Source organism: Mauremys reevesii, linkage group 3 (assembly GCF_016161935.1).
Source record: "Mauremys reevesii isolate NIE-2019 linkage group 3, ASM1616193v1, whole genome shotgun sequence".
Taxonomy (NCBI): Eukaryota; Metazoa; Chordata; order Testudines; family Geoemydidae; genus Mauremys; species Mauremys reevesii.
The window spans coordinates 11,282,298-11,349,375 of NC_052625.1; the positions used below are offsets into that span (position 1 = coordinate 11,282,298).

Genomic DNA, 67,078 nt, shown 5'->3' on the forward strand with positions numbered 1-67,078 from the left:
TATAGATTTGCTTCACAAAACGGGGTGGGTTGGACAGATGTACTTCTGATGACGCTAAACCTGAACTTCTCTGGATTCCTCTACCATCAGAGCCAATTGTTTTATGAAGAAAATGATGGGTGCAGAGCCAGTGGAGATTGTGATGTCTCTTGTGGTCAGTTGTTGTGAATTAAGCACACATTATGGCTATGGTACAAAATTATTTTGCATTATGTGTGAGTACCAAAAGCAACTGAAGACTGGCCAGTTGCATCGGGCTGCACTCAGAGGTGCTCTGGAAAGCACTTAAGCATGTACTTACCTTTAAACACATTTAAAGTGGTGTCCTGTGTAGAGATTAGGGCTCTCTCAATCTTTTTTGTCAACATATTTTTTTAGAGTGAAAAATTGCTTTTCAAATTATGTGACAATTGTGTGAGAAAATTTTACTACTAGAAAAGGGAGAAAAGGATAAAAAGGGGCCGATGGGGGAAAAATTGTATAAGATGAAAAAAAAATCATGTATCAAGAACATAAACCTTGGTTTTTGACAACTCAGAAAGAATATCAGTTCTCAATTTCAGTTTTTCATGTAAAAACGGATTTTTTTCCCAAAATTTATGACAGAAAAAATTATCTTTCTTGACTCTCTCTCTAATAGGAATGCTCTCCTGTATTGGAGCCCATGATACAGTGAATATCACTGGTGCAAAACCCTAAGATAGATAGAACCTAATTTAACTAATTGGACTTGACATTACAGTCCAAGGGCTATCTATACATCAAATATAAGTCATCTGTTAGGCCCCGTTTCAGTAAAGCGCTCAAGCAAATGGTTAATCTAAAATATGTCCAATTGCAGTCAGTGCCACTGTATGTTGGCAGTTAAGCATGTGGTTAAATGCTTTGCTGAACCAGGACCTGTAGGAGGTATTAATTTAATTATTCTCTATTAGAGCTGATTATTGTGTCTGAAAGCGGCTATTATTAATGCAACCCTTACAGAGAAGAGTCTAAGCAAGTTAGTAGCTTGTTCTCTCATTCCCTGGAGCATCTGGATCAGTTTCAGTTAGGATCAGGCTAAAGAAGCATGAGAATTCTGAAGACTAAATGGGGGAGGGGGAGTTTTAAAGCAGCTTCCTGGCCCCAGCTGTATTGCCAGAAGGAGGTTTACCTTGGTGAGGAACAGCAACAGTAATAATTGTGGATACTTCCTGGGCCAGGAATTCAATCTATGCACCAGAGTTTAGGTTCTCACATGAACCTCTCTACAGTGTCTGGAGCAGGAAATACTCTGTTCAAGAGGAGCACCAGCATTTATTCCAGACTCCCTCTCCCATCAGGAATGCTAAAGGAACAAGGAACTCATTCATTGCATTACAACATAATATGACGGGCAGTAGAAAAATCACATCCATAAAACTGTGGGAGGAATGTGTTCATTGTTTGTTTTCACTGGGATTTTGTAAACCAGGAATTCAGTAAGTATATGAAATGATCCCCTAGGAGAACTACGTTACCCACTTTTTGCAGCATGGTGAATACAAATTGCAATTATTTTCAATGTATTGTATTGAGGCAGATTACTCACATTAGACCTTACACAGCTGTGTTCTGATCCAAAGCGTAGTAAAGTCTCCCGTTGATTTCAGCGAGCTTTGGATCAGGCTCGTGGCATGCAGGCATGTCAAAATAGGATATTTGGAAACTGATTGCCCCGCCCCTCCACCTCCCCCCCCCGCCTTTTAAAAAACTGCTCTTATCCAAACGACACATTTAACAGTTCAGAATGACTGTCTGAGGTACATCTGAACTCTAGTATAAACTGGATCCGGCGGTCTTTACTTCTTATACTACACTGTTGTATAGTGTTGCTCTACCTTGTTAATCTGTTGCCACATTTCACCTCACATACAAAGGTGGCTGCATTTCAAGAGGAAGTGATGTGATCGTTATGTGTCATTTGCATATCAGTTTGTTAATATTGGGAAGTGGTTAGGTACCTTTGGGGCTACCTAAATGAAAGTTGGAATGAATGCAATCATCATTATTCTTTTCCATGTTCACTTATGAAAGAGTGAAATTTATATTCCATTAAAATTTCATCTCATTCTTTGGCAGAAACCAGTACTCTGGGTAATCAGTTCTTGCAAGCATAGGGGTAAAAGGCAGATTTGGGCCTGTAACCTTGGTATTTTGTCTCTTAATATCTTAGTCTGCCATCCCTGTAGCAATTATCATTTATTTTATCTCCAGGGAGGAGGATGGGTACATTCCTTCTTCATCTAACTACTACTATAACTTGGCCAAGCATGGTAATTAGGACTGCACTTTACCTTAAAGGCTCAGGAGTTAATTTCGCAGTGCCCATCTCCTAAAACTTGTTATGTAATGCTAATGATCTTTTCCATTTGCCAGCAGTTTTTGCAGATGGCTGTTGGCTATGTATGCAGTGATTCACTATGAGCCAAATCCTGGTCCACCTGAAAGCAGTGGGAGTTTTGCCACTGAGTTCAATGGAATCAAGATTTGGGTCTGTGTGAGGATGAAAAACTATATAATACAATAGTTGGAAAATCAATTCATTAATATATGAGGTACCTTCACGTTATTCCACATAAGAAGCTGTAAAATGACTCCATATTTTCATTGGCTCAGGTCTTGGAATGTGGTGTGACAATACACAAGAGTAGACAGAACATGAACTGCACCAACAGGAGAACATACTCTAGGTAACAATCCTGCAGAGGTTCTTTGCTCTGATTCCTGTAATTCTGTGATCTCTCAGGTCGTTCAGTGGACGACTCTGTTAGGCCTCTTGAAAAAGCTAACGAAGAGAAGATGTTCTACAGACTATTCAGACAGAAATAATTGAAGTTAAGATTTGTGCAGGTGAAACAATGGTGAGATGATGAGGATTAGCAAGCTTTGCTTTCAGTATTTGTCTCTGGAAAAGAAAATGCTGTGATTTATAGAGGTTTTGTAAAGATAGAAGTGACAATTTGCACTGAAGAAGTTATGTTCCAAAACTTATTGTGGTTTGCTGACAAAATTGTTAGCTAGCCTCTCTTAAACTGCTTTTCAACAAGACATCACATAGCTGTTTGCAAATGGGCCATCACAAAACAAGAAGACTTTGTCAAGCATAAAGACAATCTGTAGCAGCTCTGATGAGCAATACAGGGCTATGAACTAAGATTTACATGTTCTGGATTCTTTGTGGCAAACCTTTGCAATTCATGTGATTTTGGTGGCTCAGAGCAACACATATTTGATGTTAGAGGGTGTCACTTTCTCTCAACCTCTACATGCCAGCAAGTTGGATATGCTTCAAATTCCAACCCCTAAGAGCAAAAATGTTAATCTTTAAAACTTACTGCTTCTTATAAACTTCACCTAAAACTCTGGCTAAATTACAAGCAGTATATCATGATGCATTCTGAAAGTATGTCTTGAATTCCTTGTCATGTGTCATGTATGTTTTTATGTCATTTCCTTAGATGAAAGGGCTTGGATATGACCTATGGCCTTGATATCATACAGATTTGAAGACAGCATGGCCTAGTGATTGGGCACTGGAATGATCCAGGAATCCATGAATTCTGATCCTAGATATGCCACTGACTTGTATACATTAGCTTTAAGTGAATTATCCACTTCTTACTCACATGAGTATTCCCACTGAAGTCAATGGGAATACAGGAATAATTGCAAGAGTAAAAGTGAGCAGAATTTCTCTGAGACAGTGATGTTAAATCTCCCCACGTGCAACATGAAGATAACAATATAAGTCAGTGGATGCTTCCGATACTCAGCATCTCTGAAATTAGGCCATTTATTTTGGTGCATAACTTAGATACTCAGTTATGAAAATCCCATCTTAATTTTATATATGAAATTATATACCTCAATGAGCCCTGAAGGAGGCCTGTGGCTACTACTGCTGTACAAATAGAAATAGAATTTTAGGACTCTGGTGACAAATCGAGCTCTGTCTTGGGTCCTCAGTGATGCCTTAATCACCTCAATTTCAAGTAACACTGAGCTTTTTACTTAGTTTTTCTTTATAAAGTCCATCTCATAATAGCAATAAAGCACAACATGTAGGCATTGTTTTATACTGTAAAATCAAATCATTCACCACTATATTTTCCTATTTGAATGACAATGTCATGGCACTGCACTGTTATTGTTGGAATGTTGCATGACAACACGATGGTGTTTCCTGATACAGCATTCAACCCAGTGGGGACTTTTCAAATGTGCAGGAAGTTGTTATTGGACTGTTCTGTGGCTTTTGAGAAAGTCTACAGTACTAGACAGTGCATTTTTAGTCTGATCTAGAACTAGATGGGAAACTTTTTTCTTGTTCTGGGAAAATTTTGAGATTTTTTGCACCTTAAATCATGACAAAAAGTTGAAATACTGAAAATGCAAAGTAAATAAAGAAAACTCAACAAATCTTGGTTTGGGTCAATTGAAATATTTCATTTTTATAATTTCAGGATGTTTTGTTTCAATGTTGACCATTCTTTATTTTTAAAATAATGATTTTATGCTAAATAGATTAAATTTAGACATGAGAAGTCATTTCAAACTAGAAAACTGGAATTTTTACTTAAAAAAGTCAAAACAAAACATTTTGGCTGTTTCAAAACTTATATTTTCCAGAAATTTTTTATTAAAAATGTGTCAAAATCAACCCTTTATTGTAAAGCATTTTGGTCCTGATGAATCAACATTTTTTGATAAACATTCTGTCAAAAAATTCCCAACTGGCCACAGTCGGTACTTTGATGGGAGAATCCCAAAGACAATTCAAGTGCTGCAGATGTTTTGGTGATTCAGATAGTGGTGCTTTCCTTCTGAGTCACAACTTTGCCTCAGCGTGGGTTTTGAGTGCAGCCAGTTGGGAAATGGAACTTTTGGACATTTCAAAATTATCTTCTGTTCGAAATTGGAAAAGAAAGTTGAAATATCAACAACTTTCACCAACTGAAACACTCAGAAAAATTGTTACTTAAATATTGTCATGAAAGTGATCAATATTCAATTGAATCAAAACAATGTGACATTTCAAAATGGAAAAAAGTGTTTCAAATTAACATTGAGAACAAAACAACATTTTTCATTTCAAAATGTCCGTTCAAAATGACATTTTTTTTCATGTTGAGTCTCCTGATTGGAAAACTGAAGAATTTCATTGAAATTGTAATTTTCTGCCATAAAATGTCAATTTCAGCAAAACCACATTTTTAAATCAAAAAGTTTCTCATTCAGAAGTGTTGATTCTCTCTTGTTCTGAGAAGCACTGTGCTGCTCAAAGCACAGTTTTTGGATAGATTGTTAAGCTAAAATTGTGATCTCTTCTTAGCTAGGGGCCCTTTTTGGAACAGTAGAGGTGGCAGATGTTCCAGCCTTGCCTCATCTACTTAAATTCCCATGTAGCTTTGATGGAATGAGGTATCTTTCTTAAATTCCTATCCCTCAAACTTTGCATGCAGTTGCTGCTGTCACCAGAATAAGGACAGATGTTTTTCCACCCCGGATGTGACTCCACTTTGGCATGGATGGAAGGGAGTTAAGTGACCATGCATTGCATATTTGTAGTTTGCGGTTTATTAGAGCAAACTGAGGTTTGCAAAGGGGGCTGCTTAAGCTCATAATTAATATTTCTGTGAGGTTTGTTGCACTTGTTTCATGTTTAAGTGACTTGCTCTTCAGCTTGGTGCCTATAGCATTCCCAAAGGTGTTCACCAGTCACTAGAAATACACTAACTAGCATGGCTTATGGATCAGTAATTTACCCCTCCTCTGTGACAGGCAGACAATTTATGAAAATCCTCCAGGCCACCGTAAATATTTTGTGTAGACTAAATGAAAGGAAGATTCTCGACAAGTGAAAGGGAGGCAACACACAGGTAGCACCAGACTGAGTCCAGGTCTACTCTGGCTTGAGCCAGCAGAAAGCCTGCCAGAGAGCCCTTGTGGCAGAACATCCATGGAGAGAGGGTTGCAGCAGAGGAAATTAACCACAACTTCTCAGGCATCTGAAGGGTAGTAGGGGCCAGCACTGCCAGGGCAGGGAGCATGGCTGGATGGCTGCAGAATGTACCAATTCAGCACATTACCAACCGCTTCTGAAAATAGTGACCCAGCCTCAAACTAAAGGCAGTGTCAATATTACCCACCCTCCCTTGGGGAGAATGCATCCCAGGTGCCAAAGGCCAGGCTTCTGTAATTTACACCGGCCTTTAATGATTCTGTCTTTCACTTTGCAATAAGGTGCATCATTAAACTATAAGATACAGTACTTGCTTATTGGCAAAGCTGATTAAATTATCTCAGGGTAGTTAGGAACTTCATAAAATAAATTTTGTTGAAAGAGGAAAAACTGTACGGTGAAGTTTCTCTGCTCTTGTTTCAGCTTTCAGATAGCACTCAGGCTAGAAAATATTTTGTCCCATTCACAATTCAAATCCTGCAGTCTACTCTCATTAACTCATTCAACTCTCAGGTTGAATTCCGTATTTATATCAGTTGTGCATTATAAGAGGACAATAGTGCTACAAGATTTTTATAACCTCTTTAATATGGTTCTAAATCAATACATCTGTGATCTGAGTAGAGCAAGACAAATAACACAGAAATGAATATTTGTTTGAATACAATCTGTCAATGCATTGCAATGGTATTGATCACACTTCTTATTTGCTCTGTTGTTATTGTTGTTGTTCTTAGCATGAGGAAGTGAAATGAATATTCATGAAAATAGGTATTTGCATGGATTTCCTTGCTGAAAATGATCATGTGGACAACTTGAAATCTCTTTTTTGGGACTCATCCAACCGAGAGGTAGAAAGTACACCATGTGACTTAGCAGACCAATCACACAGCACAAACTCCAAATTATATATATCAGATACTGAAAGCAAAAGCCGGGGAATAGCTCACTTGAATTCCATAAGCTGAAACATGTTCACATAACCTATATGACTAAGAAACCAATAAAAAAAATCAAAATCTGTTCATGGGTAATTCACAAACAACAAAACAGGGCTAATTTTTTAAAATAAATTTTTGACTGCAAAACCTGAGTGTGACTAACAAACAGAAGTATTTGCATATATATTAACTTGCTGCAATGATTCCAGTAAGGCCCTTAATTTTAGGTTAGATTGGGACTAGAATATGAGTTTGGATGTGATGGTCCCAAAACCTCACAAGCTGTTCTCAAGAGATATAGGCGATATTCAAATCTGAAGTGGGAAATAAACACCTCTGATTTTGGATCAGCCAGATGTAAAAATTAGAGCAGGAATAGGTTCATATCCTGGGGTTTAAATCTGAACTATCTTTAAATGCAAAGGGGTTTGGACCCATCTCTCCTTTTAATGTTTAATTTCTATTTAGTTAGGGAGCCTTCAAAATCCCTTTTTGAGGTTTTAGAACAAAACAGTACAGCTAGAAGTAGCTGAGACTATATAGGTAAATACTATTGAAACTCAGAGCCAGCAAGGATGTCTGAAAAGACCAGGGCTCATTGCTCATGGAAATGAGATCAGACTTTAAAACCTAGGAAGGGGTGAACCTCAAATGGTTCAGCTATTGGGCCTTGTACAATTAGTATCTAAAAGCCAGGATACTCAACTGCAATGTATTGACATTTTCAAACCTCTTGGATCTAAGCGCATTAAGGGCCTGAAAAAAATAATTGGAAGATGGTATTTAGACATTAACAAACCAGGACTATAAACAGTGGAGTCAGAGAAGGGAAGACACTGTCAATTAGTAATAAGTGGAAATATAAAAGCTACTGAGTGGTCGTTTTCTAGTAGATAATTTAGGAGTCTATCCACGCAGTAAAGAGAAGAACCTATAGCCGTGGTGGGCTATCTTCACACGGCCCATCAGGGTAATCCACTGGTAGGCCACTAGACAGTTTGTTTACATTTGCATGTCCACCCGTAGCTCCCAGTGGCCACGGTTTGCTGTTCCTGGTCAATGGGAGCTGTGGGAAGCGGCAGCCAGCATGTCCCTGCAGCCTGTGCCACTGGGAGCTGCGGGCAGCTGTGCAAATGTAAACAAACTGCCTAGCGGCCTACCAGAGGATTACCCTGATGCCAGGTTGCCTACCACTGACATATAGGAAATAACCAAACATTAAACTCTCTAATGCTGAACATTTGTAAACAGGATTGTCTGTTACCCAGAGGGAATCTCGATCTGCTGAGGAGTGGGATACTCTGAGGCAATGTCTAGAAATACAGAAAACAAATTAGCAAGGAAAAGTTCACATGCCTGCCTTCACAGAGAGCAGATATGCGTGAGTAATCAAGACAGGCTCAGGAACTACAGAGGGGACGGATAATTGGGTGAGGAGCTGTTTAAGACCAACCATTTTCTGCAGAAGCTAAAAAGGGAAAAGAAAAGAATTTGAGTAAGGAAGTGGGGAAGGAAAGGATAAAGCAATGCAAGGAGATAGATTAAACCCCGAGAAAGGAAAACACAAGGAACAAAGTGACAAAGAAAGAGAGGGAATAAGAAAAGACCGATGATCCAGAAACAATGATCCAAAAACTCATTTCATTTCAGCACCATGAATGATGTAAGCAACTAAAGTTGAGGACTGGGAAGTTCAAAGGAGTTCGAAGGAGCTACACACCTGTTAAAAACAAAATCAATGGAAGATGTATGCCTAAATCCTGTAGTTCTTCGAAAATCCCAGCCATGGAGTGGGCTACCTAATTTTGCCTTCTGTTAATTACAATAGGTGTTGGGATGTCATTCAGATTCCAAAGCAGGACAAGATTGGAGTCTATTTGAGTTGAATAATTCATACTTGCTCCATCTCATCCTTCCTCGTACAGACACATGTGCTCCAAATGCTGGAGCATGACACAGTAACAGGATGTCATTTTCTATTCCCCTCACACCGGGTTAGGTCACATGTGGAAAAGCCCAGTTGCTGTGTGTTCTTATGGAGTAACCCTCTGGGTGAGGAGCAATTTGATAACTGTGGTAGATTGGCAAGCTGGGAGGTGCCAAGGAATTCAGATGTCTTTACCTCAGCATTGGGGTACAAGTCATTTACAAAACCATAATCTGATTCGTCTTCATGTTGTGATTACAGGCGACAAGCCTGAGCAATAGATATGAGATGGGAAAAGAGAGCTTATGTAAATACAAAACTAAATTCAGCAAAAAGGACTCCCAGTTAATTTTAATGTGTCTGCCCAGCAATATTGCCAAGAGACTCATATGGTCAGGGCCGGCTTTAGGCCTATTCCCACCAATCCCCGATCAGCCCCCCCCTAGAGAGGCCCCGCCCCAGTGAGAATCCTTTCCTGGCTAGAGCTTTTTTTTTTTTTTTTTTACTTCCGGGGCGGCGCCGGTCTTCAGGCAGCGCAGCGCAGGCAGCCTCTGGGTCTTTCTTTGGGCTTCTTTTGGCAGCGGGTCCTTCAGTGCTGCAGTGACCTGCTGAAGAGTGAAGGACCACCCACCCACCACACCACTCAGAGACAGACCACCACACCACCCGGTGAGTGTTTTGTTTTTTTTTGTTTTTTTTTTTTTCAGTTTTCCCTGCCAGGGCCCCGTGTGTACTGTCGCCCCCTGCCCCTAAAGCCCAGCCAGCCCTGCATATGGTTTGGGGGAGGGTGGGCGTCACTCAATCATTTTCTGTGGGAGGGATTTTGATAGGCTATGCAATTACATCTTTCACAAACAACTTACCAAACTCCTGTCCATAGTCCTTTCCTTGTGTTCTAAGGTGAAGTCACACATTGTGGGCCTGGAATAGCACAGTGTTACATTAGGAACAGACCCTTTAACCAACATTATATCTTGCTCACAGACTGCTCCTCTATCTGACTTGGCATCTAAACCATAAGGGAGTAAGGCAGTGTGGTCTCATGGAAAGGGCACTACTCCAGGAGAGCTGGGTTCTAACTCCACCACTGACCTGCTTTAGGACTTAGGGCAAATCATGTCACCTCTCAGTGCCTCTGATTCCCCTTCCTGTGTCTGTTCTATTCATGCTGTAAACTCTTTGGGACGAGGCTTGCCTAGCCCAACAGGACCCTGATTCCAGCTGGGATCTCTGGGGGCTACCTTAATACAAATAATGAACAAGTAGAGCTGTAAAAAAGGAGAGCAGGAAATGCCACTTTAAAACACAGCTCAAAACAAACCTCCACTTGCACCAGTGACAGAACATTTTGGGGTGATCTTGCTCAGGATTCCTCCCAAGTGAGAACCAGGTGTGGCAAACACACATGCTGAGAGGTAAATCTACAATCATCCTTTTGACATTGTCGTGGTGGTGATTTATGCTGACCTGTTGGATTTGGTTCCCCTTTCAAGGTCGCGTTCAGAACACTGAGGCAAGGAGGCTGTCTATGACTTTCCTGTTATCTATGTGTGCATCCTTTAGTACAGCCAGATGGTTACTCTAGAAACAGCTATTCTTGTGCTGGTTATGGAGCATGGTTAGGATGCTGGAATAGAATCAGAGGCTCTAGATTCGGTTTACAGCTTTACCATAGTCTCCCTCTGTGTGCGTGGGCAAATTGTCTAATCTCTCTATGCCCGTTTCCCATCTGTAACATGGGGATAGTTTTGCCTTGTCTATTCACACTGTGGGGGCAGGGACCATCTCTCACTATGTGTTTGAACAATGCCTGGCACAATGGAGTCTCAATCCTAACTGAGAATTTGGGGCACAATAGAAAACTTCAAAAGACTCTCCCCAGGGGTTTATATTATTGTTATTATTTGTTATCATTATGATTCTGCTCCAGATGCTTTCCCTTCGTCCTACAATTGATAAAGGCATTGCCATCTGTGTTGTGTACACACCGAGGGACGGAGCCTTTCAATAGTTGTGCCCACTGAAAATATACGTCGGGTCTGACCCTGCAGTATTTAAATAGGCAAAACGCTCACTGATGGCAATGAGAATTTTCAACAGGACTCACCCTCTAGTTCTGAATGAAGCTAGCATAGCCCAGTGCTAATGATCTGCTTTCAGACCTATGTAAAATAGCATGGGGAGGAGGGGTTACCTGTAAATTAGGCCTGGCATTCCAATCTGAGTTCTATCCCAAAAGACTGCAATATTCACAATCAATCAAAATGCCTGGCTTTCTGAAGTTAGAGAATCACAGTAATTTAGGTGGAAAACTGAGCTTGCAAAAGGTAAAGCTAATTTGCCACCCTGGTTGTCATTCATTGAGGGTATGGTACATACAAATCTCTGACAACAAAGGATTCCTTGCACTAACCTACTCTTTTCACAGTAGAAAAGATGTCCCTTTGTTCTGGAGATAAATTAAGAAGGAGAAGGATTTAGAGAACAGTGATTAACTATACTGAAGACATCCCAACACTAATTAAATCCTTCATTCACTTGTTCCCAAGTGTGGATTCTTGGGTCTGCTAACAGCACAGCCATATGAATCACCAAGTGGTTTATACTGCTAAGGACTATGAAGAACGTATGTTTAAACTGTGCTAATGTTTTAATGCAAACCCACAAAACCCAGGGATTTGGATCATTCGCACTCCTGTGTAATAAAAGAGAAAAGACAATTGCTTGGACTGAAGCAAGGCTGGTCTTAGGGCTTGTCTACACTACAGGTTATGTTGGTACAACTTATGTCGCTCAGGAGTGTGAATAAACCACCCTTCTCGAGTGATATAAATTATACCGACATCAGTGCTGGTGTGCACATCACTATGTAAGTGGGAGAGCTGTATATGTAGACAAGCCCTTAGAGGTTAGAGGTTATACCAAGGGCAGGATTTTCTGCTCTTCCTGCACACGTATCCTTGACTAAAAAGTCAAACTTCCTGTGAATTTAATCATGACCATATCCCTGTGCACAGAACCACCATTGGGATTCTGGGGATTCCTATGAAAGACTTCTCCTCCCATCCCAAGTGTAATCACTTGATTATATATATGTTTGTTGTCTTTGGGCTGACAGCCACCTCTGAAGCAGAAGTGGAGATCAGCTTCTTCATGCTGGGGTCCATGTAACTAACAATTGGAACAGATTGCCGAGGGGTATGGTTAATTCACCCTCATTTGGAAGTGTGAAATCAAGACTGGGTGACTTTCTGAAAGACATATTCTAATTCAGTCCTAAATTTTGGGTCTGATGCTGGTATCACCGGGTTAACTTCTCTGGCCAGTGTTATGCAGATTAGACTAGATGATCACAATGGTCCCTTCTGGCTTTCAAAGCTATGAACCTAGGTATAGTTAGTTACCAATATTATTACAAAGTATTGTCGGGGGGGCAGTTTTCCAGCTAATCTGGACACCCCTCTGTTGGAGGGGCTCTGGGGATTTGGTGACTACTAAGTTATTTTCTTTACCCTTTTCTCCATTTTATTTAACTATAACATGCAGAGTAGCCAGCAGCAGTAATAAACAACGTTCCAGATAGCCACTGCATTCCTTCTTCCCAAACTCACTGATATTTAGGGTGTTTGCCAGGGAAATACAATAATAAAGGAGTTTAAATAAATTAAATGAAAATTCACTGCCATAAAAGCTCTGAAAGTTCTCTTATCTAGTTCCATTTCTTTGTCTATTTTGTCCCATTCCATCTCTAACTCATTCTTGCCATCTGTATGCTGTTTTCTTTTCTTCTCTCGGTTTTTCTCTACTCTTTGTTCTCTTACTGAAAATGATTCCCTCTTCTTTCTTTCAGAGATCATTTCCAGATTCATCCCTCCCGTCTTGTCCATTCCTTTGTTCTCTTCCATGTTGGATTGTCTCTTTTCTTTCCTTACTTCTGTCCTGTTTGCTTCCGCTACTCTCTAATATCTATCCTGCCCTTCACTAGTTTCTCCTTTCAATTGGTCTTTCAGGAGTCTTCCCAGATTAGGTCCTGAGCCTGCACCATTAAAGTCAATGGGAGCTGTGCTGTTGACTTTAATGAGCAAGGAATCAAGCCCTTAGTGTTCTCCCTGTATTATTTCATACCAGGGATCGTCAAAACCTGGTAAGAGTTATCTATGAAAAAAATTCAACAACATATTTTTATCCCATTTGAACATTTTCATTTTTTTCCCTAATAAAACAAAAACTTTTGTTTCATTTTAAAATTTTTCATTTTCTTTCAGTTTTCAAAAACTGAAAATATTTTCGTTTGGGGTATTTTGTTTCCCTTTTTTCCTCCCTCTTTTTTCCTCCTCAAAGAGAGGAGAATGAGGAAAAAAATGGAGATAAAGGGGAAAACAACATAAAAAGCTAAAAACCAAAACAGCTCTAATTTTTTTCAGTTTACGGAAAAGGAAATATTTTTTTATCCAAAACTAAAGAAAATGTTCAGTCTGAAGTGCACTTTCAGTGACTGCCCTTGATTTAGAGTTTGCTGTTTGGGGAAGCTTTCCTGCCTATAAGCTCGTTAGCCTGAATATTTGAAGAAAACAGCTACAGAAGGGCATGGGAACATTGTCCAAGCAAACTTATGTACATGCTACAATTAATAGCCTTTAAAAATATATTTCCATACCTGCCTCCCTTTACATTAGACTTAAGCTATTGAGTTGCATCCCTGGGATCAGAGGTCCCAGAGGCTGCTGAGCTTGGCCCGGTTATTACAATCTGTCGCAATACTAGTGCATCCATGTGTAAATGACATATGGATTTGATTCCCCTCCTCCTTCCTCCGACACCCCAATTACGCCTCTCCAAACTTTTAAGACGCTCATGTTTGGGTCTGGACTCAAACGCTGTAGCTCATCCCCATCTCAAATATTTGTATATTGATATGTTAGATGTACAAATGATGAGTCAAGTCCTCACCTGGGAAAAATCAATGTAGCTTCATTGACTTCGGTGGGGGCAATGCCAGTTTACAGCAGGTGAAGATTGGGCCTAACAGTGTTGAAAGTGTATTAGTTAGCACAGTGGATATATTTTTTTGGCACAAACATACACGTGCTTATTTGAAAACCCAAAAGGCTGTTCAATCAAGGAAGTTGCGGCTACAGTCTATCTTGTGGATCTTTTGAAAACACAGACTTTTGATGGTAAAGTCTCCTTGTAAATCCTCCTTACTGTGCAAACAGACTCAAGGATTAGCAATTCCTAAGCGTGTTGATATGGCTGCTAGACAAACCTGCGCACAAAGTCTGTGTGCCAGAACAAAAACCTTCCTGTGTGAAAGACACATTTTGGGGGGGACCAATTTTCAAAAAGTGGACACCTGAACTGCATGTGCAAAACCTGTATTTGTCCATATAATTGGGCACCTCGGCTCACAAAATAGTTTGCACATGGATGTCTATTCGTGTGGGTAAATAGATTTGTGCAAACTGCTTAGGCAGACTGTTCTGCAAACTTGCTTGTGTGTCGGGATGGGGTGAGGGGATCTGCCCAGAGGAGAAACCAAATTGGGCAGTTTGCTCGGGGCTCCGTTTGAGAAGGCCCCCAAACCTGTGGTAATGGTGTGACCTGGCATGGGGTCGCGGTGCCACTTAGGGTGGCCCAGCCGCTCCGGTCACTGAGTGGTCCTGTATGCCAGATAGCAATGACACCCCACAGGTTTGGCCTGGCTGTCCCCCTTCATAATGGAGGGGCAGCTGTGCCAAACCTGAGCAGCCCTGTGGCCCCCTATGATAGGTTGCACCACCCAGAGGGAGGAGTTGGTCCCAGCCCCACAGGATAGGAGCCGCTGCTGCGGGGTGACCTCACTTTCCAACCCACCCCATCCCAGGGCTTCAGTTTCAGATTTTGCCCTGGGCCCCAAAAAACCCTCTGTGCAGTTGTGTGTATGTGTGTGTGTTTGTTCATTCAATCCTGTCACTGATTTTTGGGCCTCACATCCCTGGCTATTTTTAATACCATCCATGATTTGCTTATGCAATTTACTGTGGTTACACATGCAGTCATAGTAATTGTGCATACCTATGACCAATTAGTTTCATAATTAGTCATCTGTAATTAGCCATTTGCATACACAATTCCTGCAGCTGGGGTAACAGCACCTGCAGAGTTAACATGCACAGTTTGCAGTCTGAAAGTCAGGCCTGGATTTTATTTATTTCTTTTTTTAGAATCTGGACAGCTAGAAAAGAGAAGTCAAACCAATTATTTTCAGAACTGGTAAATGAACCATTGTCACTCAGGTCCACCACTGAAGCTCGTCCGGAAATAATTGTTATGGCTGAGTTACAAATAGTGCTTCATATGAAAATCTGGAGAGAGTGTTAACTATGGCCCCAGTTCAGCAAGTTACTCGAGCACATGTTTAACTTAAAGCACATGAATAGTCTCATTCAAATCAATGGACTAATCCTGTGCTTAAAGATAAACACCTGCATAAGTACCTTACTGAAAAGTGGCCTATAGCAGAGGTCTAATAGAGGGACTTTCTTTCCTGCAACAGAAGACTCTCCCATGCTCAGCTGTTGCTGGGTATGAAGTCAGACATTTTCTATGAAGCCTACGTGGTGAGGTGTTAAAAGAAGCACATGTTTACCTTCCGGACTGTTATTTTAGACCAATTGTTCGGACAAGTCAGAAAGGAGCTCAACACAAAGGATCCCCCCCCCCCACTTATTTAGCATGATTTTTGAGCTTGTCATCCAAACTGCCCAAGTGGCCCACCTGTGTGCATCTCCCAGCTCCCGCGTGAAGGCTGGAGGAGAAAGGTTAGTCAGGTTACAATAGCTTTGAAGTGAAGTATAGGTCACCATGAAGACGCTTCCTGATTAAAAGGTTGTAGTGATAAGACAGGGCACAATTAAGTCTCTAGAGTTGACACAGACACCGGTAGCCAGATGGGAATCGACCGAAGTATTTCAGGGAACGTGAGCATTTAATTCTTCTTTGGATAACGCTTTGCAAATGGAAATCAGTAATTTTCAGGCACAGTTGAGCTAAATCATTATCCAGGAGTTTGAACTAACCTTCTTTCTCAGAGAGTGCTTGGAGATTGCATAGTCCTTTTAGACAGATAACCTGGAATGAGAAGATTTTAAACAGTGATTGGGCAAACCACAGTAACGCCTTAGCAAGCCCCATAATATACACGTACATGGACTGGAAGATAAACAGAGCAGTAGCAAAGAAAAGAGGAGGAGAATCGTTGTTAACACTAAAGTTCCCCCTCCTGAAAATTTTAACTCTTCTGTCAAAAAAAAAATGCAAAAAACATGTTTTTCCCAACAACAACGCTCAAATGCCCCAAACAAACAAAAACATCCCCTGGGAAACATTATTTTAATTTCAATACAGTCATTATTGTATGATTAATGCACGTGCCTTGGATAGGCATCTCTTCATTATTTTCAATCTAAATAAATAAGTAAAAATAAAACACAAAGTCCTCCATGGGACCCCATCATTCTCTTTGTGTTGGTCTTTCAGGACGACACTATCATCCTCCTTTATGATCTCATTGCCTCACGAATGCCACTCATTCCCTCTCCTCTGCCCTTTCTGACCAAATCTCAGTCATTTCCTCACTCATCTCCTTTGAGACACATAAATCCTTTACTACTTCCACACCAACGGTGTGCAACAAGCTGACTACATCTCACTGCCCCCTTTTTAATATGGGCTGCTGAGAGCTCAGCATCTCTGGTGCCTTAACAGCTAGCCAGGAGCTTCCCACAACTTGTTGCCAACTCTTCCACTTCCTTAAGTTTTTTTGCCCCAACCCCTTTCACACATCCCAACTCTTTTGTTGGGACCACAGTGTATTGCGAGATGCTTTATAATAACAACACGTACCCAGCACCTTTTCTCAGCAGAGAGCAATAAATTTGTTAGTCTTTAAGGTGCCACAAGTACTCCTGTTTTTTTTGTGGATACAGACTAACACGGCTGCTACTCTGAAACACTTTACAAAGGAGGTCAATATTGTTATCCCATTTTGGGGATGGGAAAACTGAGGCTCAAAGATGGAAAATGACTTGCCCAAGATTACGCAACAGGGGGAAGCCAGGAGGAGAACCTGTAGCTCTTAAGGGCCAGGCTAATGCACAATCCACTAGACCAAACTGCCTCCCTGTAAAAGTATAAAATTAAATGTTAATGGTGTTTGCTTGTCTGTGAATTACAAGGTGCTTAGTGGTTTTCATGGTAGACTTATCTTCCCCTACGCTTATCCCCCTAATTGTTCGGCTCTTGAATCCTTGACTTTTCAGCTCCCCTGGTATCAATTGACAAAAGGCACACATTAGCATTAGCCCAGATTGTGTCTGTCACCCAAGGTCATATAAGATAAGCTGTCAGCTGTCCACTTTACCAAGGCACGGTACATTGGACATTGATTAAACTGTATTAAACGCTGTACAGATTGATTCTGAATGCCTAGACCGAGCAGTGCCTAATTAATTAGCACAAATTGCTCTACCAATGCAAAATGCATTACAGCAACTCCCAAATATTTTCAGATTCTCAGACATCAGGTTTAATATATTAGGGAATAACTAGCCCAGACTTCATTGATCTCTGAAAGGTGAAAGAAGGGATCCAAATATCTCCTGGGATGGTATTTAACCATGGGACCTTTCACTTTTAGGTGATTGGTTCAAATCTAGCCCTGGTTGGTAACAAACAAAACTGAAGCATCCCTTGATCATGTGAAATTGTTTGGTCGTTTTGGCAAAAAAAGAATTTGCAATTTTGGCCAAACCAGTAAAACACCAACAAAACACACCTCTCATCCTTCCCCGAAGGAACTAAGCCCTTTTTCTTCTGCCCTCAATCTTTTGTTTCATGAACAGAAGGTGTGTCAAGGAGACAAGTGCTATTTTGCCAGAAAAAGCTGCCTTTTGCTGTGGCAATGACAAAACTATTTTGTGAAAAATGGAATTTCTACCTACAGCAATTTTAGGAAAAATCTATTTCGTCCAGGGGCTGGAATGACCCCGTCTTCATTATAAAAAGCTTGACCACAAAAGGTGAACTGGGACCTGAATAAGTTACTCCCGACACAAGATCAGAACAGCAGGAATTGGTAACATCATACAAACCCCTCCTCCGGCCAGGGTTAAGTGTACACTGCTATCAGTCCATGTCATAATTATTATTATTTTTTTGTCTACTTTTCACCATAGTCTCTCCAAACAGGCAAAATATGAACGTGGTGATAGAAACATCCTTATCATCAGCCAGGGAACAAGCACTTTGGTGGGAGGGTGCAATACAAGCAAGATGCACCTTCTCTCTGACTGTTAGTCTTAATATTGTGGTTGGGCCACAAGGCTCCAACTGAGATAGAAGCCATTTGGTGCTAAGGTGCTGTATGAAAGCATAGCAGGGAACAGTCCCTGCCCAAAGAGCTAGCAAGCTAAGGAGAAAACAAACTGTGGAAGAGAGGCAGTATTATTATTCCCATTTTATAGACTGGAGAACCAAGGCACAGACAGATTCAGGCACAGATCCTCAAAGGCATCCTGGCCCCAAACTCCAATTGATTTCAACAGCTTTGATGATCTGGGTGCCAGTAACTTTTCCAGTTAATCTGTGGCATAGCTAGAACCAAAGCCAGCTCTCTCAAGTCACCGTGTTGCACCTTCAGCACAAGGCCAGCCTTCCCATGCTTGCCTCTCGAGGTCTATGTCTACACTGCAATAAAAGCACGGCTGCTGCTGGCCCAGCTCAGTTGACTTGGGCCCACAGGGCTATAAAATTGCAGTATAGACATTCAGGCTCGGGCTGGAGCCTGGGCTCTAAGATCCTTCCACCGTCCCAGGGTCTCTGCAATGTTATAGTCCCGCAGCCAGCTGGCCTGGGCTCTGAGACTCGGTGCTGTGGGGTTTTCATGGCAGCATGGAAAATACCCTTAGAGTCGTCAGTTTCTAGTGCTGTCAGATCAGCACCTTCCAGGAGGAATAAAGAGGTAAAATATTTTCCTTTTGTAATTTCTTTGCACACCCCACACAAACACAACCACCTCTGCCACCGCTCCCACCACATAAGTCCCCTGTACTCTTGGCTTCTCTGCGTTCTTCTGTGGAAACAGACACCACCAAAGAAAGGAACTTTAGGTGTTCTTGCATTCACACCCCTGCTGAAACCAAACACCCTTTGGATAACAGCTTACTTTACACATGCTGATGGGTTTACTCCCCTCTTCTTTCCCTGGCCCTTCCAGATGTCCCAACTGGCTGCTATAAACACAGGTTATTACTCACACGCTGGCAATGGCAATTGATTGAAGTGTGGTTTCTCAAGTGGGAGGGAGGAGGAAATGGCACAGAGCAATAAAGCAATAGTTCGTTGTGTTAAAGCAGCGCAGCGTCTCACTCAGAGCCAGGTGACGGCTGAATGGGCTGAATTGGGAGCTCCAGTTAGCACGTTGGGCGCACTCTCTGTAATAAAGCGATGGCATGCGATCTGGCAATCACTGCTTCACATCCATCCGTTACAGCCTGAGCAGGAATGACAGTACAGAGGCATTGGTAATGTCTCCATGGCTAGCTTTCCAAACATGGCTCCGGCGTGTCGTCTTATTTTCCCTCTCCAATTTTCCTCTGAAAATAATTTGTCATTACAGGAGAGAAACTAGATTCCTCCCTCACCCTCTGTATAATTCTAGCCATTAAACACAAGAGCTTTTTAAATTGGGAAAAAGCATCTCATGAGGCTTTGGCCGCCTGTCACTCCGAAACTTCCAAATGGACACAATTCTTGATGGGCACAAGCAGCTCGTGCCTATGGGGGCTCTGAAGATAACTCATTTTGAAACCACAGAGTTATTGTTTTCTTAATCACCAGTGGCCAAAAACCCATTGCTGAAGCTGCTGTGGAAAGATTTAATCCCTGACTACCATAGTGAAATTTGTACTCGTGGAACTGCATCTGAGTAAATTACTGGACATATTTACCTGAGGGGCTTGCACTGAAGTAGCTGTATCAATGGAGTTACTCTAGTGTGAATCAGACAGACCCTGAGATAATGAGCTTCTGGCAAGGGCCATTCCACTCATTATGTCAATAAGGCCAGTATGATGTGGGGAGGCAGAGAACCCTGCTGAGTCTGGCAGCTGCACAGGACAGCAATAGCTGTGTGGTCCAGCCAGGTACCCCAGGAACCCTATGGCGTTTAGCAGCTCTGCAAGGCAATGGAAGTTAGGGGGCCCTGACTCTTCTGGGCCTTTAAAGCGTTATGCTTGTAAACCAGGCTCGAGCTCCTTCAGGTTAGCACTTTGGTCCTTAAAATTTTATGAATGGAAAGTTTTAAGGGCGGAAGTGTTAGGCTGGCTGAGGTCTGAGTCATTTTACCCTTGCAAGCATAAAACTCGAAGCAGCTCAGTACAGCCGATGTTGCCCCCACTGCCCAGCAGAGCTCTTAAACTACAGAGGATCCCCGGGAGCCTGGTTTACCTCTATTTGCCTTTTCTCTCCTACAGAGTTGCAGCACTTATTACGTACAGTAAATTCACCTTACGTGTTCAGAAAATAACCTTAACTCTGACCCACAAAACACACTTGCACACACTATCAATACGCTAGAACTTCCACTGTCTGGAATTTACACCTCACCTTGGTTCAAAAGAGTCCAAATTTGATGGCCTTCCAGCACAATGCAAAAGACATCTGTTTGATCAGGTTTTAGGAGATTCTGAGAGCATGCCTCCTAGATGACAGGCAGAAAGCCGTTTCTGTAGGTAGCTGGCTGAGTTCCTGTTGAAATTATTATTGTAATGCTATTGAGTTTTGATAGTATCATTAATGATTTGTTAAAGCACCTAAAGCCTTGGATAGGCATTTGTTTTGTAATTATTTAAATCCAAATAAATCAAATGCCTCCCTAATTGTATAGTTTTCATAGGCAGAGATCTATCAAATTCCAGCTCTGCCCTGCATTTCTTGTGTGACTTTTGGCCAGACACTTACCCTGTCTGCCTTTGTTTTACCCATCTGGGAAGGTGCTATTTACCCACCGCGATAGCAATCAAGCTCCCATCCCCAGCTATAAACCTGCCCCTATGAATCCTGTTTTACATTGATATGAACACAATGTTATCCAATGGATAACTTCACCTATTAGGTCAAGAACTACCTTGCAGGACAGGAAGAATTTTAAAGGGCCAGGACTCGGAATGGTGCTTATAAAGTGCTATATATGGAAAGCATTATGGGGCAAGAACTGACTATTTATTACTTCTTAGCACCTGGCACAATGGCCCTGAAACCGAGTCAGAGCCCCTAGGCAATTTATTAGTCGTAATTGTTGTTGCTGTCTTAGTGAGAAGTTGTGCAACTGGCTAGCATCAGCAAAATGTGTGTGTCTGTTTGTGGTTCAGAGGTGGGGAAAGATGAGGATCACAGCTGGTTAATATTTCTATTGCTATGGAACTAAACTTGCCGGCTTCATTCTTCTGCATTTGTTGCATCCAGCCGCTGACCCTGGAATTTGTGACCGATGGCACCTGGTCACTCATCATTCCTTCATCATTCAGGCAACTGCCCTGGCACCAAGTGACATGAAGCTTATGAACCAACACAGCCGGAATGTTGATATACAATTGTCTGATTGGCCAGCTGGCATTAGTTCCAGGCACTGAGGTCAGGTGCTAGCCAAAACATGTCTATCCTTTTGAAATGCAGGCTTTGTTTTGTCTGTTGACAGCACTATAGTATATGGCGAACTAAAGAAATCAATCCATATACAGAATAACAATAAATAAGGAGTGTACCTGACTTATGCAACCAGAATAGGCACTGTTCTTATTGTAGTCTAAGCACCATGCAGTAGGTACATATGGTGAAATATAAGTACTGTACTCCATCAAATGAGAAATGTATGGACCTTTTTATATAGTTATCACCACGCCATCAGGCCTTTATACAGATCAATTTCTAACCACCACAGCGATCGCTAAAACCAAATCTGATGCACCAGATAGTAACTGTCCACACACACACAATGGATGTCTCCAAAACGTTGCCTAAACCTATACCCATATCCTCCATAACATTCCCCTCCGGTTATAGAGCTAAACCCATATCCAGCACCCACATAGGGTGACCAGACAGCAAGTGTGAAAAATCGGGACATCTGGTCACCCTACACCCACTGTGACATTCAGACAAGCACAACCTCACACACATTGGTATCCTAACACACATTGTAGCAATCACCTAAACCCTCACTCATCTCCCTCCAGCAACACATATACTTCCATATCCATGGCCCCAAATTTTAGAATGATGTAATTGAGTGGAGAGAAAGGTGCTTTGGAGAGTCACTTTGGTTTAGGTGGAGCCCATCTCTCCTGTATGGGCTCCCCCCATCCCACAAGTTTCCCCAGTTCAGTACACTGCTCTAAAGTGAGAGGAGAATCAGGATTTGTGCTTTCTGAACTGATCTGTGTATCTCTGATTTCAAAGCACATTTCTTGCTGCTGCATAGCTTGAAACTTTTGCTCTCATTACCCATGAGACTGCTATGGAAAATGACATGTATTCAGAAAGCATACCTGCTGTGCTGTTGAATACCAGGCACATCCTAATGCTCCACTGATTTCAACAGAGTGAAACACTGGCACAACAGCAGATGCTGCAAAATCCTAGCTGTGAAAGAGTTAAAACAACCATTTCCAAACAGAGACATTCAAAGAGACCTTGTTTCTCGATATTAAATATAAGTAAATGTTTAAAATGTCTTGGAAACACTGATTGTTAGAAAAACCAACAAAAAAGAAAAAAATAAACAATCAGATTAGTATTGGGAAAAAAATCACCAAATCTTTAAATCCAAGGCTGACCATATAAAAGTAACGACATGGTAGGCCTTGGAGTCCAATGGTTCATTTCCTGAATCATTAAAACTGTTCTCTCCCAAGCATAAGCGGCTACTGTCTTGGAAGGATGTGCAATGGAATACATGAAAAAGGACTCTGATGCAAAGAAAAGAGTTAAAGGGATGCCTTACACATTTTATTTGTTTACACATTCAAAGAGGAGGTGGATTGCTTTTGTATCCCCAGCCCAGTGCTTTTGTATCGGCTCCCTCCCACCTCACCCCGCACACAGAGTTCTGCACTGTACTATATAAAGGACTGAGATGTGCAGGTGTTCCTAGGTTGGTCATCCACCTAAACTATTGTGGCCCAAAATGATTTTACTGGGTTCAGAATTAACTTTGGGCATGGTGATATTACACAGCATAACGCGACATGAGAATATTTCATTGTGACATCGCTTTCTGATGTTGCATAGCTGTGTGTCACAATCCACAACTTTATTCTGTAGGACAAATTGTTAACGCTCTAGTTTTTTGTTTTTAATTTAAATTTCAATTCCTTGCTCTTGTATAGCGCATATCGTTGGCACATCTCTTGCCCCCAAAAGGTCAGTATCGCTATACCCATTTTACAGATGGGGAAACTGAGCCAAAGAAGTGAAATGACTTGCCCAGAGTAATCTAGCAGTGAACCCCAGATCTTCCAAGTCTCAGTGTACTAAATACTAGGCCACACTGCCTAGTATGTATTTATAGCCACTTTAAGGCTCCTGTCACAAGGTAACCCTGGGCCTTTCAGAGGGAGCAGGGCCAGTGCACCTTGACTCATCAGCTCACTCCAACTGGGCTGAAAAGAGGGCACATGGGCTCTAGAGGGAGAGAGAGACCTGGTGAGTCAGAGCTGCCCGAGAGAGACCAGAAGACTGTTGTTGTAGTCGTGCCGGTCCCAAGATATGAGAGAGACAAGGTGGGCAAAATAATGTCTTTTATTAGACCAACTTCTGTGAGTAAAAGAGATACAGAGCTGGTGAACCATGGAGGGGGAGGCCAGGCCAAATCTACTGACCTAGGCTGCTGCCCAGATATCTGCCACTCTAGGCAGCTGCCTACTTTGCCTACAGGTAGAGTGGCTCCTGCATGCCGTGGTCAGTAGAAGGAGGCTTTCCAGCTGCATCCACTTTACATCCCTCAAGCTGCATAAAGGAGCGGTTATAAAGACACCTCAGGGGAAATGAGAGTTAGGTTTTTCATAAGTATCACCTGCCCCGTAATGGCTAGTACGCATAAAAGCATACGGCGTCTGCTATTGCTCTCATGGCATGCACTTCTGTGACCATTCGCAATAGTCATCACACAAATATTAATGACCGCGAACGCAAAAGAAATAACAAGGTGGCCAATCTAAATTCATATGGGGCCTGATCTCATTGACTTCAATGAGCTTCGAATCTCTTACTCACATTAGCCAATTACTTCAATAGGGCTACTCATGGGCATAACAACACACCACTGTCTGGAGGGAATTTCTGCCAACATATTTCCCTTTCGCTTCTCGAAACTTACACTTAAATTTAGTTAAAGCAGCAAAGAGTCCTGTGGCACCATATAGACTAACAGACATATTGGAGCATGAGCTTTCGTGGGTGAATACCCACTTTGTCGGATGCATGTGGGTCTATAAGGTGCCACAGGACTCTTTGCTGCTTTTACAGATCCAGACTAACCTGGCTCCCCCTCTGATACTCAAATTCAGTTGTGCTCCAAAGTTCAATTTTAACGCCCCAATGATAGTCCTGCCAAGGCTGGGCTTAAGTGTTTTGCCACCCAAGGTAGAAAATGTTTTTGGTGTCTCCACTCTAGTGTAAGTGATCACTGTAGGTGATCTCATTCCAGTCTCATGTGAGTATCTGCCTACCCCCTACAGTGGAACTGCTGTACTACTATGAGGTGTTACAGCAGATCAGAACTGAGGAAAATCATCGGCGCTGCTTGGAGTTGTTTGCACAGAGGCTGCCTCTATTCACGTTCTGAAGAGGGGTGGGGTTAGCAGCCTAGCCTCTTATTTGTCATCTATCTTGGACGGTTTAGACACAAAAAAATCCTGCATCTTGGCATGGGGTTAGACAAGATGACCCTTTGGTCCCTTCTAACCCTATGATTCTATTACTACATAACCTGGTTGTGCATTGACACAGCTAATTCTGAGGATGACTGAATGGTGCAGCAAGGGACAGATAGATGCCTCTGCAGTCATGTGATGCCAAGGTGGTCATGGTGAAAGTGTAATGGGTGTGCTAAGAGGAGAAAGAGTGCAAGGAGCCTTTCCCCCTCAAACACAATCCCAAGATCATATACTCTGTTTATCCAAATATTTCAGGGGCAGGAGATATCCAGAGAAGTCTGATATCTGTCTGATATAGGATGGCTAGTGTTGGAGATACAGGAAATGTCTTTCTTTAGCAATGTTGGATTTGTGGGGCTGTGGATAATCAAGAGCTGAGACTCTCCCGTACACACACTTGAGCTTTGTGCCTGTCATAGGTAGATTGCCTCAGGCAGAGTGAATGGCTCTACCAAAACCAACAACACTAGCCCTTCCCAGCTACTCTATAGTCTCCCCATTCTGTACAGACCTGGCCTCAGGCTCTGGGGGATGGGGAGTGAGAGGGTTCTTTGGATCATTCAAAACTGAATTGGTTCCCTTACATAAAAAGCAGGGACATTTGGCAACCCCAGAGTCTTCATTCTCCTGCGGCAGAAGAACTGGAGCTAAATTGGGTTGGGTGCTGTACAGAGCTGCCAACATGTAAACCAGAGTTTGAAGGATCAGTGCTCCAAATAAGTCAGGGGATTGGTGGCCTAGCAGCCTCCATCAGTGAAGGGTTTTGTGTGGACCCTCCCTCCAGCCATTCAAAGTCCAACCACAGTTGCATTATCTGCACTCAGCTGGCCATAGGGGCTGGTCGCTGCTATAGTACATGTGCTGTGACCATTGTCTTGGTCATCACCAGGGTTTGAACCCATGTTCTCCAGAACTTTAGTGTAAGCCTCTTCAGCTTGATTTGAAGGACAGATAGTATCTTAGATTGCAGCTGAAGCAGATATAGATCTTCTGTGGATCAGGTACAAATGAGTATGTGTAACAGACATAGAACAATGGGTAGTAGGACCCACTTCAGGAGTGGGGTGGTGTATAGATGCTGAGGGATATAAAACTTCCAGGTTCCTTAATATTTAGAAATCCTCAGATGGCCTGTAAGTACTAAATATCATTATAATTTTACCCGAATGCTGTTTCTCAACCACACACTGAACTCCCATCAATATTACTGAAGCACCATACAAGGATTAGGAGAACGAGATAGTCTTCCAACAGGATAAAAATAAACCCATCCTAAAAAGGGGCTATCTTCTTGGGTTGGGTTTTTTTTTTTTTTTTTACATCTCCCACTGATGAGAGAAGAGAGCCACTGAAATAGCATGGTGTGCTGGAACCTTCCTGCCAAAGTAAATGTGTCAGCAGCTCCTGAGACGTTCTCTTACTGACTGTCCTGGACAGAGGGAGAGGCAGCTTTTTGTCCATAACATCAGCTGACAAAAATATAGAAGCAGCCAAGGGGGAAAAAAGGTTTTCAGAAACCTATTTAAAGGCATTGGCTTTCCAGTCAAAGGGTTTGTTTGGTGAGAAAGGGCGCTCTCGCCCTACAGGATCCGGTTTAAACTGGCTCACCCAGAAGGAAACAAGTGCCTGGGAAAAGAAGTGAAAATAAATGAATAAATAAATAACTGAAAAGCAGGTTTAAAAAGCCAAGTGCTTTGCATTTGTCCCTAGCATGCAGTAGACAGCATAGTGGGGACAGTGACCACTCTTCACTGTCTATGCATATTGCATGCCAGGATCGGAAGAACTTGTTCATTGAAACATCCTAGGTTTGAAATTCATTCCCAGAAAAGAATCTTGGGGTTCAAGTTCCATGCAGTCAGAACTCAACTCTCTGTCTCCAGTCCCCATGTCGTCCAACGCTACTTCTCACCCTTTCCACGCCCGCTTGCCTGCCATTCATATCCCATCTTCATTTCACCCCGTCGCATTTTCTCTCTTTTGCTTCTTTTGCCTCACTTTCTCCAGCTCCGCTGATTGTCCCCTGCAGTCCCGCCATCTGCCCTGGTCTGTTGCCCTTCCCCCTGAAACCAGTTGCACCATTAACTAAGGGTAGGGCTGGCTCCTCCATCCTTCACACCATGTTGGGGTGAAATCTACCCCCTTGTAGAGGGCCAGCTTAAAGCCTAAGCACCTCTAAAGTCTTATTTTCAGATCTTCAGTGGGACTAAAGTGATGCACAGTTCTTGTGCTGAGTTTCTCCACAGGAGTCAGCTTTACTCTTCGAGAACATTTTCAGCTGTGGGATACAAAGAACTTATCTGAGCTTCTCTAAAGGAGGCCATATCTATAACCATATCAGCATCTCTATGTCTCTGCCCGTCTCAATCCACTCTTCCCCTTTGTCCTTCTCTTACTCAACATTGTTCCAAAGCTACGTGCTTCATTTTGTTTCTACCAAGTACGGGAAAACCCGTTCAAAGAAAATTAGGAGCATCCTGAACCTTAGACCAAACCAGAATATTTTTCAAGTTTGGAATACCTCAAATTCAGCCCCCGTTCCCTTTTTCCTTGACTGTCAGCATATCCCCTACCTCCGCTGAAATCTATCTCAGAGACTCAGCAACTCTCTCAGGGAATGAACACAGTTGCCAGCCCAGCACAGAATGACAGATCAGTCTTCAGATCTCATTAGCCATCTTAGAGCCATGCTGGGACCACAGAGGGAGCGGATTCTGGGCTGTCTTTGACCTGTGGAGCCCACAGGGCTAATATTTGAATGGATAAGCTGAGTGTTTGTTAGACCCATGGTCATGTCCTTCTTGTTTCCCTCCTTTGAACAGAGAAAGAACTACTGAGGTGGCAGAGTTAAATAGGATCCAATGTGGATAACAGGAAGAAGAGGGACAGGCAGTCTATATTCAGATACTCAATATCCAAACACGGAGATCTTGTCCAAACCCAAACTTTGCACGTGCTGAGTGAGCCTGGGCGAATACTGCAAAAAAAGGACTTGTGAACATCCCTTCAAATCAAACCTCTGCATTCCCTTCACTAGCGTTTGCGGTTCCTGCCCTTTGCTTTCCACAAACTGTGTTGTTTGCCTGGGGGTGCAGGGGTTAGAAGTGGCGTGCACTTGGTCACTCTCCCACCAGAGCAGATGGGTGTCAGGGGTGAATGAACAAAGACTCCTTCCCCTAACACAGCAGTCCCCAAACTTTTGAGGGTGGCACCCCTCATTATCCCCCTGCCTGTGCCTTCCCCTCCAATCCCTCAGAGCCGGGGCTGAGAGCGGGTCCACGGCTCAGGGCGGGAGGGGATGCAGACAGGAGTACTGGGGCCACAGCTGGGGGTGGGTCTGGGGCTGAGAGCAGGGCCACAGCCAGGGGCTGAGGGTGGGAGTAGAGCCACAGCTGGGCAGCAGTGGTGGCCAGTAGCCGGTCCTGCGGCCAGGTGCAGCTCCACTCCTGCCCCCACCCCCAGCCTCAGCCCTGGCCTGGGAACAGAGCTGCATCCAGTGGCCGAGGCTGGGGGTGGGGCCATGAGTGGAGCCAGGCCCCAGGGTGGGAGTGGAGCAGAGCTGGGGGTGGGAAGGGGCTGGGTGGCATTCCCTCCCCATCCCCCGTGGGGGCTGATCCGGGCCCCGTCGCACCCCCTTGCCCAGACGTTCCTCCATGCCTGCCTCGGGAACACGCCCTACAGTTTGGGGACCTCTGCCCCAACACACCAGGGGTAGTAAATTCCATGATACCTGAAGACATGATTATAGCAGCAGGAAATGATTGACCCCATAGGAGCACAGTGTAGCAGCGAGGGCAGTATGGCTCCCTGAGTCACAGTTCCATCCCTGGGATGCTCCTGGGGCAGGCCAGCAATATGTCACACCTACCTACACCACCTTCTGTCAGGAAGGTTGGAGGGTTTGCTCCTCCTGCCTTGTAACACCTGCATTGCCCTCACAAACCATCCCTGTGTCCTGAAGTCTGAGACCAGAGGAGAATATTATTTTTTCCAAAGTGAGTGAAGATAAAAAAAATGATACATTTCTGCTCTGATTTTTTTTTTAATACTAATGCTTAAAAATGATACGGCCACCATCTGGGATCCTAGATTCAAATACAATTGAGAGTACTGAAAAGAGGACTTTTTTTTAGGCTCCTCTGCTACATTTGCCATGTCTGAGACATAAAGAAGGCTCTCCTATAGCCAAGTGAGATGCTTGGCCTCCAGCTCTCAGCACAAGCTGCAAGCTGCCTTTCGGAAAGAGTCATGCTCTCCTTTTCCAGAAGAGCTACCAACAGAGGGAATCAGTAATATCCTACCTGGATCCTAAGGAGATAAGCCTTCCACAGATAAAGTCTGCTGGGTATTCTGCTAGGTCAAGGTGCAGGCAGTTCCCTGGAAACCAAACCAAATAAGTTCACTCCTTCTTTGCCTCTTCAGGAATGCACGGACCGGAGTTGCAAGACAAGCATTTGCAGTGAAGATGACACTGAAAGAGCCAATGAATGCTACAGTGTCAGGGAGATGCTAACACCACCAATTATTAACCTCATTCTTCCAACACAGTGTGATGTCATGGGCAATTTGTCAGCTTTTTAGGTTAATTCAGAAGGAGAATCTCACTTCCACACTTTAGGCAATTAATGTTTGGAAAGCCCAAAATGTCATGCTGCTGGAGATCAAGGAAGTTCAATGGGAGACCAAAGTAATAAGAACACAAAAACTTCCATATTGGGTCAGACCAATGGGCCATGCAGCTCAGTATACTGTCTCCAACAGCGTCCAGTACCAGAGCTTCCGGGGAGTGTACAGTACAGGGCAGTTGGTGTGATCTACCACTCCTGTCTTTCCCTCCCAGCTTCTGGCAGTGAGAGGTTTAGAGTCACCCTAAACATGGGTTTGCATCCATCACCATCTTGGCTAATAGCCACTGGTGGCCTATCCTCCGTGAACTTCTTTTTTGAAACCAGTTATACTTTTGGCCATCACAACATCCAATAGCAATGAGTTCCACAGGTTAACTGTTCTCTGTGTGGAAAAAAAACTCACTCATATTTTGTATTTAACTCGCTGCCTGTTAATTTAATCGAGTGATCCCTGACTTTTGTGTGGTGGGAAAGGGTAAATAATACGTCACTATTCACTTTTTCCACACCGTTCATGATTTTATAGACTTCTATAATATCCCCTCTTAGCAGTCTATTTTCTAAGCTGAAAAGCCCTAATCTTTTTAGTCTCTCTTCAGATGGAAGCCATTCCATACCCTTGATTAGCTTTGTTGCCCTTCTCTGAACCTTTTCCACTTCCACTATATCCTTTTTGAGAAGGGGGCTACCAGAACTGGACCCAGTATTCAAGGTGGGGGCGCACCATGGATTTATGTAATGATCAGTCACTGAGCTTTTCCCAAGGAAATCATGAATATGTCTGTGCTGAAAGTAACTGCCTTTACGTAGTGCCTTCAGATACCAAGGGTATTGTGAACACTGATCACATAAGATGATTCTACCAAATAACAAATCAGCCAAATGAGAACACTGGACAAAAGGATGAATCGTTAAGGAAATCTGGCACATCAATTGCCATCAGCATACTGAGCAGTAACTTTCAAATGGCATCTCTTTCTGGACCACCACAGAAAGGGAAGTATCACTATCCGATTCACTTCTCAGCTGTTAGCTATTAATCAAGTCAGTTGTTTGTTTACTCTTGCTTAACCTTTATATTTACCATGAAGGTATTTGGAAATGCAGTAATGGCAAGTTTTCTTAATTCCTTTAAAAAAGGAGTGGCTTTAAGGCAGATATAGATGGAACACAGATGGAACTAGAATGGAATCGCACATCTCCCCCACTCTCAGAATTAATATAGTAGAACCTCAGAGTTACGAACATCAGAGTTACGAACTGGCCAGTCAACCACACACCTCATTTTGGAAACAGAAGTATGCAATCAGGCAGCAGCAGAGACCAAAAGAAAAAAAGGAAAAGAAGCAGCAGCAACTACAAATGCAGTACTCTGTTAAACATAAACTACTGAAAAAAAAAGGAAAGTTTAAAAAAAAGATTTGACAAGGTAAGGAAACTGTTTCTGTGCTTGTTTCATTTAAATTAAGATACTTAAAAGAAGCATTTTTCTTCTTAAATGAACCAAATCATAGAATATCAGGGTTGGAAGGGACCTCAGGAGGTCATCTAGTCCAACCCAATGCTCAAAGCAGGCCCAATCCCCAGACAGATTTTTGCCCCAGCTCCCTAAATGGCCCCCTCACGGATTGAACTCACCATGCTGGGTTTAGCAGGCCAATGCTCAAACCACAGAGCTATCCCTCCTCCCCATAGTAAAGTTTCAAAGCTGTATTAAGTAAAATGTTCAGCTGCAAACTTCTGAAAGAACAGCCATAGCATTTTCTTCAGTTGTGATCAATCTCCATTCCCAAAGTATTCGTAACTCCGAGGGGCTACTGTAGTTGATTCATGTTGAGACCCCCTTTCCCAGATCTGAACTTGTTTTAGCTCCTGCAGCTTTGGCTCCTGGTCATATCCCAAACGAGAAGGGGCCTCTTCTCTGCATGCTGCTTGGATACGGCCCAAAATGAGATCAGACCAGCTGATGTTGCGAGATTTCCACTGTTTGGCCTGAAATGTTGATTGAATCTCTCAGAGGTGTCTGGTGCTGACAAATCCAAACCTTAGCCTGGGTTCAGCTTCAGATCGGAACTCTAGCCAAAGCCTAACTCAGACCTGAACACTGACTTCTTGGGCAAGCTCTTAGCAATGAAAGCTTTTCACACCTGTGCTGCTTTTCCAGCAAAACGGTATCCTGGGTCCTGAGTCAGCAAAGCATTTAAGCACATTAGATAATGTTTTCACCTCTTAGCTCAGAGAGCCAATCCCAATTACACCAACGGGACTTAAACAGAGACTTAAGTTTAAGCTTGATCTTAAGAGCTTTGTTAAGAAAGAAAGAGGATTTTACTTGTGAAACTGGCTCCAATATTTAAAATCTCTCCAGCTGTCTAACCCCTGCTGAGGCTATGCAGGAGCCCGACTGAACCCCACTCGGATCTCCATTTACAGGTTGAACTGCTCTAGTCTGGCACCCTTGGGACCTGACTGGTGCCGAACCAGAGAATTTGCCGAACCATGGGAGGTCAAGGCAGAGTGCCAGCGTGTCTCCATAGGCACGGGAAGTAGAGGTGCGGGGGGAGGGGTCTTTCCCCTCCCTCCCAGAGTTTGAACGCAGCAAATCAGCTGTTCGCGGAGCTCCAGAAGTGCTAGGAGGGAGGAGGAGGAGTTGGTAAGCGCAGGGCCGCCGGCATGCGAGAGGTGTGGGGGGAGGGAGCAGAGGTGGGAGCTCAGTGCCGGTGGATGCTCTGCACCCACTAATTTTTCCCTGTGGGTGCTCCAGCCCCGGAGCATTCATGGAGTCAGCGCCTATGCCAGACCACGGACGTGCTGGACCAGGGGAGTGCTGGATTAGAGGAGTTCAGCCTGTAGTGCCGAAAGGTCCCTGCAGAGACTGGAGCCAGGCACTGTAGAAACACGTACGAAGAGCCAGTCCCAGCTCTGAAGAGCGAACAGTCTAAACAGCCAACGCCTGCAAAATTTGGGGTGAAGGTTTGGGTAGGTTTTTGTGGTCTATTCACAGAGGTGGGGGGAAAGCTCATTGTGTATGGAGGAGAGGAGGGATATGAGGGGGAGCTACTGGCTCCTCGCTGGGAAGGGGCATCCCAACAGGTCCTCCTGATGTTCCTACAACAGTTCTTTGGCAGTGGGTGCCCTGTGCTTCCCCCACTCAGCAGCTGAAACCCTCTGCACAGACACCTCCTGCCCAGGTGCGGTTGCTTTATCCACTGTCCCTGCCCTGGGCCAGATGTCTCTGCAAGGACCCAATGTGGTGGAAGGCAGGACTGGACTGAGCCAGGGAATCACACGAGCAGTCAACTCTCCCGGCCAGCTGGGGGCATACACTACGTCACCCCTGAATACTCCCTGCCCACCAACCCCAACTAGCGCAGCCACTATTGCCAGCCGAGCGAAAGACGACGGGGAGATGAGCGCTGTCCCTTCCTGCTCCCCACTGGATAGTCTAGCCTAGGGTGACCAGATGTCAAAACTGAAATATCGGGATGCGGGGGGAGGGGGGGGAGCAAAAAAAAAAAAAGAAAACCACCAGAGCGCCCACCCCCACCCCCGCACCAGCTGGTGCAATCCCGTGGGTGGCCCTGGAGTGGGGGCAGCAGGCCCCAGGCCCCCCCGTCCCTCCTCCGGGTCCCACAGGGGAACAAATGGGGCTGCCGCTGCCTCCGCCCAGGGGCCGCCTGCGGGATTGCACCAGCTGGGCAGCCAGCCCAGATGCGAATGGCCAGGGGCTGGGTGCAGCGTGCGCCCTGCTGGGTCCCCGCAGCAGGCCCGTGCTCGGGGAGTTCGCACCCTGGGCACCAGAGCCGCAGCCGCCGAGCACCACGTGCTTGGCCAGCGGCCGCTTCCTCCCGCCGCAGCAATGGGAGCTGCAGCAGTGGCTGTTCCCGCGTCCTGCTGCCCAGCTGGGGAGAACAGCCGCCGGCTGCTCCCGCGGGCCGCCTCCCTGCTCCTCCTCCAGGTACCGCCCCGCCCGAGTCCTGCCTGCACTCAGGGCCAGGCCGGACTCACACTCACCCCGGCCCCGTGCTCCCCTGCGTTTCCTGGGCCTCCCTCCAATGCTTGGGGAAGAGGCGGGGATTTGGGGAGGGATCCAATGGGGCAGTGAGGGGTCAGGGCTGGGGACGGGGATTTGGGGAGGGATCCAATGGGGGAAGGAGGGTGTGGAGTCAGGAAAGGGTGACATCTGGTCACCCTAGGCTCCGCCTGTGTAGGGGAGCCTTTGCTTGTGTGTCTAGGGGCCCGACCTAACATCGGTCGGGACGCGGGACAAACAAGCAAATATCGGGACAGTCCCAATAAAATTGGGACGTCTGGTCACCCTAATCTAGCCCCTCACCTCCATGAGATACCGTAGGAAAACATACATCAGTCCCCGCACTGTTTCCGCTGCCTGGGTGCTAGCCCCCTTCTCCCCAGTTCGCAGGATCTGGTCCCTCATGTATGTGTGTGTTCTTCCAAACATAGTATGTTGCGTTTCTCTAGAGTTGGCATTACATGTCATCAGAAGAGTTTTGCAAATAAGATCAATTATGCCAAGCTATCAGGGCCGGCTCCAGGCAATAGAAAGGTGCGGCAATCCGTCCGTTGTTGGGGCGGCACGTCCGGGTCTTGCTTGGGACGGCAAAAAAGCTGGAGCTGGCCCTGCAAGCTATATTACAAGAAGTTATTCTGGGCATAGCTAGTTTTGTTTCAGTTTAGTTCTTATTTTAGTTCTTATTGCATAAGGGATTTTTGCAAGCATTTATTTCAACATACCCCTATGACATGTCTCAGCAAACAACCAACAATAAACAAAATGTTTCCTTAAAATGAGTATGGAGAATCTCCTGTAGGAAGTCCTTGTATCTATGAGGTTGTGGGCTCTGGGGGAAGGAATTGAAAGGGGGAGGGAGAACATAGGGGTTTTATATTGAAAAGACCAGATTTGCAAAATAATTTAGCACCAAGAAAATCTGGCCCTTATTTATCTGCCTAACAGGTGCTGAGCTCTTTGGAGGGCCCCAAACTTTTAGAGATTAAACTCGATGCAGTTTAGGAATCCCTTGGGAATAAATCGAATTTCCCTATTTTTAAAACAAACAAACATAAAAATCCCACCCCAAGAGCCAGTTTTATTGTAAAATAATTCTGGATCTGATTCTCAGACGACTATACATGAGCCCCATCTTGTGCTTTTCCTCTAAAATACCCACTAACTATCTTGGACAGCAAAGAAATTCAAATGTTGCCTGCAACAAACTTCCCTTTCATTGACAAACAGAGAAAACCCGATTGAGTGATTGAATGAATGAATGAATGACTGGCTCTTGAACTACAATATATAGATTTTTTTTTTAAGATTGGGACGACATCAGCCCTTTAGCTTTGGTTTCTACTATTAACCTCTATTAGCATTATAATTATAAATACCTGGTAAAGTTCTCCCTTTGATCTGGTCTGCATGTCACTCAGTAGCCTTTTAAACTCTAGATTTCCCCTCTCTTTCTTGACATTCGCTATTGTCTTCATCCTGAATACCTTCCCTGCTGTTCTGAAAAGCTGGCCAAAAAACGCTAAGAGGCTAGATTGTAGTATCAAGTACCATGGCTTCAGGGTCTGAGGCAGCTGCCATGTTCTAAAAGCTCCCTTTATTCTTTGCAACCACAGCCTTCCAACTGCATGAAGGACAAATACTCACTTCCCTCCCCTTTACCTTTCATGGCGGGGGGAAAGGGTTCTGACAACAATAACTCCTTCCCTCTTTGCATCCTGGCCCAGCGTATATTAATACACCTTCTAATTGCTTGTCTCTGTTGGTTTCAGGCCTTTGCCCTTTTTTCCCTTTCTTTTTGTATCCCAGCTTCGTCATTGCTACCATTCACTCTATTCCCAGCGCTGAAATCTAAGTCCCAAGCGCAAGCAAAAATACTCAGCCATTCATGACCAATTGAATGGCTTTATTAAAAAGGAAGATAGCACCTCATCTAGTGTTACTATTCACTACAATAATCTCCATCACGAGCTCACTACAGAAAGCAGCGTGTCTTTGGTTCAAGTTGAGACTACGCGGATGATCTGGGGGTTTGAAAGGACCAGAGGGAGAACCGCATATGACAAGGGGTCACCTTTCTGTCTTTGATGACTGCTATTTATTCACGGGAGCACAATGGTCAACACTAATCAAAGCCAGGGGATGATATTCCATTAACGAGCAGCATGCCAACAACTCAGTCAAGAATGCTGAAGCAGTCTGTAAATTCAGAGCCACCTCCTCAGCTGGTGTAAATCAATTTATATCTGCTGAGGGTCTGGCCCTCAAGCTACACATTTCTATTCTGTTTTTAATTCACTGGACACTTCAGAATTTTAACAACAGACCCTCCTCCATGTAAAACCTAGTTACAGGTATATACCATTGTAATCTGCTGGATCCCTTCAAGTGTCTCTGATTGTCTGACTCTCCAGCGGTTGGCCTACAAAGAAGAGGCACATACCTATGACAGCTACTGGAGATTCCTCTGCACCTCAGAGGCTGCTTGCAACAAAGATAAAGTGCTAGGTACTTCATTTAGGAAGGAAAAATCAAATGTACAACTACAAAATGGGGAATAACTGGCTAGGCGGTAGTACTGCTGAAAAGGATTCTGGGGGTGTAGTGGGTATGAGATAACAGTGTGATGCAGTTGCGAAAAAGGCAGATATTCTGGGGTATATTAACTGGATGGAGTGTTGTATGTAAGCCGGGGGAGATAACTGTCCTGCTCTACTCAAGAACACTGCTGAAGCCTCGGCTGGAGTACTGTCCAGTTCTGGGCACTTTGTGGACGAATTGAAGAGAGTCCAAAGGAGAGCAATAAAAAGTGAAAAAAGGTTGAGAAAACCTGCCCCATTAAGGAAAGGTGAAAAAACTGGTCATATTTAGTCTTGAGAAAAGAAAACTGAAGGGGGACCAGATAACAGTCTTCAAATATGTAAAGGGAGGTTATACAAATGACGGTGACCAACTGTTCTCTGGGTCTGCTGGAGATAGGACAGGAAATAATGGGCTTAAACTGCAGCAAGTGAGATTTAGGTTAGATATTAGGGGAAATGTTCTAACTGTAAGGGTACTTAAACTCTGGAATAGGCTTCCAAGGTAGATTGTGAATCCCCATCATTGGAGATTTTGAAGGATAGGTTGGACAAATACCTGTCAGGGATGGTCTAGGTTGACTTGGTCCTGACTTAGTGAAGGGGGCTGGACATGATGCCTGTGAGGGTCCCTTGTAGCCTACTTCTCTTCCCTTATAATTCTGTGTGTAACAGCAGCAGAATGTTTGTTTCCCATGAGTGCAGTTGAACTACCTGTGGTACCAGCATGCAGTGTTGCTCATGAATACAAGTTTTCGGTCACAATTTTGGTTGATGAATTTTGGTTTACTGAAAACTTGAAATCTGAAAGTTTTCAGTTTAAAAGACCAGAACGTTTTCTATTATTTGGCAGTTTGGGGCTAAAAAATGTTTTGTTTGGGCTAAATTTCAGCTAAATTTTTTCAGTTGCTGAAAACCCCAAAATTTTCAGTTTTCAATTTTTCAACAAAGTCAAAGTTTTCATAGGAAATAACACCTATTTTCCAACCACCTCTATTGTGGATTTATATGCAGCTACAAAATCATTATATGTAAACCAAAGTTACTAGGACGGGTGTTATTTTTATTTTTAAGAATCCATCTTAACACAGTGTACCGAATTGTCTATTTCCCTGCACATTGTGTAGTGATTTACCTCAGTGCAAAATGGACATGAAATGCCAGCAGATAATAATGGTAGTGTCTTACAGTGACTTTGCACTGGTGTAAATGATTACACCAAGGTGCACAGCAACTGAATATCAGTCTTACTGTGCCTTCCATATCCCTGCCATCTGGAAGCATTGCCGTGGTAAAGTTAATTTGGTTGTGTTCTTCCAAAAGCAGACCCCAGGAAGTAATCGGAGCGCATGTATTTGTCAGCTTGCTTACAGGCTGTGAGCTGGGTGAAAAAGCAGGCTGTCTCCAGAAGCAGCTGTCTCTAGGTAGATATCACATTGGAAGATGTAATTCTGAAAGTGTATAATGTAGGTCCAGATCATATCTCTGCTGCTTCATGTGAGAATATCTCCAGGTCTCTTATGGAGAAATTTCAAAACAAAATCATTCTGAATAAAAAAGCTGAAATGTTCCTGTTAGAACCTGGCGATTCAGAGCCACAGACACCTCTGCCTTGCCACAAGAGTCTTAGGATGGGTGCCCACTCTTTGAGGCTGGGCTCAGCAGGAAGTACCACCCAGCAAGACCAAACTGGTGGCCTTAGACAACTCCCTGATTCACCAGTACCAGTATATAAACCAGGAAGCCATGAAGAGGAGCTGTGTGAGCAACCACATAAACTGCCTGCCTGTTTATTCTCCAGGCCCTGCTCGTGAAAGACCCTAGACTCCAGCTTCTGGCCCTGCCTGACTCTCAATTTGCCCTCTGGCCTATCTTGGACTCTGACCAGACTTCACCTGACTCCTGCTGTGACCACTCATGTCCCGATCACGAAAGTTTCATTTCAAAAATGTCAAAACCAAACATTCCGATTTTTTCTGAATTTCTTTTAGTTTTTTTTTTAATTGAAAGAATCCAGCAACATTGACACGAGTTTGCAAAATGTTTCCATGTCACTGAATCTGCACGTTTTGCCCCCCCCCAAAAAAAAAAGGTTTGGTCAAAAAATGTCACCGAGTTCTGTTAAAGATATGCCAGGCATAGTCACTCTTGAAGTATTTTGCATTTTTGGCCAATCCAAAATGATCTCTGAATTTGACAGTAGCAGTTTTGGTTATTCATGAAACGACTCTTGGTGGTGAGTTGGGTCCATTGCTGCTACTTCTCCTTTAGACCAGTTGGGTTCAGATCCCCACTCTGGAAGAGACCCAAAATGGACTTAATTGATTCACCAAAAAGTGTCAGTTTCACTTCAACCTAAACCAAAATATTTTCTTTTTAGGAAGTCACACCAAACTGAAAAATCAGTTTATTCACCAAGCTCTGCTTTTTAATATATAAACCAAACTTTTTTTTAATCTTGAGGGAGGTTTGGCTTTTAGATTAAAGCCAGTCCTTATGTAAACCAGTTCTTCTACCGCTTCTCTCAATATGCAATCATTTTCCTCTCTTCATAACTTAGAATGTCAATTGAAATGTCAACCAAATGGAACAAAAAGGTGTGTACAACTGTGTAGCCATTAATACTGAACTCATTTCAGTACTGCCAACTTCAGACATTCAAAAACGGAGTCAGATCCACAAAAGGATGTGATTGTCTTAAAAATCATGAGTTTTAAAAAAAATAAATGTTGGGTTCTTTTCATTTGCATTCTGGGTGTTTTGAGCCTTCAGGATACAGTCAAGTAATGTTTTTAAGGATTTCTCTGCAAACATGAAAGCTAGAAACATCCTTTTAAAAAAAGGCTGAAATCCTTATATAATCCTCTCTCCAGGAGCTAGGACATTAAATAAAGCAACAAACATCAGGATACTGATAATAAAATCATGAGAGTTAGCAACAGTGCATTGCATTGAGCAACTAACATGAAGAATGTCCGCATTTTGTAATACAAAAGCCTTTTCTTGAAAAAAATTGGATTTCTTGCTATCTATTGTAATAATGGATCACTAAAATGCACTCCTACCTTAACCCTAAATGTAAAATTAGACATAATTGAAAAGTAATAACCCTTTACAAAGCCTTTACAAAGCCAAATGGAACAATTCTCTTGTGGTTGTCTTTAACTGCTTGCATCCGAAGAAGTGGGTATTCACCCACGAAAGCTCATGCTGCAAAACATCTGTTAGTCTATAAGGTGCCACAGGATTCTTTGCTGCTTCTACAGAACCAGACTAACACGGCTACCCCTCTGATACTTTAATGTGTAGTGAACTTTCTCTCCAGCTCTTGCTTTTTTTGAACAGCAGGTTGGGTTTCGCAGGTGTATAGATTCCGAGGTTGGGCTCAGCCTGCAGATGTGCCGATGTCAAGGCACAATGGATAACACCGTTCTTGCACCGAATCCGTTAACTTGTGGTGGACATGGCTATTCTAGGATTATGGAAATTTATGCCTATACCTCAGCTTAAAGCTATTGATGATATCATGTTCAGAAGATACCAAGACACACCCTCAATGAAAACAATTGCATTCCAAAGATTCCATTAACCATAGCCTGAATACTGAACTCAAATCAGTACAAGCAAACCATATGAAGTGCTTACATTTCCTATAATGAAACCCCACTGGACTCCAACAGATGAGGTTATAAAATCTTTTTCAAATTTCAAGGCAATTTGACCTCTCTTTTCTTATTACCACAAATAGATGAGATTTTGCCTGAAATTTGTCATGGTCTCCCCAAGACAAGATATGAATAAGACCAGCTGTTTCTGAGAATTTCACTTTTAAAAATTAAGTGCTTTTTTTACACCTGCAAAATCTTGCCATATCTTGTTGCCATCCCATATCTCAACAATGGCTTGAGCTAACAGCTCCCAACACATTACATTCGCTAGGCCTCAAGGAGCAGTCATGTGTAATGGGCATATTGAACTCTGCAATGTGTACAGCCAGCTTGTGTAAATGAGATTAGCTCTACTGAAGTCAACTAACAGGGATAAATGTCAAAATATGACTCATATGCTGACTGGGTGTTTTTAAACAATATCCACTCCGGTTTTGCAATAGTCTCAAATGCTGTGCAGCTTCATGATTCATTAGGGGGTAAGGGGGGGTCATGGAGATTAGAAATAGACAAATGCCCCAACAAAAAGAGATAATTGATGGGGATACACTTTGTACCAAAATTTTTGAACCAGAGGCTTCAAAGACAAAAAAGTGGAAATAGCTTAACATGCGTTAATTGCTTAATGATCATGTTGTCTGCCTGAAAAGGGTGGAGTGGTATTTAAGTTGCTTAACAGCTTTACATTTTCCCATGGCATAGCACTGCAATATGCTTATGCAATAATTAGAGGGTTATATAAATAAGCCACTGGGAAACAAAATAATTTATTTGCTTCCCAGGGATAGTTATGTGGAGCTTACATGCTCATCCACTTTCTCTTTGAAGCAAGCACACCCCCCCCAATAGCCCTCCCCAACTGTTTTTAAATAATTTCAAAACACGCCAAAGGAATGCAGATGTTAAATGTGCTGCAGCTTGAACTTCCTTGAAGCAACGATGCTCCTAATGAGTAAAAGCTGGAAAGCAGAGTGGGACCTGGCTTGTAAAGCTGTTTTATGGTATGTTTATTACTAAATCAGAGCAGACACAGCGGAATATCACATGACATATACGAACCAGCAGATCACTTCCACTAAAAATCGGTACACAATGTCAGATCCCTCTTTGTCTCTGCAGGTGGCTGAAAAGTCAACGGTCCCAATCCTTAGCTGGTATAAATAGGTGGAACACTATTGAAACCAATTTCTGGAGGGGTTACCTCATCTCACTAAGAGAATCCACCCTACGTTAGTGATAAACAATAATTAAAAATCTGGTTTTGGAAAACAAAGCATTGCTTTAAATTTTGGTTCTGTGAGCCTCTTCCCCTTTTGTTGCTTTTAAGTGCTTTTAAATAACACAATTACATTATGAACATTCTGTGAGCAAAGTATTTCTAGCTATGCAATGTTTTTTTTTTTGAAATCCAAAGCTTTTAAGCACTGGAAGTTTCAAGATAAGTGTTCACAGTTTGGTCTTGCACAGAAAACTGGAGTAGGAGGAACAATCGATCACCACCTATGACAACTCATGCTAAGGCGATATTGGTCCCCTGCAACTGGCAATTTTTTTGTTGTTGTTTCACATGAAGAAAATTGAGAGAAATAGGGGTTGAAATAGATAAACATAAGGTATGAGGTTTCAGAGGCATAGCCGTGTTAGTCTGTATCAGCAAAAACAGCGAGGAGTCCTTGTGGCACCTTAGAGACTAACAGATTTATTTGGGCATAAGTTTTCATGGGCTAAAACCCACTTCATCAGATGCATGGAGTGAAAAATACATAAAAGTAGATCTCATTGGCCCTGGTCAACAGGGACAAATGTGTTCTGCTTGGTGCAGGGTCTAAAGCCTGGTCTATACCAGAAAATTAGGTCAGTTTAACTATGTCGGTCAAGGGTGTAAAAAAATCCACACCTCTGAGCAACGTAATTAAGCCAACCTAAGTCACTGTGTAGACAGCAACGGTTGGCAGAAGAATTCTTCCATCGACCTAGCTACTGCTTCTCGGGGAGGGGATTACTGACATTGATGGGAGAATGGCTCTTGTCAGCATAAGTAGTGTGCACACTGAAGCACTGCAGTAGCTGTGCCGCTGTAGTGTTTTAAGTCTTAGTGAGGAAGGGAAGGAAAGATTTCCGTGTGTCACCCTCCCGCTTCCCTGCTTCCCAGAGCAATGCTAAATTTATAGTTATCTACAACGATCCCAAAGCAGCCATTATGCTAGCCAGGGATTGTTGAATATATTGCACTCCAGCCATACCACTGCTTTCTATCAGCCCCCCATCCTCAGCATGCCCCTATACTGGAGGATGATGGGGGGGGGGTATAGCATAGAGCCATGCCTTCAGCTCTCTGTCACCTGGGGTTTCCTCCGACACCTCTGTTGGGTAAGCTTTGCAACTCCTTGGTGCCACTAGAGTGGCACAGAAGACCAGGACCTCGGCCATTACATTGGGTTTGAGGTTGTGAAAGCAAATAGTGCTGCAGGTTGGAGGCAGATAGGCATGCTGGATCAGGCTTTCTTGGTTCTAAAATATCTCCTAATCTGGCAATAATTTCAGGACCCAGATAGCTAGAATAATTTTCTTTTGCATTCTTGTTTACTGCATTGCTGTAATTTTGCAGTGTGTGCTTCAGGAATGAACACCAACAGAAATTGTTGATACTGTATATCTTATGCTGAACAAATCAGTGTATATTAAATTATAATCCTCTCCAATTCCTTTCCTCGGGTTCTGGGGTCAGAATGTGCAGTGCAGTGCAGTGTCAGAGTCAGAGTGACTCTGCTAATGCTGGGGGGAAACAGACTACATCGAATTAGCAATAACATAGAGGGAAGCAAAATCAGCAGGCGGAATTTCAGTTCATTAGATGTACATTGAATTCTTTTGATACAGCTAATTTGGGTAATCTGGTCCTCTTCCCATTTAATTCTTGGACCACAGACTTTGGTGGGAGTGAGATGAGATATTTGCTCTGTTTTCTTTTGTTAATTCAAGCACTTTCAAGATTCATGGCATCAGCTTCGAAAAATGACTCTTCAAAGGAACCATAGCCTGCAAAGCGAAGTTTAAATTACTGTAAGATTATAAACCTGGCTTTGAAAATCCCATTCTGTCAGGTTTGATCTGACTGTCACATAAGTCCCTGGGGTCTTTCCACTGATTTCAGTGGGCACTGAATTGGCCCTGCATGCACTAAGGGTGAAGGGACAGGAAACCATTCCTCATCTCTTGTGCCTTTGCACAGCAGCCATGCACAACTGCAGTTCCTGGGGCACAGGGTCTGCTCCCCCAGCATATAAGATTCCTCAAATGGAGTGAGGAGGATTGGCGATGAGGTGGATGTTTCATTAGTAATAAGTATTGTGGTAGGCTGGGAAAGTTGTAGGAAAGAGATCTGTCCTGAGCATGCTGACAGAGCAGCATTACACGTTGAGGCTCTAGTGTTGTGTGTGTTGGCAACCTAGCCCAGCTTTCATTCCTGAGCCTGGTGTTGAACCAAACTAGGTCCCTCTTGAAACCTGACCCTCTTTCTTCAGTTCTACTAGTAGTTTGAACAACATCCACACACTGTACTATATAGCAGGGTACGATTGGCTGTCCCTGCAGCTGGCCAGCTGTTCAAAAGCTAGTATGACGTATAACTGTAAATGAAGAATTTTGCCCATAGCGCAAGATTACTTATTTATTATAAGAAAACAACCTACGTTGTTGACGTAATGAGATAAATGAAAACTATTATAGGAAGGACGGTACTGTGAGAGATTAGATTGTTATTTGGGAAATCAAATTTCCTGGCTTGCTACTGAATGTGTGTGAATTTAAAAGTCACTTAACCCTTTTGGCCCTGAGTCAGGGAAGCACGTAAGCACATGTTTAAGTTTATTCCTAATCAGGAACGCACATGCTTAAATCCCATTAACATTTGTCGGACTTCAGTGTGTGCTTAACATGAAGCATGTGTTTAAGTGCTTTCCTGAACAGGATTGTTTTTCTGAATGGGAGCCTTTTTGCTTCATTTCCCCCACCTGTAAAAATAGGACTAGTGTCATCTTTGTTACACATCTGCACAGTGCTTATGAGGTGCTGATCCTTAATTGATGTTCCTAGGTGCTACTGTAATGCAAACAACACTGAAGGTAATAACAAAACTCTTATTGGTTGTAATGGGCATAAGATCAGGCCCCTACTGTGTTTATGACAGCCTACACATTATTTAGACATTTTTAAGGACGCGGGCCAGATTTTTAAAGATATTTAGGTGCCTAACTCTGCGTAATATCAATGGGAGTTAGTGCCCAAACCCCACTAAAAATCTGGCCCTTGGTGCTTAGCTTGTTAAATCCCCTTGTGTGCTATTTATCAAATGATGCTCTATGGCTTATGTCCTGATTAAGTAAGGTTAAGCATTTACCTAGTTTTAAGCATTGTGGGACTATTTATGTGCTTGAATACCTGGCTGAATTGCAGACTCATTCAGAACCATTAATGTCTAGCACGTTAAATGTGTTTTGGTACCTGGACTGATTCCAGGGTTCCTTTTTTATATTAAACGGGCAGTTACACTATTATGTACCATCTATAGACTTTTAAAAGCAGATTTTGGACCCCCCCTCTGGAATATAACAGTCCCAGTCTTAAGGGTACTGTAGATCCCCATGAAAAGCAATGCATCTTTATGTTCGGCTGAGGCACCTCCCGCATAGAGCCTTGCAGAAACAAGCCCTTTATCCAGATACATTTTTTAATCCCTTTTGCAGACAACTGACTTTCTAATTTTAAGGTCCATTTTTTAACGGGCCAGTGGGCTGACATTTTAGTCAAAAAAATGAAGTCTAGTTTAAGATACTGGTGCAAGAACAGAATAAATCATCTCAAAATACCAATCTCTTCCTTTTTTTATTTGCATTCCGACAGCTTAAAATGACTCATGTTTTTATTAAAAAAATCTGGCAAACCAGAATTGCTCTTTGACTTAGACCTTTCGTGTCAAGCTTCAGCAGACACTGAAGCTTTTACGGCTGACTTCTGAACCGCCAAAATGAAGATGCTGCTGGCTTTGGGCTCCACATGGGCCCCTCTAAGAAGAAGAAAGACATTAGCAGTCACAGATAAAATGTGTTTTCCTATTTCTTAATGGGAATCTGTTTGCAAGAGAAGAGCCTGAAATATTTTGAGCAGTGTTCTGTTAGTTTACATAGCTGATTAAAAAAACAGGACTCATTTCTTTGTTGAAATAGTATCTATCACAACAGACCATCTAACCCATAGGGTAAGCCACCTTTTTGGCAGCCATGCTGTTAAATCTGGGCCTCACACTGGGGTGAGACAATAAACCGAAGATGCTTTGGAGAGATGGTAGAAGACTGTGTATAAACTTAATATCTCTGTTATTCCTTGCTCCAGCAGACGGGGTCTCAGGTTTTGTATCTCTGTAGAAACAATGGCACCAAGAAGTTAGCAGGGGAACAGCATCAACCAGCTCACACATGGAGCGTGCAGAGGCATTGAACTGCCATGTGGGACCTCATGGCGATTCCCAGTGAGATTTGAACTTTTGATCTTCTGACCTTTAAAAGGGGCAAGATTGAATAAATCGCTGACTATATCACACCCCTATTAGCCACGTGCAGATGTGACACCTCTGCCGATGAATTATTGCACTGCGAGTATAATTATCATGTGCATTTTACTGTGTAGATGACAGAAGCCACAACGACATAAACCCTCAGGAAATGCAAACAGAAGCACTTAGGTTTTTGCCCACCAGTAGTAAGCAAGACTATTTACTTCACGCGCAGGTAAGACAAAAATCAGTCAAACCAATGAGAAAAACAACTTCTTATTCGAGCTGTCTCATAAGAGTTGTTTACGGCACAACAGAGAGAACGGGTAGTGGTGATTGTGAAGGCTTTTGTTTACTATAGGGCTTAGTATCCCTCCTTGCGTGCTGATGATTTTACACTGCTGCCCAGGTCATAGCTATCTGAGCGTGAAACACACACGCACACAAATTGTAAGATTGGCTTAAAGATCATGAATTTGGGGTTCTTTTTATTTGCCTAGAATTGGGGCTTATTTCTGGAGTTGGGGCTTTAAGAAAAACACCAAATATCATAAGATTCACAATAAAAATCACAAGAGTTGACAGCTGTGTAGACTGGCCCTAGTGAGGTCCTTATGGACTTCATGAAGCCTCTGGCTCTTAATGCTTTCTGGTTATGGAAAACTCTGGCTGAGTTCAGGTTTCGTTAGCAGGGGGAAGAGGTGCAAAATGGTTGATACTGAGAATATCACTCCTGATACAGTGGGAAAGCTTTCTGAAAGAGGAAGGTTTTGCAGCATGTCCTAGAGATGGTCACACTCTGCCTTCTGATTGCTTGTCACGCTTTCATGCTCCCCATCAGAGTCCTCCATGTGAGATGCCACAGCAATTTTTGGCAAAGAAAAGGTCCATTGTGCCAGTTCTAGAACTGTGCATTCATTTATTACAGCTAAATCAATACCTCATGTCAGAATATACTTCCAGATGCTCAGGAGGTGTAAGCTGGCACAGCTCCCCTTTGAAATCAATGGAACTATGCTTATTTCACCAGTAATTCATTCAGTATCGATGTCTGTAGAGTGCCATTTTGAATAAAGCCCTTGCCGATTCACCCCTCCCATGGAAAGGTACTGGAATCCCCTTCCATCTAGTCTTCCTTATTCACCTGATGGTGACAGAACATATATTTTAAATGGATTCATCTGTCCACAAACAAGTGACATTTACTATAGATATATTCACAGAAGCCCAAGTGCCTGTTGCATGAAGCCCATGGAGACCTCTTGGATGTAAAGGGACAGGTGGCCTTGCACGAGTGGGGACAGAGGGCACAAGAAGGTCTGCCCACCCTGTCATTCCACATGCAGAAAGCAGCCACACTCCTGATGCCCCAGGACTGCAAAGGACCGAGGACCTCAACTCCCTAGTGGACCTGATGGCAGTGAAGAATTGGTGTAACAGAGCTCTGCTCCCAGCCTGTCCCCAGCCTCCCCCTACACTGCGGGGTGGGGCGGGGCGGAAGGGGCCATGTACGGCAGGAGCTGGCTCTGTCAGATTTATGCCAGTGGAGGCCATTCATGGCTGGAATTTGTCCACTTTGTGATCCCTTAAATGGTGCAAAGCTGATGGTGAATCCACCCCAAGGTGTCTAATACCACTATGCAAACAAGGCCTGGGTTTATTTTACAGTGGTCAGAGTTTACAGGTAAGGTATCTTTAAAGGGGAAGAAAGTTCCTCAAGCTTCAGAGAGAGGATGATTGTACTCCCAAGCGGTGATTTAACAAGACCTCTCTTCCCCATGAGCAGCGTGGCGTAGTGGACTAAGCTCTAAACTAGGAGCCTGGATTTTTTTTTTAAATCCAAGCTCTGCCTCTTATTTCTGTGGTGACCTGGAGCGAGTCACTTCAACTCATGTTGTCAAAAGTGTCCACTGACTCAGTGTTTTGGACGCCCGACTTAAGACACCCAAAACTGAGGGACCCACATGTGGTGAGCACACTTTTGTAAATCGGCACACTTAATCTTTCTTTGCTTCGGTTTTTCCGAGCTGAGTGTAACACAGCCTTACCTCACTGGGCTTGCTCTGATTAATTAGTTAATGTTCATCAGTGCTTTGAAAACATCTAAGTGCTAAGTAATGTTATTACTTATTTCCACAGCTCCGCATCAGACATATTTTAAAAAGTGACAGCTGAAAGTGACTGCTCCCCCTTTGCCGACCCCAATTTGCACTGGAATCCCACACCAATTAAAACATTGATTTATTTAAAATACAAATAATGACCTCCCTTTGTTCTCTCCCCCCATGCTGCAAAATCCCACCTGATCCCTAATTAACGAATTGATTTATTAAAAGTCTAAGTAATGACCTCCCTTTGTTCTTGCCTTCCAGCTGCAGAATCCCACCTGATCCCTGATTATCACATTGATTTATTTAAAACTAAAATACATGCACTGTATATTTGCCTTCGTTTTGCCTTCTGGTTCCCTCCTGCTGCAGGCACCACATTTCCAGCCATTTACACCTCCGACTGAACAAATCCACAGGAAAAGGTAGCCCTCTACAAAACCAAAGTATGTCCCTGTGCTCCCTCCAAATTGACTCCTGAGAGCTGCTGAGTGCCCCTAATACAAAAGTCAGTAGAAGCTGAGGGTATTCAGAATCTTACAAGATCAGCCCCTTAAGCCTTAATCCAGCAATGCATTCAAATCCATGCTTCCTGTTAAGCACCTGAGTAGGGCCATTGAAGTCAATGGGACTATTCAGGTACTTCAAGTTAAGCACATGCTCAGTAGGACTGTAGTGTGGGAGCATAACAGGGCAATCATTGATTATTTCAAGAGGTCTCTCTACCTCACAGAGAACACAACCCAATAGCATCACTCAGCAAGGAGGAGCAAGGCAGAGTTTGCATTAGCAGCCAGGGCCAATTCAGGACAGCTTGAATCTCTTGCAAACAGTTTGTTGCAGGTCTATAACATTGGTTATGCCCGCAAACTCCCATCAATATCAGTGGGTGCACATGTGGAGGTCTCAGTCCATGACTCTCAGTGGCCATGTGTCCATATCACAAAAACTGTCATCACTAATTAGTAACCTTACTGTTAGCAGAGAAGCCAAGGGATGAACAGAGAGTGAATTGACCCTTCCAGAACAGGGTTAACAGTTTATGGCAGAGGAGCTTGGGGAAGCCTGCATTGCCTGTGCTTGTTCAATAGAGAAACTTCAGGCTGCCAATACAATACCTTTCATGAACACTAAAATCTAGAGCCGATCAGGAAATTATTTTTCTCCACAGCAAAACATATAAATAAAAACACTTTTGTTTTGTTTTCAACAAAAGTTTTCAGGTTTTCATCAAAAAATTCATTGCAGCCGAAACTTTTTCATTTTTGGTTGCCAAAAAAAGACCAAAAAAAAAAAAAAGACAAATACACCTGAAAAAAAACAAACAAAAAACAGACAATTCCTGTTAAAATTTCCATTTGACCAAAAATACCATTTTCCATTGTGAAAATTTTTCATCAAAATGATTTTTACCAGTCCTACTAAACTCAAGTAATTAAAAAATGAATTACATTGAAAATAAAATAAAAAGTGAGTGCATGACTGACAAGACTGTTGTTCCAAGTTTTACCTTCTTAATCTTCACTGACCTTTTCTTGTGGGTTTTTTCCCCTCCACTACAGTATCACATATACCTTCTTCTTCAGTCCACAGTGGCAAATTCACAGAAAAAGGTACCATTTTACCATCTGATTTATCACTACATACTGAAAATTGCTTCCAGCTATAAAATACTACATTATTAAGAAAAAATAGATAATGTCAACAGAAACAAATATAAGCCAACCCTTTGACAATGAAGAAATCTTGTATCACTTTTCTATAACAGAACTTGTATTCCCTGCAGTTCACCTTTATGACTGTTATGGAGATCAGAATATTCTCTCTTTATGCCTCGCACTCTGCCTCCAGCAGTGGTCAATGCCTGATGCATCCGAGGAAAATATATTCCCTTGCCTTTCATAACATAGCTAGCAATTGATAGTGCAAATCTGTAAGACATTGTGATGTTTTCAACAGATTACAACATGAAGCAAAAACTTTTGGTTCTGTTATTTGTTTAGTCCTAGCGCTGGACAGAATCTCCCCGTTCCAAACTCTTTTTTTTGTAAACATAAAAAAATAGGGCTTTGACCACTCCCTCCCCTCATTGTATTTTGGATTACATTTTCTGGGATTTTTTTTTTATTAAAAGCCAGAAACTGAAAAGCTTTTGATAAAAAATGTTCCGTTTTCAGTAAAAAATTCAGTTTCATTTTCAATTTCTTCACGCAGTGCAGTCAGCTTATGGAACTCCTTACCTGAGGAGGTTGTGAAGGCTAGGACTATAACAATGTTTAAAAGAGAGCTAGATAAATTCATGGTGGTTAAGTCCATTAATGGCTATTAGCCAGGATGGGTAAGGAATGGTTTCCCCAGCCTCTGTTTGTCAGAGGATGGAGATGGATGGCAGGAGAGAGATCACTTGATCATTGCCTGTTAGGTTCACTCCCTCTGGGGCACCTGGCATTGGCCACTGTCGGTAGACAGATACTGGACTAGATGGACCTTTGGTCTGACCCGGTACGGCCGTTCTTATGTTCTTATTAATCAAAAATTACATTTTAATTTTCAGCAACCAAACAAACCCCCCCAATTTTTTTTTTGTTACAGAAAATGATTTTGAACACTGAAAAAAAAATCCCTCATTTTTTTCCTGCCAACTCCCCCAAAACACATTTTTTCACCAGTTTTGTTCAGCACCAACGTGCTGAGAACTGTTCAATGCATAAAAATAAACATATTCCCAGTAACAAAGAGCTTGCTACGTAGATACTAGAATTCCAAAGACAGTGAGAACTTAGAGGGCTGGAGGAATTTTGAAGGAGAAACTCATTACTTATGAGCATCACCTTAGATTAGCATGCACCATGACAAACATCAATGGTTATAAAATTATCCAGACGTCCTTGTTCATGGTTGCTTTGATTCATAAAAGGAAAGACACGAATATTCAGCCTATTATGAAGAATAGGCACAACTTTCTGCTGCTAATGGCCTATACAGTTTGATGGCACCTATTATGCCCCCTTAGATATTCCATCAAATCAGCACTTCACTAGATGTATCTGCAGAGGCTGCCCCTTCTGCAGGTTACTCTCTCAAAAACCTTAATTTCAGTCAGGTTATTGATTTCCTATCTTTCACGTGTTTTCTGCAACAACTCACATCATGCCATTGCTGAACTCTGGAACTTTTTAATCTGGAGCTGAGCAAACTAAAGACATGCCACTGTTCATATAGTGCCAGGTTGTGATGCCCATACACAGACTGGGGACTATCTTACTCTACAGCTAGTTCCATTGGAATCAGGGAGGCCACTCATGGAGTTAGGTTCCTAGTCAATATGAGTAAGCCTAGGACAATCTGGTCCATAATATCACTTTAATATCTCCACTATCTTTTGCTCTTTGCTAATGCACGTTCCAGACTGTGTCTCTAGGAGAGAGAGACAGATTCTTTGTGTGTGTGTCTTCACATCATGCCAAACTTGAACAAGGCAGTTATGCATCTTAGTTGTAAAATCAGATCCCAGGTGGAGTTGCTAGCTGACTAAAGTAGAACCTTTTGACAGTAAAACAGATGAAACTTGCGAATAACCAGTCAATGCACAATTCCAGTTCATTCACTGAGCTCATGTTGCATTATACTTGCAAAAGATACCAACAGATACTTAATAAGGAAATTTATCTGGAAGAAAAACAATTGTTTTGCAAGTCACACTGTACAGTCTGGTTTAAATCCAATTAAAATGTATCTAGAACCCCTCATGTTTATCTAGTGTAAGTAGTCTTGATTTTACACATTTCATTCAAGTTGGTCTGCTTTGCTCCAAGTGTTGTTAGTTTCAGTGACCTGACTGTAAATTGTTCTCATCCCTTTCAGCATGTCATTAATTCCATTGCTGAAAATCAAGTTTTACACACTGAAAAGTGATGGGAGCAGCAGTAAGGAAATGCTATAAATAATGTTCCTGCTGTTCACCAGTATCATTTGCACACCTGCATCTTTGCAAAACTTTGAATACATATTTTTATGTATAATTGACTACATCTTGAATAGAAACATATCCCTTGGGGTTGGAAAACCCTCTTTAGAAGTGTAACCATGATGCCATCAGCATTATACACATGGAGTTAACCTGTCTGATTTGTGTCCCAAGGCTGCTTTCAAGGTTTCTGTTCTCTTCATCATGAATTTCTTCTACCTGTTTAGATACTTGTTCAGATACTACAGTGATGAACCTCACATGACTCACAACTTACTCATGGGAGGCCAGGAAGTATTATCTACAGATTTCAAGAGTTCAAAAATTTCCCCATTCCCCATCAGGAGGAAACCAAGACCTTTTGAATGTTTTTCATGAAAAACCCACAGAGTGAGTAACCCTATCCCAGAATAGCCCAGTGGGTAGGGCCCTCAGCTTAAATGTGGAGACCTGCGTTCAAGATGCTGCTCTAAATGAGGTAGAATATGGGCTTGAACCTGGGCCTTCTGCAACCCCTGTGAGTGCCTTTATCACTGAGCTGTTGGCTCTTGTGGGTTTGTCTCTCCCAAATACATGCACACCAGAGAAACCTTCCTGATGGCCATTTAGTCAAAACTACCCTTTCCTCCAAATATTTCAGTTGTGACCAATCAGCATTTTCTGACAAAACACTTTCATTGAAAACATTCCCAAGCAGTTTTAGTATTATCCTCATTTACAGCTAGGAGACAGCGGCATAGGGTAAGACTAAATGACTTGCCCAAGATACCCATGCTCCCCTGGCTGAGCCAAGAATTGACCCGTGGTTTCCTGATCTACCGTCTAGTGTCCAGTCCACTCGACAATCCTTCCTGCAAAGGCAAATCAATGGGCTAGGTAAATCTCTGGTACCATACCCAGCAGGGTTTGGGAAGCTGGTGGGACAAAGAGGAAGCTGGTGGGACAAAAGTGGAAATCAACAAAAATGACCACAGAATAATGTTTCTAATATAGCTCTTCTACTTCAGTTCATACTAAATATGGAAATTCCAGTCCAACTTCTGCTGTCTGTTAAACCAGTATAAACCCAGAGCAACTCCACTGGCTTTCTTAGATGGGGTTCCACCATTTTTTATTGCAGACTCTTTTATGAAGAAACTCAGAAGAATCTCAGTTTCATTGTGATGCCCAGACTTTAGTCTCATTTACTGAAGTGAAAACAAACACAAAATCCCATAGTTTCCCCCCACAAAGTAATAAAAAGGGTGATAGGTTTTGCAACTGAGCTAGTTTAATTCCTTACTAGTCCAATGTTTAAAATAAAAGACTGAAATTCAGGATATTTGGGCCAATTTTTTTTTTTTTTATAAAAGGGTATCTAAAATTAACTCCTTAAGTCCCTAAAGAAGAAGCCTGATTTTCAAAAGTTTCAGCAACCAGCAATTTCCTTTGGCTTCAAACGGAGCTGCTGGATGCTCAGTATTTTGAAAATCAGGCTAATCACATGCCTAAATATAGACTTGGGCTTTTTACTATAGGCTCCCATTTAAAAAAATCTTGGCCTTGGTTTCTGTGACCAGATCTGCCAGTGACTTGCTATATGATGTGGACACATCACTTAACCACTCTGTGCCTGCATTCTCTCTGTAGGATGGGTGTAATACACCATCGATAGAACAGGTCTTATCCTGCCATAGGTTGAGTGCCTGCAAAGAGGCTTAGATGAAGGTTATTTTAAGTGTAAGGTGTTATGAACCAGCCAATTGTTTCTACCATGAGAATGGCATTACCTACCATTAGTTTAACAATGAACAAACCGGCATAGCAGACCTGCTGTGGTAGGGAGTGTGGGTACACCCGAGTTTTCTGTGTCACATGCTAAACCATGCCATTTTGTTTTTCCAACTTGACTTGCTCTGAAAATAAATAAATAAAAGGAAACAATCCTAAAGCCCAGACTTCCAGATGGGACCTCCCTCGAGGAAGGTCACTTTTTACGCCCACCAACCCACGGTCCTTTCACAGATCAATCAGCACTGCATAACTCAAGGTTTCTAATTAGTGAGGGCCCATATTGCCTCCTCCACCTTCACAGGGAAAGGACTATGGCCCCCTAGAGAGCTACATGAAGGAGAATTATTCCTCCCACCTTCTAACAGACTGTGAGAAAAACCCTCTGTGGGTTGAGCATCTGTCAGTGGGGAATTCAGTGTCCTAGGCAGGAGGGTACAAGGCCCTGGGGGGAAACACATCATTTCCCCACCCAAACAACTCAGCAGCATGAGGAGTACTGACATTGCCCCTCTCTGCTTGGACAGCTCCCAGAGTGAACTGCCACGGAGGACTGCACTGGAGCAAGAGGAGAGGGCCTGCGGCAGATCTCCTTGATGAGGTTTGTGGGGGTTAACTCCTTCTCCTCTGGATTATTCTTCTGGGAGCAAACCACATCCCCCTGAAGCAAGCAATAAAAAGTAAGTGCTTCTGGTAGCACTTCAGAGTTTTCTAGCCACTCCAGCCCCCGACCCTGGATTTCTCTATGGATAGGAAGAACCAGGGCCCATGTTATTAATGTTTGTACAATTCCTTGAAAATAAGCAGGAAATAATAATAACTACAATTCTTCCTCCCAGGAATGTGTGTGCAAACTGGTACTGTAGTAACAAGCAAACCCACTGGGATGCAATCAATGCTAGAAGACGCTCCAGTGACAGAATGTGTTCTAGGATACTTCCCAACCCCACACAGCTCCACTTCTGAGACACCGCTGGAGCTCTCTGGCCACGTCACTGCCGGCTTTCCACTTAGAAGGACAGACAGATGTTCGGTCTGGCGTCAGGTTTCGTTGCTTCAACAGTAAGCTGCAGTTCAACACATCCAAAAAATACAAGACCGGATTCTCTAAAGAGATCTGACCCCTTGGAAAAGCTGAAGAGGAAAGAAGGAGCTGGGAACAGGCTGCAAATCTCCAGCAGGGAACGTCTCCGCGAACGTTGCTTTTATAGACAGTAAAGCTCCGCAGGACAGAACTTTAATTAAATTTAAATGTGGCCCACGTGTCATGAGACTGACTTTTGTGTACCTCTGGCAATGCTAGTTAGTAGAATTGCCAGAGAAGACTGCAGTTTCTTTTTCTTTTTCTTTGCTATTAACTATAACAGCGGTCCTGGAAATTCATTGGTCCTATCACTGAAATGCAAAAGACCAAGGCAGGTTAAGAAAGAAGCGTGCCACTAGGAGGGAAGGAGTAGTGGAATGGGGAAGAGAAGGTCATATTGGCTTGGCTGGGAAGGAGAGAGTGGCTTGGACCTGATTGGGATGGGAAATAGAAGGCTGCATAGGCCTGCAGGGACTAGGAACTCCACAGCTTCAGAGATTGAATGGTATTTCGGAGACCATTTATTTGAATCTCCAAGCCTTTCGTAGATATACCCATCACTAATCAAGCAATAAAAATGGCAGAGAAAGACTAAGAAGTGCCAACATAAAACTAAATTTAAAAAGGGGGAAAGGGAGGAGCTGGGAAACTATACCCCAGTCGACCTGACTTCGATACCTGGGAAGCTACTAGAGCAATATCTAAAACATTCAATTTGTGAATACCTGGAGGATGAAGGGGTGATCACTAGCAGCCAGCATGGATTTACCAAGAAAAAAATCAGGCCAAACCAGCTTGATTTCCTTCTTTGACAGGGAAACTAATTTTGTGGCTACGGGGAATGCGGTGGACATAATATACCTGGACCTCAGCAAGGCTTTTGACACAGTCTCACAAGACATACTGATAAGTAAGCTGGAGAACTGCAGACTCAACAGAACTACCATTAAGTGGATTGTAGCGGGGTGGTCACCCGCTCCTGCCCTGAGGGGCTTGAAATCAGCCCTTAAAGAGGGCTGCAGGGGTAAAACAGCCCTGGAGAGGGCTGCAGCTCTGAAAGCTGGGCTGATTGGGAAGCAGCCACAGCTGCAGCTGGCTTAATAAGGGCCCAGCTGATCCTTATAAGGGGGCAGTGGGCCAGATGCACACACAGACTCTTTCTGAAGGCAGAGAGAGAGAGAGAGAGAGAGAGGTGGGGGGGAGAGGGAGAGGGAGAGGCCTGGCTGCTCAGTAGCTGAGGGTGCCTAGAGTGAGGCAGGGCTGGGGAAAGGCCAGAGGGGCTGGGAAGCTCCAGGCTGCAGGGCCTTGTCCAAGGCCCCAGAGAGGCACTGGGTTTCAGAGAGAGGCAGCAGGTCCAGATTCAACCTTGCCTATGATGAGTGGCTAACACTGCAGTCTGCCCCAGGGCATGGGGGTGAGTTGGTGACTGTCAGTAGCCTATGACTGAGGCGAGGTAGGGATAGGGGGTGGGGGTTCCCCTGGGCGGGGAGACCCTGAGAATGTGAGGGAATTGCCAGGGGGCAGCACCCCAAACACAAGGGGCACTGGGTCCTGGGAGGGACACAGGGGCCAGCGGCAGCGGGACACCAGCCTGCAGAGGGTGCGCCAGAGACTGGAAGAGCTAATTCCCTGGACAACCAGCAGGAGGCGCCTCAGGGGTGAGGCACGCATTGCTACATGGATACATAATGGGTTAAAGAACCGCAAACAAAGAGTAACTATAAATGGAATGATGTTGGATTGGAGGGAGATTTCAAGTGGGGTTCTGCAGGGATCTGTTCTGGGTCTGGTGTTGTTTAACATCCTTATTAATTACCTGGATGTAGGAATAGAGAGTATGTTGATCCAATTTTCATATGACACAACGCTCGGGGGAGGTTGTCAATACTTTGGAGGCTAGGGCTAAAATTTGGAGGGATCTTGATAAATTGGAGAACTGGGCTATAGACAACAAAATGAGATTCAAGAAAGACAGATGTAAGGTGCTACACTTAGGGAAGAAAAACCAAATGCACAAATACAAAACAGGGGAAACTGGCTTGCCAGCAGCATTGCTGAGGAGGAAGTTGTGGTGTATCACAAGCTCAACGTGAGTCAGCGATGCGATGCTGTTGCAAAAAAAAGCAAATGCACTTTCAGGTTGCATTAACAGAGGCATAGTATGCAAGTCATGGGAGGTGATAGTACTGCTTTACTCGGCGCTGGTTAGGCCTCAGCTGGAGTATTGTGTCCAGTTTTGGTCACTGCTGTATAGAAACGATGTAGAGAAACTGGAAAGGATCCAGAGGTGAGCGACAAAGATGATCAAAGGGATGGAATGCAAGCCCTGAGAGCAAAGGCAGAAGGAACTGGGTATGTTCAGTTTGGAAAAGGAGGAGATTAAGGGGGGATATGATAGTGGTCTTCACATACTCGAAAGGCTGCCATTAAAAAGATGGAGAAAAGTTGTTCTCTTTTGCCGCACAGGGCAGGACAAGAGGCAGTGGGTTCAAACTACAGCACAACAGATTTAGATTAAATCTCAGGAAAAATTTCTTAACTAAGAACAGTAGGACAATGGAGCAGATGCCTCGGGAAGTTGTGAAAGCTCCTTCACTGGAGGTTTTCTAAGAGAGGCTGGATCGCCATCTGTCTTGGATGGTTTAGACACAACAAATCCTGCATCTTGGCAGGGGGTTAGACTAGATGACCCTTCTGGTCCCTTCTAACTCTATGATTCTATAAACAAGAATAAATGTATGTTTGCAGTATTGTTGTAGCTGTGCTGGTTCCAGGATACTAGACAGACAAGGTGGGTGTGGTAATATATTTTATTGGACCCACCTTGTCTCTCTAAGATTAAACTGAAGTAGCAGCAATGTGGTCTAGTGGATAAGACATTGGCTGGGGGTCAGGAGATCTTGGTTCTGCCTATGACTTTGGACAAGTTGCTTCCCCTCTTTGTGCCTGTTTTCCCACCTCTCCTTTATCTGTCTTTTCTATTTACACTATAAACTCTTTGGAGCAGGCACTCTTATTATGTCTGTGTACAGGTGCTGTGTACAATGCTGGCCCAATCTTGAGGGAGGCCTCTCAGTGCGATTGTACTAACAACACTTTTTATTTTAATATCATCAGCAATAAGCACCCAATTTACTAAGAAATAATGAGGAAAGCAAGAGCGGATTTGATGGGTGGATTTTTCCCTCCCCTACTCTCAAGTTTAAAAAAAATGACTGGACCTGTTTTCATTGTTCTTGTCACACAAGCAAAAGGCCTCTGGCTCTCCACACTTCAGCCTATTTTTTCCAGTCATTCTCTCTAAACTCCTGAAAGGCAAAGCTTATTCCAGAAAGACAGACCTCAACCACTGTGGGGCTACTAGAATAAATAACACCTCAATGTGGTTGCACTGCAGATTGTGAAGCTGAGCTGACAGGGTATTTTAAGCAGGCCATAGGAACCTGTTTCATTACAACAGACAACCTGTGGGAATGTCAGAGAGCTGCTATTGACGTGAACACACTGGATCGCTTACAACTGTTGACAACCAAAGAAAGAGAGAGCTTGCTGCCAGCGGTGTACAGAGAACTGCATCTCCAGATGTTTATGTAAGCTCTGGCTATAAACACATAGGTAGGAAATGTTCTCAAATATCACTAGGAGTTGGAAGGTGATGTTGAGCAAACCTTTGAGAGCTCAGTGTAGCACTGGGTATGTCTACACTGCAATGTAAGCCCAGGGTTTGAACTCAGGCTCCAGCCTAACCCCCGCTTCTGTCTACACACAATTCGCACTAACCTGGGGCTCGGACCCTGGGTCCCAGAAGGGTGGAGGATCCAAGCCTGAGTGAAGAAAGGACCCAGAGTTCAAGACCTGTTTTTTTGCAGTGTAGACACAGCCCCACTGGACTCTTGCTCTGAGAGCCTGCCACAAGTATTCCACGATCCCACGGACCAAGTTTCTTTGTCCTCTGGACTGTCAAGTTTTTCCACACTGGCCACATTCACCTTTTGTTTTCAGTGCACATTTTGGGAGGGTGGTAAGAAGTCTGGGATATGGGTGACTGGACTTGGGCCTGCATAATGCAGTGTAGACCCTGGACCCCTGGTTGGACCCAGGGTTCAACAATTCCTAATCTGGGGTTACCAATAAATGTAGAAGCTCAAGCCCTAGGTTAACAAACCTGAGGTCTGCTAACCTGAGTTCCACTAACCTTGGGCTTACACACCAGTATAGGCAGACCCACTGTGATACCTCCATTTAGAAGAGCTACAGCATATCTTGTGTTACTGAAGTCTAAACATCTGTTAGTCTATAAGGTGCCACAGGATTCTTTGCTGCTTCTACAGAACCAGACTAACACGGCTACCCCTCTGATACTTGAAGTCTTTGTGAGCATCAGAAATAATAACTTTTAAAAATCTACTCGGGTAAGATCCACTAGAAACAGCCAGTAGAACAACTTCTAAAACTGTGTCAATTATTTGACCAGTGCTCTTGTATCATCCCAGGAGGTAACACTTACATAGAAGACATTTCAGGGAATGACATTTCCAAAGCAAGAGAAGCCTGCTGTTCTGATTTCTGAAATTCTTATTTATAACGTCTGGAATCTTTTGCCCCAAAGAATGGTGGTCAAGATTTTGTAAGAAAAAACAAACAAACTGGACAAGATCTAGCCTAAGGGTGGATCAAATTCTGTACATTATTAGGGTTATGTAAGAACGTCGTAGTTTTGGTTGGAAGATGTTATTGTGAAATGTTTGTTCATCTTTGGACAAACTTAGGCCAGTTTATGTTTTGGTTGGAAACAATTCAAAACATGATCATTTTGAACCCAAATCAACCAGAATTAAGGAACCTATCCTTCCCTCCAATACACAGTTGTAACTTCCATTACATGTGGGAATTTCACTTTTGTATGTATGGGCTGTATTAAGACTTAAATGGAGCCAGGCAAATACTGCAGAACATTTTAAATGAATTTTATCAGAATGTTTTGCATTTGCATTCTGTAAATATTCTAGCTTACAAATTTGCTCACAGAGAATTCTAAGCATTGTGGCAGAGCTCTGACCTTGCCGCCGTGGGTCCTGCACTTTTAGGCGGTTTATGCTTAGCCTCAGTGGCTCACTGTGACCCTCCACGTAGCCCTTTTCATCATAGGCCAGCAAGGAGGTTGGTGAGAGAACTCCCACAGTCTGTTGTCCCTGGGGGATTATTTCAGAACAGTTTAGCCTCCTATCCTGACAGGGGCCTGACTTCCCCTCCCAGGAAATGTTCCTGTAGTGGTGGATTGGGGGAAACCCGGGCCCGCCCTCTACTCCGGGTTCCGGCCCAGGGACCCTAATGGTAGCAGCTGTTGGAAGCCAACCTTTCACTGCCAGAGTTGCAACATTTCCCTGGGCCACTTCCCCACAGCTCTCCTGCTTCTCCCTTACCTTAGGGCTCCCTTAACGATGGTTTGAAGGTGTCTTCATTAACCAGCCTCTCAGCCACACTTCCTCTCCCTGGCTCTCACCTGCCTGACTGGAGTGAGCCCTTTTTATAGTAACAGCGGGACCTTAATTAGAGTCAGGTGGTCACAGTAGCTTAATGGCCTCACCTGATGCTTTGCAGGTTAATTAGAGTCAGGTGTTCTCATTAGCCTGGAGCAGCCCCTGTTCTGGTCAGTCAGGGAACAGAAAAATGTTAATCCAGTGGCCAGTATATCTGCCTTCTGCTATTCTGATGTACCCAACTGGCCTGAGTCTATCACAGCACATACTGCAGAATATTTGTGGAATACAAATTTAACAAATTGAATTGTGAGATTTCTGCCAGAAACTTGATTGTAAGATTTATTCTCAACCAAATAGAAATTTACTCTATAATCTATATGACCCATCAAAACTCAAATTGTGAGTATCCAGCATTTCCAATGATCTGATGGTTCACAATCTACAGACCAAGAATGCTTTCCACAAAGCATTCTGTGAATAAATCTGAAAGGCAAATACATCTGAGAAAATCTGTCAAGGGAATTTCCCCACTTGCATTCTCTACCAGTGAGAGCAGGACCCTTTCTATCCATCTGATAAAACTGGTTCAAGAAGTGTTTTTTGCTCCTGTGAAAAATATCAACAAAAATGAGAACTCCTTTGCTTTTGTCAAAAGAGTTTGGGGTTTTATCAAAAAAAACCCAAACCCAATCACTGATATTCAACTGGTTGAAAAATCCAGACAAACCAAGGGAACAGATGGACAGACAGACACGTAGTCTAAAAGTCTTCAGGGAAAATGCCCTCATAGAGTTAAAGCAAGAAAACTCTAGCTTGAGTGCCCCCACTGATTTTAGTTGTGCTATTGCATGGACAGAGAGAGAGAAGTGGTTTCTGGGGTAACCCAGTTCCCAAATCGTTTAGAGTTTTCTAGGTGGACACAAACGAACAATGACTTAACCTCAACTCTGAGAATAGGGAGGGAATAAGTAAGAGGATATATGGACTCTTACAAATAAATATCCGCCAGTGTTACTGGGAATCAGTGGCACAATATGCTGGGAAAGAGAAGGATAGAAAATATCCGGTGTTTATGCCTATATATTGTTCAGTCCATGTTGCACTAAGCTCCTTTAGCTACCACGTACCAATTACTGCTCCAGAAAGTCATACTTGAGTATGATTTCCAGTTCTCACACTCACCCTCTTCTTTCCGGAAACCACTGGTTTATGTGGCCTGAAGCAACTCTCAGCTAACTTGCAGCAGAATGAACATCCTTCAGCATCGGAACAGCACAAAAAAAAAATCACCAGGCTTATGGTCATCTCCGATACCAACATGCCCGCCAGACATAGGGTTGCCAGGCATCCGGTTTTTGACAGTTTCCCCCAGCCCGGAGCCCCCTCCTGCACCCCAAACTCCTCACCCTCAGCCCCACCCCAGAGCCCCCCCCATCTGGAGCCCTCCCACACTCCAACCCCCCTCCCACAGGCTGAATCCCTCATTTCTAGCCCCATCCCAGAACTTGCACCCCCAGCTGGAGCACTCACCTCCTCCCACACCCCAACCCCCCGCCCCAGCCCAGTTAAAGGGAGGGAGGCGGAAAGTGAGCAACGGAGGGAGTGGGGCTGGAGTGAGTGGGGGGGACAGGGCTCAGAGAAGGGATAGGGCATAGGCAGGGCCATGGGCAGGGCAAGGGTGTTGAGTTTTGTGCAATTAGAAAGTTGGCAACGCTAGCCAGACTCCTCAAGCACACCTAGGCATGTATTTCCTCAGGCCAACTGGCTGCATTTTATTTCCTTTGTGCAAGCACCCCTCCTTCAGTTACCGAAGCCAATATGCAGCTCCAACTTCTATACTGCTATCAGCTAGGCCACAGCTTTAGGTCCGGATCCACATTGTTAGGTGGGTACAGAGGTGTTTCTGTGTGACTTCAAGCAGGCACTTTGTAGGTGAGGTGGTGCACGTGTGAACAGGGCACTGCAGGACCAGGGCCTTCGATGTGATTTTGATACAACTCTATGTTTCATTTTTAAAGTTAGATTCTTCCCTTGTTGTTCCCATTTAAACTAATTGGCATATGCCTCTGAGGCTATGATTTAGCCATCACGGAGCCTTAAATCGTACAAACAAGAACCTGGAGCACTAGTTACCTTCTGAATGAAGATACATTTTAAAAACGTACATGCGTTAGGAGGATTCCTTCTCCCTCTCTGCTGTTGGTTTCCAAAACGACGTCTAACTTAATCATCCCTTTGCACGGTAAAGTCTTTAGAAGCTACCTTACTTGTTTTGAATTCCTTCCACAGCCCACACTGGAAGTAAACTACTGAGCAGCATTGTAGTCACCAAGCCTACGCACACCCATAAAAGTTAAAACCCAGACATGGCCCTCATGTACTTACAAGTCATCCACCACACTCTGAGCTTTCAAAATAGGCATTTGATTATATGTGGTTATACTAAGAAAAAAACCTTGTCTTTTAATTTTTAATATGCTATTTTGAGCTATTACTAGGTGTAAAAATGCCTTTTTATCCAGGTAAGGCCTGATTCAAATCACTTTGAAGCCCGAGGAAAATCTACCCTTGACTTCAGTGTGCTTTGGATCAGACCCTTAGATTCCCCCCTCTCCCCGATTCAGCAAAGCAGTTAAAGCACATACTTAAGTCCCAGCTTGATTTCAGTGAGATTTACGGGTGTTAATAAAGGTTATGCTTACTATTCATAGATTTTTATATATTATTTTTAGTATACTATGTGCTTAATTGCTTTGCAGAATAGGGATGTAAATGTAATTATAGCCATGCATAAGCTTAAGAGCTTTGTTGAACCAGGGCTTTAATAACTACCATTGCAACAGTACAGGCCAGTTTCCAGGTAGCTAAACAAGTGACATTTTTATTTTAGCAGAAGGGTCTTATATCAAGTGCCTTTTGAAGTATGTATTCTGTTTGTTGATACCAACTCCCATCTACAGGTGGCAGTGACAGAGCGCTTGGAAAGAAAACTATTGCCAAATGCTGTGTAGTTATGTAAGGGTTCTGATTTATTCGCCCATTGTCCTCCTTAGTATGGAGTCATATTGCTAGGATCTTCTGAACCTTAAATCAGAAAGCTTTTAAAGGCTTGTATTGATTCCACAGCCTGCTCTGTAATGCATTTCATTACCTTGACGGTGTCCCTGATTAAGCGAGGTGTTTCTGTATTCCTAGCACGGGGGATCATTTGAAAACATTTCCCAAGGTTGGCTTTCAACCTGGGAGTTTCCCACAGTATAACTAACAGCAGTGCTAACAAGCCACAGGTGTTCACCCCATGGCATGAGCAGGTGCAAATGGGATTGTGAAGAGGTGGGATCAAGGGTTGGTAGCTAGAGTGCTGAATCAGAGACTGGATCGAGATCTAAATCTGGCATTCATTCTCTGCGTCTAGCCAAACCAAATGGTTGGAGCTAAACAGCCCTGAACTTTGACTTGCTCAAGACCTGGATCCAGGTCCAAATTTTACATCTGAAGCCCATCTCTCTACATCAGGGGTCCCCAACGCGGTGCCCACGGGCGCCATGCGCCCGCGTCCTGGCCGGCGGTGGAGCATCTGCCAAAATGCTGCCGAATTTCTGCGGCATTTCGGCGGCGACGCCTCTCGATGATGCCGCTTGCCGCCGACAAGTGACGTCATCGAGAGGCGTCACCACTGAAATGCTGCCGAAATTCGGCGGCATTTCAGCGAATGCTCCACCGCCGCCAGGGTTCTTTGTCTGGCACCCGCCAGACAGAAAGGTTGGGGACCACTGCTCTACATGTTACGTTCAGCTAGCAATGTTCACTTATTAGATGGGGCTGCTAGTAGCTTTAAAGCCATTCAAGAAGATGAAAGCCTATGCTTAAGGAAGAACCCCAAAGGCTGTGAGAAGGCATTACAAGGGCAAAGAAGGACGGCCGTTCCATGTATGTAAAAGAGGAGAGCTTTATGGATGATTTAGGTTCAGGTGCCAAACACCCAAGCTGCAGTGTTTGGATAAAGTAATTTCCTGACTGTTAGCTCGAGGGCTGCCAGGCAGATGGGCGGAATGAATTATCCTACCTCCACTTCTCATCAAAACAGGATATATTTCATATTGTACAGGAGTTTCACAAAACAAATCCAGATCTGCTGCTTCCTCGCAGTTGTTCTCTCAGTGCATTTGCAATATACAAGCCAGTCCAAGTTATCTCTTTTATTTTAAGGGAGGATTTGCACTTTTGTTCCAAGGTGTTTGGCGCCCCTGGCAGAACTTTTGACAGGGAAAGAAGATCATCTTGCAAGTGCCCATGGCGCTCCCTGTGAAAGGTGATTTTTAAACAGCCGTTTTATTTGGCTTCCTGGCACTAAGATCAAAGCACCAATCAGTGCTTGATTTGCAGCGCTGTAGCCAACATTTTATTTCCATTGTTATAAACAGAAAACAAGGGCACATGGTCTGTTAGTTATACACTTTCCAAGTCAACAAACTAAGACAGTTATGATGAGATCTAGCCAGAGAGATGCTTTGAGGTTAGCACAGTTTTTGCTGTTGGTCAACACTGTGTGTTGTGTGTGGCAGAGGACCACTGAACAAGACAGGTCAGTTCTAAACCCCCTGGAAGGGTCAAATGAACTGTGGAATGATGGAGGAGCAGGATAGATGGACATTTACAAGCTTAGAGAAGTCTTCTGTCTGACAGCACAGGTACAGAATGTATATACACAATGGGAGAGATCCTCAACTGGTGTAAATAGCTGCAGCTGGATTGACTTCAATGGAGCTAGTCTGATTTACACCAACTGAGGATCCAGCCCAATCAATACAAGATGTGCTACTGTACCCTGGCTAAAAAGAAGCTTCTGTAGTATTTTTGTATTGTGTATCTGGAAGGCTAATGGTTCCAAAGCAGGTGTGCACAGCAGTCCTAGACCATTCACCCCTCCTTTTCAAGTAACAGGCTTTCGTCTGAGCAGAAACACCACTCTATAGGGGCTCACGCTCGGCAAAAGAATTGTATATTTATCACTGCACTTTGTTATTGTAGTGCTGATTTCATATATGCACAGTATTCCAAGAAGAGAAACACTGCAGAGCACATGTATGAATAAAAGTGCCTCAGAGCCTTTTCTTTTTTTCTCCAGTGGTGGCGGAGAAGTTAATGGAAAAACACCTCACAGGTCCCAGTGGGTGGCTGTAACTGGGAAATGTAAGTATCCACTACCCTTCTATGGAGAAAATGTACCATCTGATTCTCCGAATCTGATGCCAGTGAAGATTAAAAAAAAAAGAGAAAGAAAGAACTCCCCATTGCCTTGAATGCATTTTGCCAACATCCCTAACACAATGAAAGTATCCATAATTCATGGAGCAGAAAGCCAGACTCACGGTGCAAAGTGATTGATCACTCTTTTATTAATCTTGTCTGCTTAGGACAAGCCACCCTGACCTCTTTGGATCCTTTTCTTATAAATATGCAAACATATTAAAAATACATTTGTTACCAGAGAACAGATGCTGCCAATTGTCCCAGGGATTTGTAACAGATAATCAGAGGCAAAAGCGAGTCTAATAGACGTGTGTAGGTTGTTTGGTTTTGAGGGGAGATCTGCCTTGCTCTATAGAGAATGATATAGCTGCAGATAACCTGCATTTTACTATCATAAGGAATTGTATGTAGGGATTTATTTACAATAGACAGGACAACCTTCTTTAAAGTCAAAAAGAAAATTACATTCTTATGAAGGACAAGACAGGCTGCAGCCTGTATTACATTGTGACCTGAAACCACTATCTCTGAAGTAACAAATACAACACCGTAGAACCAAAACACACATTAGGTTCAGCTATCTTCTAGGAGCTGGAACACTCGATATTAGTAGTGGCATTTAACACTAGGATTATACAGCCAAATGTTTAAAAAGGAAATCATACTGATTGTTATAGAACTTAGCATTTAACATTTATAAATAATAGAGTAAGGGCAGCGAAAGCAGAGTTGTGCAAATATTTTCTGATGAATACTTTATTGGCCAGTTTCAGGTTGACCAAAACTATTCGCAACTATAGCTCAAATCTGGCAAATGGTTCAGCCAAAGTGAAAAAAAACCAAACCAACAAAAAAAATTTTTTTTGAAAGCCAAAACACTTCATTGCAACATAATCTAAATGAAACATTTCAACTTGACATTGCAGAATGGCATTTTGTTTTGAAATTTAGCTATATTTATTTTAAAAGAAACAAAGAAAAGTATAAAAAACACCCTGAAATTAAGCAAAATGTTTGGGGTCTAAAACAATTATTTTTTTTCCTTATCAAGAAAAAAAACCTGTTTTCAGTATGACATTAAATGGATTTTTTTTTTTGGTTCAGCTATCAAACTGAAAAAAACCAACATTTTTTTTTACTGTGCACTAATTGTAAGAAACTATTTAATACTGACATTTGCTTAATCTCATAGTCACACCTAAACAAAGGCCTAAACTACAGTTCTATTCTGACAATGTCTTTGCACCATAGCCCCTTGTGCCTGAAGTGCTCTGTTCCTCAGATGGCTTCAGGCAGATCTGCTAACTTCAATGACTAAAATATTTTCACTTGAGGTGGGTGAAATAATTGTTTCAAAACTTTTTGCACTAGAAAAAGGCTTTTTGATTAAATGGAAACTGTCATAGAAGTTTCCATTTTCATTGAAATTTGGGGGGATAGGGGCTGATGAAAAAAGTTTGGGGGGAGGGTTCACTGCCATCTTCCTTCCCCCTAAAAATGTATTTTCTAGTTTTCAGGGGGGACGGTTTGATGAAACCTCCCCAAAAGTGAGCAAAATTTTTGAAAAACAAAAAATTATTCTAAGAAAAATAAAATAAATTTTTTACCAGCCCTAGTTTTTACTAGCCCTCTAGTTTGTTAGCCCTCTGGTTAGTCATCTTGCATCTCGGAGCCCAAGTGAATGCCGGGCTGGTACTTAGTAAAGGTATCTCTCTGTAAACTGAGCACATTTGATATGGAGTTGCTAAAGCATGGTACCCTACTATAGCTTTCATGGAGTCACTTTTCAGAGCAGAGCAGCACTTTTAGACATAGCCTCCTGGGGTCCCTCTGAGCCACAATTTCTCCCAAAGCTTCCTGGGTATGGGCAGCCTACCTGAGTATTCCTGGGTTGCTCCAGGGGCTGGTGGATGTGTGGGGAGGAATGATCATGGTCCCACCTCCTTTCAGCTTCTTTTGGGGCAATGTGCACTCCTGGGTTCCCACAAAAGGAGCAGTTCCTGTGTTTCTCCCAAGGGCAGAGACCATGGCTGTGATTTGTCCTTGCATGGAGCATGCACCAGGACTGGGAAAAGGCTACTTTCTCTCCCCTCAACTCCTCTCTCACATACCTACATGATAGCCAGTCACAA

General features: G+C 43.2%; 1 long non-coding RNA gene across 1 annotated transcript; it reads left to right on the forward strand.

Moving 5' to 3' along the window:
- Window positions 1-23,558: 23,558 nt before the first annotated feature.
- On the forward strand, window positions 23,559-54,212 carry LOC120401693. The gene is made up of 3 exons (XR_005596652.1): window positions 23,559-23,670; window positions 53,654-53,727; window positions 53,966-54,212. It is a non-coding gene; the product is annotated as an uncharacterized LOC120401693 (long non-coding RNA).
- Window positions 54,213-67,078: the final 12,866 nt, after the last annotated feature.